The sequence below is a fragment of the Sorghum bicolor genome, chromosome 7 (assembly GCF_000003195.3).
Source record: "Sorghum bicolor cultivar BTx623 chromosome 7, Sorghum_bicolor_NCBIv3, whole genome shotgun sequence".
Lineage (NCBI taxonomy): Eukaryota > Viridiplantae > Streptophyta > Magnoliopsida > Poales > Poaceae > Sorghum > Sorghum bicolor.
Window position 1 is genome coordinate 64491331 of NC_012876.2, and position 52255 is coordinate 64543585.

At 42.2% G+C, this 52255-nt stretch overlaps 5 protein-coding genes across 9 annotated transcripts; 3 read left to right on the top strand and 2 right to left on the bottom strand.

Moving 5' to 3' along the window:
- LOC8055209 (probable protein phosphatase 2C 66) lies at positions 367 to 4722 on the top strand. 2 transcript variants are annotated; one of them, XM_002444760.2, is made up of 5 exons: positions 367 to 803; positions 2631 to 3002; positions 3112 to 3229; positions 3418 to 3641; positions 3804 to 4722. In XM_002444760.2, the coding sequence occupies exons 1-5, from the start codon at positions 531 to 533 to the stop codon at positions 4368 to 4370; spliced, it is 1554 nt and encodes a 517-aa protein (XP_002444805.1). In that variant the 5' UTR covers positions 367 to 530; the 3' UTR covers positions 4371 to 4722. The 2 variants fall into 2 exon arrangements, with proteins under 2 accessions (XP_002444805.1, XP_021321482.1); XM_021465807.1 differs by lacking the exon at positions 367 to 803 and adding an exon at positions 856 to 2018.
- Positions 16547 to 18616, top strand: LOC8067006 (peptidyl-prolyl cis-trans isomerase). Of its 2 annotated transcripts, XR_002454689.1 has the most exons (3): positions 16547 to 16698; positions 17184 to 17810; positions 18187 to 18616. XR_002454689.1 is itself a non-coding variant. In XM_021464391.1 (2 exons), the coding sequence occupies exon 2, from the start codon at positions 17206 to 17208 to the stop codon at positions 17737 to 17739; it is 534 nt and encodes a 177-aa protein (XP_021320066.1). In that variant the 5' UTR covers positions 16548 to 16698; positions 17184 to 17205; the 3' UTR covers positions 17740 to 18113. The 2 variants fall into 2 exon arrangements, 1 of the variants encoding a protein (XP_021320066.1); XM_021464391.1 differs by lacking the exon at positions 18187 to 18616 and having other exon boundaries at positions 16548 to 16698; positions 17184 to 18113.
- On the bottom strand, positions 22323 to 25225 carry LOC8067007. The gene is made up of 2 exons (XM_002445890.2): positions 23616 to 25225; positions 22323 to 22857 (listed from the first exon to the last, which is right to left on the bottom strand). Exons 1-2 carry the CDS (start codon positions 25017 to 25019, stop codon positions 22621 to 22623), a joined length of 1641 nt encoding a protein of 546 aa, XP_002445935.1. The 5' UTR covers positions 25020 to 25225; the 3' UTR covers positions 22323 to 22620.
- On the top strand, positions 25834 to 29454 carry LOC8055210 (pre-mRNA-splicing factor CWC25 homolog). The gene is made up of 4 exons (XM_021465271.1): positions 25834 to 26178; positions 26338 to 26482; positions 27147 to 27308; positions 28163 to 29454. The coding sequence occupies exons 1-4, from the start codon at positions 25991 to 25993 to the stop codon at positions 29288 to 29290; spliced, it is 1623 nt and encodes a 540-aa protein (XP_021320946.1). The 5' UTR covers positions 25834 to 25990; the 3' UTR covers positions 29291 to 29454.
- Positions 30451 to 38381, bottom strand: LOC8067008 (peroxisome biogenesis protein 5). Of its 3 annotated transcripts, none has more exons than XM_021465101.1 (15): positions 38073 to 38381; positions 37211 to 37336; positions 36982 to 37132; positions 36219 to 36415; positions 35757 to 35999; positions 35336 to 35455; positions 34341 to 34511; positions 33853 to 33935; positions 33230 to 33476; positions 32417 to 32501; positions 31969 to 32078; positions 31550 to 31774; positions 31373 to 31438; positions 31018 to 31112; positions 30451 to 30924 (listed from the first exon to the last, which is right to left on the bottom strand). In XM_021465101.1, the coding sequence occupies exons 1-15, from the start codon at positions 38187 to 38189 to the stop codon at positions 30846 to 30848; spliced, it is 2115 nt and encodes a 704-aa protein (XP_021320776.1). In that variant the 5' UTR covers positions 38190 to 38381; the 3' UTR covers positions 30451 to 30845. The 3 variants fall into 3 exon arrangements, with proteins under 3 accessions (XP_021320776.1, XP_002445936.1, XP_021320777.1); XM_002445891.2 differs by having other exon boundaries at positions 33763 to 33935; positions 38073 to 38380; XM_021465102.1 differs by lacking the exon at positions 34341 to 34511 and having other exon boundaries at positions 33763 to 33935; positions 38073 to 38380.

Genomic DNA, 52255 nt, shown 5'->3' on the forward strand with positions numbered 1-52255 from the left:
TGATTTTTGGATCAAAATAACTAGAAACCAACATAAAGTGTTTACAACTTCCAAAATAGGCATATCTAAAAATTTAAGGATGCATATAGCTTGAATAGGTGAATGTAAATTAAAAAAAAAACATGTCTTTATCCAGACAGTCACCATTATCACACATGGCAAAACATTATAACTTCAAAGTGACCTTATCTTAGAGTAAAATTTTCCCCATTTCCCCATCATAGGATTCCATCACCCACAAGGAGAGGAGAGCATCATCATGATAATTGTAATCAATTAAACCAACATCCAACCAAACCCTAATTAAAAACTAAAATAACATTTTTTAAGCACAGACCTCCAAGTAACCAGACCATACGATCCAGATGATACAAAAACTCCACAAGACCTGCAAATTGCAAGCATCATCAAAACCCTACAGCCACATCACAGTTTGCAGCCAGCGGACACAACACAACAGTCAGGCAGGCAGCAGCAGTTACCACCCGCACCCTGTGCTCCACCGTGTTGCCTCCTTCCTATTGGCCGCCATGGGCTCCTGCCTCTCCTCCGAGGCCCCCGCCGCCGGCGCCGGGCCGGCGGTGTGGCGGAAGAGGCGACGCGGGAGCCGGGAGGGCGCGGCCGGCGCCGGCGCCGGCGCCGGCGGAGGCAAGAAGCTGCCCGGAGGAGGGGGAGAGATGACGGAGGACGAGCTCGCGCGGGTCTCCGGGAGGATGTGCGGCAACGGCGCCAGCGCGGTGGCGTGCCTCCACACGCAGCAGGGGCGGAAGGGCACCAATCAGGACGCCATGGTCGTGTGGGAGGTGAGCTCGTAATCCACCGCTTCTCTCTTGCCGGGTGGTGATTCGTTCCGGTGGGCGCTGACCTCTGAGCCCTCGTCAGTGGACAGCGGCGGCTGCTCGGTCCGTTTGTGATCCTTGGTCCTCCAAACACCGCCTTTTTCACGGTTTTTTTTCGCATGATTTTGAATGCCGGAAATGATCGCGGTTATATATACTCGTACAAAATCCAAAGCATTCTTTACCTGTTGATTGAGGGTAATGGCTTGGTTGGGGACATATTTGATATTCGGTTTCGTTTTGATTTCTTGGTTAGGACGCAGAATAAACTCTTCTGTAAGGTGTTCTTTGCAGCGAGTAGTGATTTAGATAGATTCGGATCTGTAGCTGTTGTTCGAATTCGAATATTTTTTTTATTGTTTGTTTTTTATTCGCGCCCTTTTACACCACGGACGGGACGGCTTTATTCCAAATGCACGGTGTTTCCTGTAGATTAATCGAGCTTTTTATCTGAAAATGAAGTTTTCAGAGGAGTTGAAAATTACCTGCATAAATTCGTCTGATGGTTTCTCAAAAGCAAAAAAGAATCGATTTCTCAAAAAACAAAAAGGAATGGTGGAAGGGGAGCTTGAGTGGTTGGGATATTGGAGCATTGTTCATTTACCGTCTTTGCTTTTGGTTCTAAACTTTGTTTGCAGTTTAGGCCAGGGGAGATTCTTTCCTGTGATCCTTTGGCTAACTTTTGTACCTTTCTTTGTATTGATCTGTTTTTATTCGACGAATGGTATCATGTTGCTCCTTTCTTGAACCTGATGTGCTTGTGCTGTCAAGCAATTGGTTGGACCTAAGTGTAGCTGTCTATTCCATTTTTTAAGATCTGTCATAATCAATTATCAATTTCTCTTTAGTTTCATTGGTAAGCAACTGGTAAGAAAAATTGATTCTATTACACATTAGGTTGCGATCCTTATCTCATAAGTTGAGTATAGCAGTGATAGAGCGTGAAATTGACCTATGGATGGCTCACACAATTTTTAGGCCTAGCTAACATATGTAGGTTGCTGTCTTGTGAGTATTAAAGAATATCTGTACACTTTAGTTTATCACAAGTCAAAGAAGTAATGGCAGCCTCTCTCTAATTTGCATTGCGAATCATGTTCTTCAGAAGACAATAAAAAGACTTTATGCCTATAGATTCTCAGAATGATGCTACCGATAGCTAATATTCAAGGCAAAAAGGTACTTCCTTAATTAGATGGTACTTCCTTTTCATTTTTTTAGTCTTGTTGAAATTTAGAATTGGGTGATGGGCTTTTGTTTCCATCTTGAGGTTTCGGTTTTACTCTTCGATAATATTTCTCATTAAATGCCCATTGTGTACCGGAGTTCATTTTCTGTACTGATCTTTGAACATCTCACAGTATTCATGCTGCAGTGTTGCAGCCTGCTGATAGGATTTTTCTTAATCTAGTGTAGGAATATTTCATAGTTCAAAGATAGCCAGTTGCAGTGTGAAACAGACCTACTCAGTTTATATTATTGTGTGTCATCATTCCTAAAGTTTGCTAGTTCCATTCCATGGTTGATTGGGTGTCCATGTCTTTTTTCCCCTTTTTCTTTGCTTAGCTGCTGATTTTCTCCATAGTTTTTTGTTGAAGTTTTTCTTTTAATACTGCAAAACTAGTGGATAAATAAGATGCAACCAGCAGAGTCTGTTGAAACCCTGTCAATCAGTCTATCTCATTACTTTTCACTGACATTACTACCTGATTGGACTATTGGGTACAAAATTTATAGTGTAATAAATGCTATTACTTGACTATTGTATGAATTTTTTTTTTGTCACTGCAGAGTTTTGATTCAAGTGAAAGCATCTTCTGTGGGGTGTTTGATGGCCATGGGCCATACGGTCATTTTGTTGCCAAGAAAGTTAGAGATTCACTTCCTGTCAAGTTGCGCACACAATGGCAAACTAGTGCTAATGGGGGCTCTAGTCCTCATCAAAATGGAAGCATCTCTGGAAGTATCAACTCCGAAGAAACAGGTTCTATTGTTGATGATGAATGGGGTGATGGTGACGACACTGAAAAGCTTCCTGAGATGTTTCTTCCACTTAAGAAATCTTACCTGAAAGCTTTCAAATTGATGGACAAGGAACTCAAGCTGCATCCCACAGTTGACTGTTTCTGCAGTGGATCTACGGCAGTAACATTGGTGAAACAGGTGATTGATACTTCAAAACTTGCCTTGTTGTTTGCACATAACGAAGCTTTTGAGAAAAATGGTAGAAGTACAACTAAATTACTGAATGAGCTGGACATGTTTTTGTTAGGGATTGGACCTTGTAATTGGAAATCTTGGGGACTCAAGAGCAATTATGGGGACAAGAGACGCCTCTAACAATCTAACTGCTCTTCAACTCACAGTTGATTTGAAGCCTAACCTTCCCAGTACGTTCAATTCTCACTTTGATCATTTCATTGGTCCTCAAGACCGTTGTAGTCTGCATATCTGATATTTCTTTCCTTTCTGTCCTCGAGGTGCCTTTGATCGAACTATGATGTGAATAAGATGCTTGTCCAGATTGATGTTTCCTTTGGGTTGTCGAAATATTTAATCTTTATCTCTTATTTTCTAGGGGAAGCTGCGAGGATACAACAATGTAAAGGACGAGTTTTTGCTCTTCAGGATGAACCAGAAGTTGCCAGAGTATGGTTGCCAAATAACGACTCTCCTGGATTGGCAATGGCAAGAGCTTTCGGAGACTTCTGCCTTAAAGATTATGGTTTAATATCTGTTCCAGAGATATCGTATCGCCGCCTTACTGAAAAGGATGAATTTATAATACTAGCCACCGATGGGGTATGCTAATCATCTTAGATTCTTACTTAAAATGCTAATCATCATGTTTTAATTTCCAGTCCCTGCTTGGAGTAGCTATCCTTTTAGCACCTTCACAGAAAAAAGTTTTACAAAATATATCTGCATCAACTTTCTCATATCCGTAAATCTTAATGCATGTAGGTGTGGGATGTTCTCTCAAATAAGGAGGCTGTTGACATAGTAGCATCAGCCCCATCTCGGGCAACGGCAGCCAGGGCTCTTGTTGACTGTGCTGTCAGATCGTGGAGGTTGAAGTTCCCAACATCCAAGAGTGATGACTGTGCTGTTGTCTGCTTATTCTTGGATCATGAGAAGTCAGCTGACTTGGTTCAAGAGAGTGAACCCAGTGTGGAGACAGCAGAACCCACCGGGGAGGAGGTTTCCACACAGGATGCCAGTGCAGAGGTCGATGAAGAAATTGCAGATGCTAGTGTACATGTATCCAGTGCAGAGCACAGTGCCGAGGCCACATTGGAACACTCCACCACATTAAGGGAGGTCGATGAGATTGTACCGGTCGACGAAACACCCATCTTGAAGGAGCCTGAAAGGTGTGGGTCTGCTCGCAGCCTGGCAGATTGCATATCGACAAACGAGGAAGAGGAATGGTCCGCGCTCGAAGGTGTGACGCGGGTGAATTCCCTCCTGAACCTCCCCAGAATACTGTCTGGCGACAAGAGATCGACCAGCTGGAGGAAGCGGCGGTGAGGAAGCTCCCCTAGAATTCTTCACCAGGTGGGGGTTCTTGCAGAGGGACGGCTCAACCCAGTACTGGCATTTTTTGCCAGGCGCGTGTAAAATCCTTCAGTCTTTGGGAATTTGTTCCAGCTGATTTTTAGGCTTACTCCGATTGTTTTGACGGCAGGCGCGTGCGTTCCAGATTCTTTGTTCATTCTTGTGCCTTTTGCCGGGAGGTGTTCCATGCTTGGGCTTCTCTGTGTCAGTTTGTGCATAACAAAGTTTTTGTTCTGTGAGAATGAAGGACCGAAAAGGCAACTAGGGGGTTGAATGTTTGCCTTAAATTTCTTTCGAAATATTTGACCACTGTTCCAAGTTCAAACCCCGAAAGTAACACACACATGAGTGTTACTCAAGACTGTATGATACACGAGGTAACAAGTAGCTACATGTATCAGGCTTTGCCACACTCAGACACTGAAGAAAATGAACCCTCGAAGAGCAAATCAAAATTGCACATAGTGTTGTTTACCGAACTGTTCGGGGGTCTGGTGGTGGATTGTCCGCGTCACAAGGGCTAGGGTGTGAGACTATCCTCCAGCACTAACGTCAGACTGTTCTCCAGCACTAACCCTGAAAACAGGTAGATGAACAGGAACATTGCACACAACCTAGTCCTTGTTTAGATGTGAAAAGATTTTGGATTCCGCTACTGTAGCACTTTCGTTTGTTTGTGACAAATATTGTCTAATAATGGACTAACTAGGATCAAAAGATTCGTCTCGCGATTTACAGTTAAACTGTGCAATTAGTTTTTATTTTCGTCTATATTTAATGTTTTATACATGTGCCGAAAGATTCGATGTGACAGGGAATCTTGAAAACTTTTTGGTTTTTGGAGTGAACTAAACAAGGCCCTAGCAACAGCGAAGGACTGTCCATAGTCGAGGTCCAGACTATCCGCAGGTCACTTATCAGAAAACACACCGAGTGAAACAAGTTCTAGACACTGCTTCACAGCGGACTGTTTGCAACCTCGTCGAACTGTCCGTGACAGAAACCAGATAGACAACACAAGTTTTGCTCCTGTCGAACCTCGATCGGCGGACTGTCCACAGGTCACGCCCAGACTATCCGACGTTCAAGAAACCAAAGCTTGACCGAGAGAACTGGTTCTAGTCAAGTCTAGAGCAGCAATCCCAAACTGTCCATGGGTCTAGGACAAACTGTCCACGAATCGTGAAACAGAAAAAATAGAGCACCCATAAAATCGCCTCCTTCCTTGATTCACCTGATTTATGGCCAAATCCACCAACTGCCACCAAACTTGGTACACAAGATCACAAGGTAGTAGGGGAGCTATCTCTAAGAGATAATCGTTCAATTTAAAGCCAATCAATGGGAAGTCGAGAGAGAACGAAAAATGGCCAAAAACCGCACCACGAACTTGATTTGCCCCAATTTAGAAAATAGTGAGGATTCAAACAAATTCCTTCAGTGAAGAAGATCAACTCACGTCATAGATCAAGCCAACGAAAAAAGAACGAATCAAAATGGTCCCAAAATAATGAATCAAGCCACCAAAGGAAAGGGGCAAGGGGGAACTTGGGAAGAACTTGAAGAACACGATTTAGAAATTGAATCATGGAGGACACAAGGTGGTTAGAGCCACCTTTCCCACTGCAAAATCTTGGTTCTTACACAAATCACATGTATTCTTGGACCTCTCCCACTCAAGAAGGAAAACTAGAGTGGATGACAGAAAATAAAAAAATCAAAGAGGTGAGGGAGATGGGGGTTCCCTCATCTTATTTAATAGGGTTGTTATACATTTCTAGTTTTGTCCCTAGATATTTTGAGTTGAACCACTTAACCCAAGGGTGTAATGGTCTAACCCTAGGTAATCTTTATCCAACGGCTATTGCGCCTTTCATGAGCTACCTCTGCCTTGACGCGAACTCCTCGATGCCACAACGTGCCATTGTTCCTCCTTAGAACCTTTACCTGGGTTTTGAGGCCCTAACACGCGAAACTCGCTGAAAGCCCTAGTTTGGTTTTGGATAATTGATGAAATCCTAGTACTAACCTCTATGCTAAGTGTGTGTAGACTTAATGAGGTTGGTACATGCCAAGTGTTGGAGCAAGAGATGATCATGGTGATGACCACAAGGTGATCAAGTGCTCAACTTGGAAAAGAAGAAAGAGAAAAACAAAACTCTATGGAGATCAAGGCAAAGGTATTGCTTAGGGTTTTGGTTTTGGTGATCAAGACACCATAGAGGGTGTGATCACATTTAGGATAGATAGCCGTACTATAAAGAGGGGAATTCTTTGGCTAAGCGGTTATCAAGTGCCACTAGGTGTCATTGTTCATGTGCATGCATTTAGAACCTAGTGAGCTGACTTAACTCCTTCAAAGAAAATTGTAACGTCCCGCCTCCACGAGGCCGGGTCCGCTTACATCTGGCAGCTTTTCTAGGACATAGTCAGCCCCACAGACCAACACTAGTCTTTTCTGCACACTTTGTCCTCACTCGTGCGCACCCGAAAACTACTTTCCGGTCGGTCACCCATCCCTAAATTGCTCTAGGCCAAGCACGCTTAACTTTAGAGTTCTTTCGAGATAGGCTCCCGGAAAAGAAGTTGCAACTTGTTGGTATGAGTCTCCTATTAATCCTATTAAGCATTGGGCCGGGTGTTACATCCTCACCCCCTTAAGAGATCGACGTCCTCGTCGATCAACCCCAAGCCAGGAACGTCCTCTCTTGGCCACGTCCGTGCATCCAGTGCCAGCGCATGTGCCATGCTGTGTGACCACTCTGGGTCCACACCAGCCATGCACGCCATGCCTGCGCAACTGCGACACACGCGCCCGTGAAACCGCGAGAGTCGGCTCTGATACCATTCTGTAACGTCCCGCCTCCACAAGGCCGGGCCCGCTTACATCTGGCAGCTTTTCTAGGACATACACTACAAGAAACTTGTTAATCCGTGACGGATTTACAAACTGTCACTATTAGACGCAATCTGTGACGATAATTTTTTTCTGTCATAGATGTGCACTGGTGGATATTTCTGGCCCACTAACTCGTGACAGTTTTATCTGAACCGTCATAGTGTATGATTTTAAATCGTCATACTCTAGTTAGTCCAAAATAATAGGCTCACTATTAATATTTATTAGACTGAAAAATAAAAAATATGAATGGAAAAAGAATCAATGAATGTGCTCTATATGAGTAGTTCTATGCTTCGTGGGTTGATGCAGCTTCAAGTTCTAGTCAAGTATTAGTTCTTAATTAATAATTCTTATCTTAATTGCTTAATTAAAGTAATTTGACTTAAATTGTATGCCGAAACAGCGTGGCTGACTGATGGAGTGGCGCGTGGCGTGAAGACCTTCCAAGATGGAGTGGCTTGACTGCTGTTTTCATAAATATTTTGTTTTGTAATTTACTGACCACGTTCGGGCAGGTAAAAAAAGAAGCCCCGACCAGTGCTTGAACTCAGCACCTGCTAGTTAATTACCACTACACTAGCCCGCTCGATGCGTATATTTATTACTATTTTGTTTTTTTATGAATAACAAAGGCGTCAACCAGGTCAACCATATGGGCCAATTACACGTACATGCGGGGCAGCCCAGCCCACAAGCGAGCAGCTAGCAGACCTGTACCGGAGTAGAAAACAATAATATTTTGAAGTCATAGTATTTTAAAATTAAAATTTTAAATTGTTCGAGCAAAGTTGGATGAAGAAATAGATAAAACAAAAGTTGTAGATCTTGATAGGTTCTACAATTTTTCTCTTGATCACTTTTCCATTTGAAAATCATTTATATCCTAAAAAGTCGTTTGAAGTTGCGATATTTTAAAATTCAAATTTTGAATTATTTAGGTAAACTCCGATGAAGAAATGACCAAAACATAACTTGTAGGTTTCGACGAGTTATACAACATTGTTGTTGTAGAATTTTTTTCATTTAAAATCATTTACTAGTTCAAAATTTTGTTTTAAGTTCTCAAATTTCAAAATTCAAATTTTGAGTTATCCAAACAAAGTTTGATGGAGAATTGGATAAAACAAAAGTTATAGATCTTGATGAGTTCTACAACTTTGTTAATGATGACTTTTTTGTTTAAATTTTTTTATCATTTCAAAATCATTTACTATGCCAAAATATATACGTCTCACACGTTGTGCCGTTACTAAGTGAGAGATGGTTCTAGTTGTGAATGATGTATAGCCTCACTTTATTAAAATTATCTGATTTTTTTATTAAATGCTTATGGACCCAAAATATGTTGTTGCGTCGGTTTAAAGATTTTTTTGACCAAATTTAGTAATTATCATAATTATCCATTGAATTACCATATAATAAATGTAATAATATATAAAAATCGGTTAGAAAACTCTACAAACTTGCATGACAACATAGTTTTGGTGCATATTCACCCCATAAAAATTCCAAATGATTCTAACGAAGTAGTATTGCACATTATTCACAAATGGATACATCTCTCATATATATTTATAAGTAACTATGCGAGAGATGTATGAATTTATAAACAATATAGCCCCAGTTTATTAAAATGGTTTGAAATTTTTATGGAAATCTTATATATCCGTAATATGCCCACATAGCAATTTATAGGATATTCGGACCACTTTACAATATTACTACATGTATAGTCGAAGTCATAAACCAATTAAACCTTAGAAAATAGCAAATCACTTCAACATTTCTTGAAAATCATGTTAAAATTATGTGGGGGCACATACAAATCATGTAAACTACAGCTACTATAGTCTGCATGTTAAATTTAAATGTATTTTGCCCAAAAAGAAGGGAAAAAGAAAAAAATACGCATGTTGGGCCTGATAAAGATGCTCATATTTAGCCCAATTTAACTCTATCTCGTGCCTAGCCATTGGATCAATACATGAACGGCTGATATTCACTAGGCTTCATATAAAACCATTGCAACCCTAGCTTGCCTTTCACTACACCTCTCCTCTACGCCGCAAGCCCCAGACATAGACCCAACCCTCTCGCTCTCTCACGAAATCCACTTCTTTCTCTCTCTCTCTCTCCTTCCACCAGCACTGAAGGGGATGGCTGGATCCGACGAAGGGGCGCACGACCCCTACCCGCACCCTGCATAGGGCGGCGCACGGCTTGGGGTGGAGGCTCTTTGGCAGTGGAGATGAAGCAGCCCGCCGGCAGGTTGTTGGCGTCCCGCGGTTCTGGGAGGAACGGAGGAAGCAACCTCCTCCATGCTTGACACATCGTGTTGCTCCAATCCTTGGGTTTGGCCTTCTTGAATCTCGATCCATGGCCTCTCGACAAAGGTGTCTGGATCTACGGTGGCTAGAGCATTGGTCGCTGGATCTTTGTTGCGAGGAGGTCATGCATTTCGACCTTAACTGACACCGGCCTAGCTGCCTAGGCGACGTGGTGGCCATGCTCCCTGCCCGACGGGTTCCTATCCAGGTTGGAGAGTAGTCCGGGTTGTTGCCGCATCCTGCAGGGCGGTCCTGCCCAGTTACGGCCATCAGGAGCTGGACTCCTGTGTTTGACGGAGCCGCCTGCTATTGAAGCTCCGCACACCAACATGGTTCTGCTCGAAAAGGTTAGAAACTTATTTGGTTTTACACCAGTGCAAACGCTATTCTTCACTTACAAATGCTATCCTTAAGTCTGAACCTTGTTATTTTTAGGGTCTGAATTATTTCTTCTGAATTAGCAGCATCTCAATGATGTTTTAGTTCTGAATTTCTTTTGAATCTGCATACTTTAATTGCAATAGCAAAGCAGTACCCTGTTCAGATCAACAATTTCAGTTTCTCTCTGCATATTGTGCGGATGTACTGATAATTGTAGGAAGGGTTTTAACAAAAAGTAGATATAGTGGAATCCTTAGATTATACATTGCTAAATTAACGTGTACAGTTCTAGTTTGTTCAGTCTGGCACAATTCTTTTTTATTTGGCCTCAATTGGGTCTAATTGTATTTCTTTAATGCCTTAATGTTGTACTATACTATTTCAGTTTCAAAAAGCCTCCGCTTGGGTTAGCATTTTCGAAGGATGTATAACAGTGCATATTTTTTGCTTACTGATTTTTTTGGTGGTTCAGGTGAAAACACTCCGGCAGTCCACCGTGACATCAAATCTCCCAACATGAAAAATAAAGGATACCTAGGATATCTCTATCCGGCAGTCCACCATGACATCAAATCTCCCATCATGAAAAATAAAGGATACCTAGGATATCTCTATTTGTCATTGAGAATCAGTCACTGGAATCTCTATTTGTTGTTAGCTTGTGCCATGGTAAACTATAAGGTTGTATGGACTTTATATGTTAACTCATGTTGGATGAAAGCTTATGTAATATGATATTGGATGAAAATTCATGTGATATGATATTTGATGGAAAAATAATATTTTAATTTGATATGCTGCCACAATTATTAGTTGGTGTGTATATGGGCTAAATGTGTGAATTGGGCTGTGTATTTTTTTGAGATGATTGGGCTGTGTATATAGGTTGTATGTGATTTAGTAATGGGCTAAAAAAGCACTAAAAATTGGTGACGAATTTGGCTGCAAAGTTGCTGAAAATGGGCTAAAAATTGGCCCAACTTTGATTTTGGCCCGCTAAAAAGTGGGTTGAGTTAGTGTCCACGTCATCATCCACGTAAGCAGCCATGATGATGTGGCAATCAATCTGTGACGGTTATTTTTTGTCATAAGAAATGGACTTGGGCTGGGCTAACTAGGCCTTGGGCTCTATCGTGACAGTTTAAAACCGTCACCAATTTTGTTCATCCATGACGGTTTTCATTAAACCGTCACGGCTGTTAATCCATGACGCTCAATCCATGACGATATCTGAAATCATCACAGATGTTACATAGTGACGGTTTTTTTGGTGATCTATGACGGAAATTTTCTGTCATTGATTAGCAGGTTTTTTTAGTGATAGTCAGCCCCACAGACCAACACTAGTCTTTTCTGCACACTTTGTCCTCACTCGTGCGCACCCGGGAACTACTTCCCGGTCGGTCACCCATCCCTAAATTGCTCTAGGCCAAGCACGCTTAACTTTAGAGTTCTTTCGAGATAGGCTCCCGGAAAAGAAGTTACAACTTGTTGGTATGAGTCTCCTATTAATCCTATTAAGCATTGGGCCGGGTGTTACAAAAATGATTGTGAAAATGCTAACATACGTGCACACTTGTTGGTTTACACTTGTGGTGTTGGCACACTTTGAGAAGGAGGTGGAGCTTGGAAGGTAGAGAGAGGATGGGTTCCTCTCTCCCTCCCGCCGAGCTTGCGAGGCGGGATTCGGCGCTTTTCGAGAAAATGAAGTGCATATTTTCTATTGCGCCGGTGGGAAATTTTGAAGAAGTCGCGGGAGTGTTTCTCGCTGAGGAACACTCACCGGACGCTGGCTCAGAGGCACCGGACGCTGTGTCTGAGCGTCCGGTGTGCAGGCTGCCTGACTCGGTTAGGGTTAGGCACCGGACGATAGGCACCGGACGCAGCTTGGAGCGTCCGGTGGTGTGCGTCCGGTGTGCGGAGGTTTTGCAAACCTCTCTGCGCATGAGTCCGGTGAGCACCGGACGCTCAGGGTGCGTCCGGTGGCTTGCGTCCGGTGGCCCTGCAAGTTTGCGGAGCTCTCTGCGCATGAGTCCGGTGTGCATCGGACGCGTCCGGTGCTAACTTGCTCAGCGTCCGGTGCACTGCAGGTTACCGTTAGACTCTGACACGCGGCTGACGTTGGAGCACCGGACGCTGGTGTTGAGCGTCCGGTGCCCCTTTAAGAGCGTCCGGTGACCCTGAGTTTTACCCAGTGAGAGAGCCAACGGCTCTTTTTGTTTGAGGGGTCTATAAATAGTTGTTGGCCGGCTTAGGGCTCACTCTCTTGGCATTCTAACATACTTGACATCCTTGTGAGCCTAAGCAAACACCTCCCACTCATCTCCTTCATAGATTAAACATCTTTGTGAGATTGGGAGTGATTCCAAGTGCATTTGCTTGAGTGATTGCATCTAGTGGCACTTGGGGATTGATTTGGCTGCGGTTTTCTTGTTACTCTTGGTGGTTGCCGCCACCTAGACGGCTTGGAGCAGCGGAGGAGGATTGGCACGAGTTGGTGATTGTTCGTGGCCATCTCTCGGTGATTGTGAGAGGTTTGTGCCTACCTCGGCGGAGAGCCAAAGGCAACATTAGTGGATTGCTCGTGTCATTGAGCTACCTCACTTGTGGGTAGGTTCTTGTGGTGTCCTAGTGAGGACGAGGTTCGTGCTACACCTCTTAGCCACCGAACCACCAAGTGTTGGTCGACACAACGGGGACGTAGCGTGCCGGCAAGCACGTGAACCTCGGGAGAAAATCTTGTGTCTCCATTGTGATTGTACTTTGGATTTCTCCCGGTGATTGGACTTCATATTATTGATTGGCTCATCCCCTCTACACGGTGGTATAAAGATCAAACATTCTCCCTTACTTTCTTGCTAACTAGAGTAGCTTACATACTTGTATAGAAACTTTAGGTAGATCTCTAGTGTAAGTAGAGACATAGCTCTTGTGTGCCTAGTGATAATATCAACTAGAATTGTTGGATAGGTGGCTTGAAAACACCCCTTAGAGCTAGAGCAAAAATCTTCGCTTTGTTATTTACTAACCTCTTGCTCTAGTGAATTTGTAGAACCTTTTAATAGGCTATTCACCCCCCCCTCTAGCCATATTAGGACCTTTCACTCGCCATCGATGATTTTGAGGTCCAAACCACCCGCGAGTAGCGTACTCCATGTGTCCCACGCCACTTTCCATACGTGTCCCACGCCACTTGACATGTATCACCGTCATCCTCGGCCGGTTGGCCCACCAAGTCCTCCCGAGCCTCGCTCGACTCATATGTCCGCAGTCTTGACTCGATCAACATAGTCACTCTCATGTACACTTACACTTATCGACGTCCCAAATATCAGCCATCATGGTTGGTCATCTAGCTTCCTGGTCTCTCGGTCTAAGCCTTATGTCCGTCCTTCATCGCTCCCGGTCCATCGGCATGACACGTCCCTTCTTGTCCTTCACCTCACCATCGACCACTGCCTCCGAGCTCCACACGTGCACACCATAAGCCAAGAGATATGTTGCATGACCCAACTCACGCCAATAGTTAGTCACCAACTCAACCTAGGTCATGGATCGCGTTGATAATCACTCATCACAAAAACAAATCACAAGGGCACATATCAACCTTGTGTTCACAATCTCCCCCTTAATGAGTTTGCATTGTCAACACCAACACACGATCAACTTGAGCAAAATAAAAATAAGAAGAAGAAAATAAAACTCACCCAAATGACCAAAAGCCAAAGAGAAGCCAAGGACAATGTCATTTGAAATGAGAAACACTTGCAAAAATTTGGTCCCCAAAGACATGGGCAATGACTCAATGCAACCATGTCACACACAACTAACAATCAAGAAGAGACAACAGGCTCAACATCACTAGAAAGCTCGAAAAGCTATAAAACTGCTAGATCCTCTAGAAGAGGCAAAGGCTCAACACATCTAGCAAAAGCAACTCAAATGCATCTTCCCCTGAACAAATGCAATCTCTCCTAAATGAATATATGCACTTCATTGCGTGGATTTTGTATCTTTCTCAACTTTTGTGTGTAACTTCCTCCCCCTTGTTAACACATGCACTTATCAAGCTAAAGCCCAAAGGTTATAACTCCCCCTCAAAACATGTTATGGATGCAAGAGATGCAGAAATGTAGGAGCTTCAGGAATATAGCATTTAGAGTGAAAAGATGCTCTAATAGGTGCTATCATGTGTGTATAGCAACAAATACAAATGCTAGCAAATGCTCAAACTGATCAAGTGAAACAAAATATGACATTTAAAAATTTTTGAACAATTTTAAGCAAATCAAGAGGGTGTTCACCAATGAAAGTAGAACATAGCAAGCATAAGCTGGAAATCAACATAGTGCTAACAAATGTGTACAAGGAACTACCCTAAGCAGTGTTCATACATCATGTTAGAGACTAATTTCTAGACTTTTGTTTTCATCAAATTTTTATTGTATTAGAGTTTGTAGGTTATCACAAAAGTTAGTCAAAGACATGTGTGTGCGAGAGGTTATTTGTACTGTCAGCCAAACATGTCAACCATACCAAGCCTATGTCAAAGACAATCACAAGCTTAAGACAATGATCTTGGCATCCACTACAATGCTCAGGTTCATTCATAAGTGCAATTGGAACCCGTCTCTATATCTTGACGTAGGACAGTATAGACCCCTCTCGATCTTTTCTTTTCACTTAACTCTTTTATAGCTGTGATTTGCGCTGATAATACTAGAACCAGATGTCTGCAATGAAGCTTGTGGCTATTGTGAGGTGGCTTGATACACTTTGGAGCCTTAAGATTGATGGAACCACTTATGATCTAACTGATGGGAATATACATAATTGGCCAAGCTTGAGCATAAATGAAAATCATGGTTGCAAAGATTGTTGTGGTTTACAGTGACCCAGCATTGCCCACTGAGCATCAGTATGTTTCTATTGGGTTGCTGCATCCTTTACCATTTAGTGAGGTAAATAATGTACAAGGGATAAGTACCTTATTAATTTACATTATAATAGGATGCTTTCTACATATCAATATTCAATTATTAAAAATGTATAGGGAATATAAAAAGGCGAGAAGGAATATGAGTTATGATCTTGTAGGTATGAAAACAGGTGCTAGCTAGGATTCATATGGAAATAGGGTGGTAGGCGATAAGGATTTCCAGTTTTTTATTAGGTATCTTTAATCAAAATTCATATTGATTTGATCCTTATGTTTAGGCAAGGTGCTCTTGCATTTCCATAGAAATATCTTGTGTCACTACTATGTGACCAATATCCTATTTGTTTGCTCAGGAGTCAAGATTTGTCCCTTGTAAATATGTTGTTTAAAATCTAAAGCAAGTTTTCTGTATCTTGTTGGATATTTTTCAAAGCAAACCATATAGTTTTCTTGTCTCTGTTAAAATCATAACATGTTCAAATTGTATCTGTTGTCCATTGAAGATATTGTGATTTTGGTCTAATTCTTCCACTTCTGACTCCATATGGAAACAAGAAATGTTAATCTGCAAGCAACAGGTGCACCAGGACAGAAAATTGTGACACCTATGCTTATTTAAAAGGTAAAAAAACACACATCACAAAATAGAACATAGTTAAATTTTATTTCTTTACTAGACATAAGTGCATTGATACATTTGAAGTATCACATATAATGATATGATATGCAACTCATGCATGTTCGAGCCAAAAATAGTTGATTCCTGATTCTATTCATAGTATTAGCGCAATATGTAGGAAGGAAGTGCTAAGCAAAGCAAGTGCTAGGCGTACTGTTGTCCTTGTTATTCATTAGATGACCACCCTGATATTACCGTACTAATTTCACAAACTTTATTTTTTTATTAAATGTTAATTTAATAATAATATTTAATTTTTATAGTATTGTTATTTTATCGTGCGACCAGTGTATTTTTAGTACAAATTGTTATCTATTCCTTGCCTTATTTAGTTCTTTGCACGAAAAGTTTTTGGGTACTGTAGCATTTTCGTTTGTATTTGGTAATTTTTGTCCAACCATGAATTAACTAGGCTTCAAAGATTCGTCTCGCGATTTATAAACAAACTACGTAATTACTTTTTGTTTTCATCTATATTTAATGCTTCATACATGTGCCGCAAGATTCAAAGTGATGAAAAATTTTGAAAAAAATAGATTTTGGGTGTAATTTAACAAGGCCTAACAACGCACGAGCATGCTACCTGGTTAGAAAATAAAATAAAATAAAGGTCCTTTTAGTTCGCGAAAATTTTTGGTTTGGCTACTGTAGCATTTTGTTTGTATTTGATAATTATTGTCCAACAATGTATTAACTAGGTTTAAAAAATTTGTCTCGTTAATTACAAACAAATTATATAATTAGTTATTTTTATCTATATTTAATGTTTTATGTATGTGTCTAAATATTTGGTATGACGAGGAATCTTGAAACTTTTTAGAACTAAACTTGGTTTGTTTAGGAATAGGATAAGATTGGTTTGGTAAGAAAGAAGAGTCCAAATCAAATCAATATAAGCAGTCCAGACCTGATTTTTTTGCCGGGCCTACAAGCAGCGGCTCTTCCCTCAATTCCTCTCCCTTTCTATCCTGCGCCTCCCCCCTCTCCTGCTCCTGCCCTTGTCGCCGCCCTCCTCCCCTCTGCGCCAGCAGCTGCAGACCTCCTCGTTCCTCGCCGCCGTCGAGTCGTCGCAGGTGAGGCAACGCGAACCCCTCTCCGCCCCGGGAGCCGCAGTCCCCCGGTCGAATTCTATCGTGCAATTCTCTTCCCGTATCAGTTGCTGCTTTTTTTTTTCCTTCGAACACAGCAGGGTGCTGCTTTTGCGATTATTTTTCTCGTCTCGGCGTTTCCAACACCATACAAAATTTTTGCAAAAAAAAATGGCTATTCTTTATTTTAGATTTTGACTAAAAAAACCTAAAAGATCCTCGAGAGATCAATAAATTCTGCGTTTTCGATGCCAAACACCACCCTAAAGTATTTTACATTTCATTATTTCAAAATAGTTGACATTTTGCATTCTTTGGGAACTAAAAATACCCTAAGGATGGATTACTCGGTTTAGTTCCATTTGCATCTTGCCAGGATTATTACTCGGACTTGATCCCGGGGCGCCGCCCAAGTTTGCTTGGGATGAGAATTGTTGGTACTGCTGGCTGATTCAGTATCCTTGTTGCAGGAACGATCCCCCGCGGGCGTAGATGGCGGTGAACCCTCGCGTGTTCTTGGACATCACCATCGGCGGTATCCAGCAGGATCGGGTCGAGATAGATCTGTACAGGGACGAGGTCCCCTTGGTGGCTGAAAACTTCCGCATCCTCTGCACCAAGGATAGACCGGTCTCGTTCAAGGACTCCATCTTCCCGTACATCATTCGAGACTTGGTGTGCCAAGGCGGCAACTTGAAGGAACGCGACGGCACCCGCTTCGGGACCATCTACGGCGATAAGTTCCCCGACGTAGAGATGTCGGGACGAAGGCATAGGCCATTTGACCTCATCACGGCCCACGCAGTCCCCAAGATTCCAAGGAAGCACACCGGTCCCTACCCCTACACCTGTGGATCGCAGTTCTTCATCTGCTTCAAAGCGGCCCCCATTTTTGACGATCAGCACGTCGTCTTTGGCACCGTCGCAACTGGCAGGAAGACTGTCTTGAACATGAGCGCCGCCGGCTCCTGCAGCGGGATCCCCACGCAGGTGGTCAAGGTCGTCGATTGCGGTCAGATCTGGTAGATCTCCGTCTATTGCATCTGCAGCTTGGTGGCGTTGGGCGGACACTGTGGCACGGGGGAGCATCTGATCAGGCAAAACAGACTTCTGGCTTGAATTTGCCCTTTCTAATTTCCATCAACATTGGATGCACTCGATTAATAACGATTATAATATATAGGATCTATAAGAAAAAATTATAATATAGGACCACTTTGCTATTTATATTGACAGCCTGTGTTAGCAGCATGCAATTCAAAGATACCAAAATAGCCATAATTTCTGTTTATATCTATATTAATTGATTCAGAGTCCTGAACAAAATTTGAGCCATAGTATAGTGGAGGTAAAGAATGAGATCAAGTGAACACCTTTGTCATATTATCTTGCTATTCTTACTGCAAACTTCTTGTTTGGTGGTTTCTTTTGTCCTGGTGGTTTGATGTGTACCTCGCCGCTTCCCCATTGTAGAATTTGGAGGTGAAATGGCCACGACAAGCGCTCTGGCACTTTGGATAGTTCAACACGTTCAGAAAATTCAATGCATCAGAGCCCCCCAAGAAAAACAGTTTGCTTTTGCGAATGAAGAGTTGAGTCTAATGTCAATTTCTCTTTGCATTGCTATCGTTGGAGCTATTGGTGAGTTGGCAAGAACGCTATTTGCTCTGTATTGCAGTGACTTCCTTTCTTGGGTATGAACATAGCATAGCTTCTGCTACTGTCGTTTTCAGGTTTAATACCACATAATTTTTGTTATGCTTCTGTATTCTAACTAGGAATAAATTAATAAATGGGTGGTTAGGATCTTTAATTGAGGTGAATTTGACCTGCCAGATGGATTGCAGATCACTGCCTGTATGTTCTTTGGCAACTTCTCATATGATATTTCTTTATTATTATATGTTCTATGTCTGAAATCTGAACTACTCATACATGTCGATGCGTCTTTAAGAATTATTAGGTCTTCCCACCTATGCCAACATGTGGCCTCCTGTTTGTGTTTTGGTGCTTTGCAGAATTTATAGACTTCAGACTATGACCTTGAACATACCATAATCTCTGCTACTGAGACTATCTTTTGTCGGTTTGGATGACTGTTCTTACAGTAATGCCATGTGTTCTTCTTTTGCTTCTCTGGGCTGCTAGCTGCTGCCCTCTATGATTACATTTGTATGGTGTGATTTGAACAGTGTTTATGTTGTCTCTTGAGCGTTGCGCTTTCTTTGATGGATGGGAAAAATTACAAACAAATTTGGATCCTGAGAAAAATCAATATTTTATACTTTTATAATAAACTTGGATATATAAATATTGTATTTATTTTCTACAAATTTAGTCAAAATTGAGAAAGTTTGACCAGCACAGACCAGCACACCTCTCTTAACTTCATTTATTTTATTTTGGGACCGAGGGAGTAGTTATTAAAAACCACATATCCAGCATCCACTGTCATCTCATCTATTTTTAGCAGACTAATAAAACGAAGCGTATAAATATCGTGCCACTCCAAGTCAGAGATCAGAGATATTTTGTTTTTCATGTTCCATGGATCTTCCTGCAGTTACACACAAAAGTGCAGTAGTACTTCGGCCTTGTTTAGTTAACTTTTTAAGATTCCTCGTTCCATCAAATATTATGGTACATACATAAAGTATTAAATATAAATATAAATAACTAATTGCATAGTTTATCTGTAATTTGTGAGACGAATCTTTTGAGCTTAGTTAATATATAAGGCTATCCTTAGTGCATGTTTTATGGTTTAATTTTCAATCTATTTATATTTTGGAAACAATGCAGAAGAGTTTCATACTCATAAACTTTCTTTATTTCTATAAAATTTTTATCATCTATCTTCATTAATATGATGTTACATTAGTATATTTAATATTTATGAAACTCTAATAAAAATTCTATTAAAACTAGTCTAATTAGACCATAATTACCGAATATAAATGAAATTGATATAGCAGCCGAAAAAAACAAGGCCCACGTGCCGCAACCCTGCAAGTTGCAGCTGAGCTGGTAGCTCCACTCCCTGGCTCTCTGGCCTACGCCTATATTATACTCCAGGAAGTGTTGCCGTACTCCCTGGCTCTCTGGCCTATATTATACTCCGGGAAGTGTTGCCGTCTTGAAGCTAGAGCAGAGGTGTGTGCCAAATAATATCTTCTGTGTACCAAGGCCTTGTTTAGTTCACCCTGAAAAGCAAAAAGTTTTCAAGATTCCCCGTCACATCGAATCTTGTGGCACATGTATGAAACATTATATATAGACGAAAACAAAAACTAATTATACAGTTTAGCTGTAAATCACGAGACGAATCTTTGGATCTTAGTTAGTCTATGATTGGATAATATTTGTCACAAACAAACGAAAATGCTACAGTACCGAAATTTTTTCACTTTTCGGAACTAAACAAGGCCCAAATAATAACTCCTGCTCCACAAAACAAGTTCAGTACGGGGATGGTTCATTATGGCCCAACCAAAATTGCTCTTGATATTTTCTGACTAAAATAAAAATCAAATGATGAAATATTAACATAGGCTATAATTAAAATATAAATAATTTACAGGGACGGTGCGTAGGTGAAGAGATGAGGGGCGGCGCACACAGGAAGAAATAAGGTCGCGCCATCGGGGTGGGAAGCGTTTATGAGAACTAATTCGTGATTAATGAGTGACAAGGTGGGTAAAGTTCAGTACGGGGATGGTCCTTATGTCCCGACCAAAATTGCTCTTGATATTTTCTGACCAAAATAAAAATCAAATGATGGAATATCAACAGAGGCCATAATTAAAATACAAATAATTAACAGAGACGGTGCATAGGTGAAGAGATGAGGGGCGGCGCACACAGGAAGAAATGAGGTCACGGCATCACGAGGGGAAGCGTTTACGAGAACTAATCTGTGATTAATGAGTGGCAATGTGGATAATTATTTCACAACTCTATGTGGGAGTACCACTCCAAAAACTGGAGTACCCTTAACATTAGCTCCACCTTTTGCAAAGCAGAATTTGTGGAGTTAAACGTATTTGGTAACGCGGAGCTGGAAAAATTGGAGAGGAGCAATCCCAAACACTCTCTAATTAGGCTTAAAAAATTCGTCTCACAAATTACAGGTATAATTAGTTAATTTTTTATCTATATTTAATGCTCTATGCATGTGACTAACATTTGATGTGATACTTGAAAAGTGTTTGGATTTTAGAGATAACTGAACAAAGCCTTACGAGACCCAACTCTGGACTCTAAGGCCTTGTTTAGTTCACTCCGAAAATCCAAAAAGTGGCCTTGTTTAGTTCACTCCGAAATCTAAAAAGTGGCCTTGTTTAGTTCACTCCGAAATCCAAAAAGTTTTCAAGATTCTCCATCACATCGATCTTGCGGCACATACATGAAGCATTAAATATAGACGAAAACAAAAACTAATTACACAGTTTGTCTGTAATCGCGAGACGAATTTTTTGATCCTAGTTAATTTATGATTGAACAATATTTGTCAAATAAAAACGAAAATGCTACAGTAGCGAAATCCAAAATTTTTCGGAACTAAACAAGGCCTAAATGCCTGCCTGCATAGCATAAAACAAGATTGCTGACATCGGATGCTAGGCATGAGCTAAAATCTGACAGAGAAAGATGACATGATAGTAGTACAGTGTCTCTATTCTGTTGCAATTCGTGCAAATTTTAGGCTTCACCCAAAAACCAAAAAAAATTTCAAATTTCTTATCGGATCGAATTTTGTGGCATATATATAGAGTATTAAATATAGATAAAAAATAAAAAAACTAATTATACAGTTTGCTAGTAAATCGCGAGATGAATTTTTTAAACTTAGTTCATGATTATATAATATTTGTCAAATAAAAATGAAAATGCTACGGTACCCAAAATTAAATTTTTTTGGGAAATATATGTATGTCGTCCAAGAATTATAAACTCTGGACAGATTTGGTTACTGAGCTACAAATTTGAGCGCAGTCTATATTGCTTGCTTGTTACATCACCTGTCTCCAATTGGGATCTACGCGAGGCGAAGGTAAAGGGTAGGAAGAAAAAGCTTTTGGATTTTGCTATAGTTCCAAAATTGAAAAGCAGAATGTCCATGCCCTGTGGGCACTGGTAGGCTTAGGCCTTGTTTAGATGTACTCAGAAACCCAAAACTTTACAAGATTCCCTATTATATCGAATCTTGCGGTATACTTTGTAAACTGTGTAATTAATTATTCTTTTTAACTATATTTAATGCTCCATGCATACTAATTGTATACTAATAGAGCATTAAATATAGTTAAAAAGAATAACTAATTGCACAGTTTACATATAAATCGCGATACGAATCTTTTAAGCCTACTTACTCCATGATTAGATAATGTTTGTCAAATCAAATAAAAATGAAAGTGCTAGTGTCAAAATCCAAAAACTTTTTGGATCTAAACAAAGCCTTAGTTTTGGCCACTTGTTAGTTCAATTAATAAGCTCCTAAATTTGCACAAGCGGCGAAAGCCTAGATTACTGTTGATTTCTACTTCAAAGCTAGTCCGGCCGGGAAAAAGATTGGTATTTAGAAATCTCAGCCTTCAACAACCCAGAAATTTGACGAACACAGCAGGATGCGCCGATCCAGGTTGAAACAGCCACTGGTGCACAAATTAAAACATGAAAATCAGCGAGATCACAGCCAGCCAGCCCTGGCGCGAGAAGCATCAAGAACATTACATCAAAGGTCTCTTCCTGGCTGCTTACGTAGTTGTCACAGGTAGAACAACCATCCAAGCTTGCTAGTTGCTAGTTAGGAAACAAGTCAAGGATACACCCGATCAATTACCTAATTGTTAATGAAGAGGGAGGTAGATTTCCTCACAAAAAAGGGAGTTTCCTCACGACAATAACTTAGTGACCTAGCACACACTGCAAACCGATCACTGGAGTGATTGATGACATGGTTGGTCCAGTTTTGCTGATAAACTGTGCGACCCCATCACTGGAAACACGTCCCCCAAGTCTGCCGGCTTTGTGTGCTGGTTCTACTGGAGAAACTCCAAGAGGCTTGGTGGAAATCCAGACGGAAGCCCATGCAGCAGGGTCCCCCTCATCAGTAACCTCTTTCTCCATTGGGCAAACTGTTCTCTGAAGAAACAAGATATCTTAGTTAAAATAAAAACTGACAAGTGTTTCATATGATAACTTATGCTAGGAACCCATCACATACAGACTCCTTAAAAACAAATTCCAGCAACGCCCCAGAAAGAGGAGCTATCGCAATCTAAAAAACACACACAAATAAAAGGAAAAATAAAAAAGGCACAATGCTTTTGTGACAAGGACATTGATGACCAAACTGATGCTAAAGAAAAATAAAAGCCAAATTGCACCATTCTCTAACAAGTAAATGCCCTTTTGTGATACAACATTTGCTACAACCAAGGGCTTATCTGTGAAATTTCTGTTTATAATATTAATCCCTTCTATACAGAGTTATTTTCATTGTATCACAAAATAACGAAGAAAGAGTCAGCATCGAGGCACCACTAAGCCACCTGCCAGGTGCTTTTTAAGAAGTAAGCCAGAGTTTGGACAACTACATATTTGATGCAGTTCACAACTCCTACTCCCATGGTATTACCACATACAACTCTCTATATTTTTATGCTTATAGTCATTTTGGCACACTACAAAATCCCCCCCCCCCCCATCCTTCATCTTACTTAAAGGAAGATAATGAAGAACATGAATACACTTGTTAGCTTTTTTCGCTACCTGACATGAAAGAGCTCTGCTTGTTAAATATGCCTGTGCTACTGTTAGGCCTTGTTTAGTTCCCAAAAATTTTTGGGTTAAGGTACTATAACATTGTTTTTATTTTTGGAAAGAAAGGGAGGAAGTACCTGGTTTATGTAGCGGGTGAAGTGAGAAGTAAGCATCCTAGAGGAAGAGGCCATGAACGCTGACACTACACTCCGAAGATGCATGTCAACGCCGAGCACATATCGTTCTGTGACTTCCATCACCTCGTACTCGGGATCGTACTTGTAGTCAAAGACCGTGAAGTAGATGACATGAGGTTCCACAGTGCTGATGACCGGAAAATGTGGCAGCAGCGGCAACTCATGGTAGTGCGGGTTGTGCCAGAGATCTCCGATGCGGACTGATTCAAACAACTGCCACTTCCATTTGGTACGACTCTGGGGATTCGTCAGAATCCATGTTATGAGCACCACCTCGGCCATGGGGATATCTTCTCTGTTGTAGCCCTCCATTGAGACGAATTTCAAGGCCCCACCTTTGATGCAGCACATGGAGCGGTACTCGTGCGGGTTGCTATTGATGGATACATCTGCATATGCCTCAGGAGGCAACGGGATGAAGTGGAACGGTTGCTGCTGCTTACCATTACCACGATCTTTGTGGTTGGAGACCAAGATCCCTTGCAGAAGGTCAACCCAGTAGAGCGTGGCTGCTCCAGTTGCCAACGTCATGTCTGCACGGAAGGAGGGGTGGTGGTCTCTGTCAGTGGGGAGGGGGAGCTCCACCTCCATGGGGATCCACTGCTGGGGGTACATGTCCAAGCATTGAGGGAAGGGGGGGACTTTGTCAGGGGTGAGGCAGATGTAAGGGTTGCAGATGGGGCCACGAGCTGCTTGGTCGGAGGCAGTGATCGACCTCCACAAGAAGAGAGTGGCCTTGTTTGTGGGGTCTAGGCCGCTCCGGTCTTCCGTGCGGAAGAGGAGCTCGGCGAGGAGGTATTGATCGTGCTCCTCGCTGGTGGAGAGCCGTAGGATGGTGACCCCTTGGAACTGCCATCGGACCCGTGCTATGGGGAAGTGGGTCAATGAGCAGCAAACTCGCCGCGGGACGACGGCGATGGAGTTGGCCTTGGCCTTGGTATTGTAAACCATGTAGAAGCCGCCATCCTCGTCGCGGAGGCAGAGAAGGAGCAAGTTCTTGTGGCAGCCGACGATGAAAGCGCAGTCGGGGTGATTGAGCCCGTAACGGTTGGGTGGCCAAGCGGCGATGTTGAGGGACAGGGAAGTGAGGCCGTCGCGGGGGTCGGCGACCTGGGGAGGGCAAGGCTCGGTGCCGTCCAACACGCCAAGGAAGTAGGCGACTTCGTCGTCATGGTCCAACAAGAAACCCACCCACTGCGGCCACTCCTTGCGCACGCCGCTGGGGCCCAAAAAACCTGATTCTTGGATGTTGATTCTGACGCTGCGATCGACCAACACCATGGCCGGGAGTCGGCCCGCCGCCGTGGGCGGTGCTGGTTGAGAACCCTGCGGATCCGCTTCCATGAGCGGTGGTGGAGGAGGATCTGTTGGAGTGTGCGCCTCTGGTTCGGTGCGTGGGCAGAGAGAAATCAGAAAGGTCGGAGAGGGAGCGGCCGGATCAGCACGGCGGCGGACCTTCTCCACCGGCGCCGGTGGCCACCATAGCCGCCGCCGTCCTGGGCTCTGCGAGAGCAAAGGGAGAGAGATGAAACTAGGGTTGAGGAGGGGGCTGTGGCCAGCACGGATTTTTTATCTCCGAATTTCACTCGTGACCGTCGGATTAAGATGGACGGTTGAGATTGAAGTGGCGCTGGCTGGGCCAATTTTGGCCCAGGCGGGTTGGAAGTTTCCCGGCCTAGGCCCAGGTTGCGGCCTGGGGGCGGGAAAGTTCGCGCGGGTCTGGGCCGATGGGCCGGTTTTTCGCCTGGGCCAAAGGAAAGCCGAACAAAAAAAAAAGGTCGCGCGCACTGCTCGGCTCTGCTGGGCCACCCACCCAGTCGGGCCGGCTGCTGATGCTGTGCGATGAGCAGCTGGGCCACCCACCCAGTCATGCTCTCAAAGAATCCCTCCCCCCTTCACCCACTAAAACCTCGCCACCTAAGCCCCGTTTAGTTCCGGAACCATTTTATAAAATGATTAAAATTTTCCGTTACATCGAATCTTTTAATATATATAAAGTATTAAATATATATAAAAATAATTAATTATATATTTTATTTGTAATTTAGAAGATGAATGTTTTAAGTCTTAATGAGTAAAAATTATTAAATACAAAAGTGGTGGAAAAGCCTATACTTCTATGAGGTGGCCCGACCCACCGACCCCACACGAAAAAACACGTGGCCGAGGCGGCCGGCTTTGGCTTCCCGTCCTGGTCTCAGCTTCTCTTCTCTTCTCGTCTCCGTCTTCCGGTCGCCAGGGAGGAAGGAGGGAGAGGCCAGACTGCCGCTAGGGTTAGGGTTTCGGTTGAGAGGGGCAGAGGCGGGGCTCCAGCCATGGCGCTCAAGTTCCTGAACAAGAAGGGGTGGCACACGGGGTCCCTCCGCAACATCGAGCGGGTATGGAAGGCGGAGCAGGCGGAGGAGGCGGAGCGCCGCAAGACGGAGGAGCTCAAGAAGCAGGTCGCCGCCGAGAAGGAGAAGGCCGAGTTCCGGGCCATGCAGGAGCGCGCCGGCCTCAGGCCGTAAGTGTTTTTCATCCTTCTCTCGTGGGTTTTCCCCCTTTCTTCGGTTGGATCTGAGAGGGCCGTCAGCCTTTCCGGCTAGGGTTTCTCTTCGGTTCGATGGGGTTCGGGCCATTTCTGGCTTTGTCTGATGTGCTAACCGCGTGATGGCTGGTACAGGGCGCAGGAGAGGCTCGACTTCCTCTACGAGTCGGGGTTGGCCGTCGGCAAGAGCTCCGAAGGGTTCCAGGCGCTGCAGCAATCTGCACCGGGGGCAGCTGCCGCGTCCACTTCTGCACAGGGGAGTGCGGCTGATTCTTCCAAGGTACTTAATTCCTGCCTCATCGTTGATTGTAGTTCATTTGCGTGTCTGGATCAGCTGAATTCAGTGTTATTCAAAGGGGGAGCAGATAAAGGTGTCCTGTTATTGCCGATTATATTTATTAAGTAAAATAAAAAATGCCAATATAAATTAGAGTGATGCGTGATTGTTGCTGCCCACTGGTTGTGGTAGAATATTGTTAGCTCATTTGATACTATATCTCAGCGAATACTGCATGTTATGGTTGTCAGCACTCAAAACTATTTATTTGTTCTGTCTCTGTATTGTTTAAGTATTTGAGAAAATATCATGGAATATGTTGATGCTGGCATATATGCAGTTTTAGTAGTATTTTCCTTGCATTGCATCACTTCTTTTATTAAACATATCTACAGAATTAAGTGGTAGAGATGCAGCACAGACGTGGCCTCCTAGTAGTGAATCCTGAACACTGGGTTACATTCACTAAATCACTAAACTTGCATGCTAACAACAGTTCTTTGTGTTAAGCAACATGAACATGGTTTCAAGGTTTCACTCAGTTTCTTGTCTAAACTTGATTTTTACCTTGAGCTACATTTCTAGTGATGTCCTGTTTTTGAATTGCTATCATGGTGGAAACATGATCTAATAGTCACATTTCTTCATTTTCCTTTGCACGTTTCAGGCAGCTACACCAGGAGCTTTATTTGAGGATAAACCCCAATCTGCAAATGATACATGGAGAAAGCTCCACTCTGATCCTCTACTCCTAATAAGGCAGCGTGAGCAGGATGCAATTGCAAGGATTAAAAACAATCCAATCAAGATGGCCGAGATAAAGAAATCTGTAAGTTCTCCTTTCCTTCTATAATGTGGAATCTAGGCTTTCTGAGTAGCTTAACTAGAGTCAAACTTGTTGACAGATGGTTTGTAATTGTTGGTTTGGGATCACAAGTTCATAGATAAGTTTCCAGAAGACAATCGTAGTATTAGTAACTCTTGATTGATAGGTGATTTGTTCAATGCAAGGAAGGCGGAAGATACTATATTGGTTTGTCAAGAAGGTGGATACCCAAAGCCTTTTTTGACAAGGTTGTGGAAATAAATTTTAGTTATTCACAACCAAGTATTCAAACTAGTGGACAGAAGTTTAGTGTAGGAGTCGGACTTGGGTTTGGGTGCATGATTTAGGCAGTCTGAAAATAGGATTAGAGGATTTCTAGCATATATGTTTTTTTTAATGTAAAGTCGATTTAAATCCTTTGGGACAGAGCAGGCAGCTAATGGACAACAGAACGCAGACCAAGTAACCGACTCCATTTCTTCCCCCTTGCTGTCCTTTTCTCTTGGTGGGTGCAGCCTCCTTTCACCTTTGGTTAGCAAAATGAGTTGCCTGTGCCTGCCTCATTTCTCCAGTGCCCTTTTCCTATGCTGGCTCTTTCCTAGGCTCTCTGCTTGATCTCCCCTCCCTACTTAGCCACTTGGACTTGCCAGAGACAAGTCCCGTGCATGTCCACACAGGGATACGTGTTGTTACAGCAAACAAATTTGGACTCGCAAGTCCATATAACACTGATCCAAATAACATTTGTGAAGTTTGCTGAATTTGGTTGGGAATCTGCTTTTTGTAAATCTCAGTATCCATTCTTAAAGCATTTTCATTTTGAACATACTCCTTGACACAATCTTGCTCTCGTGTAGGTTGAAGCTGAGAAAAAGCAAAAAGAAGAGAAGAAAGAGAAGAAAAGGCACAAGAAGCATCGCCACCATAAGTCAAAGAGTAAGAGGCATCACTCAGATGAGAATTCAGATTCAGATGAAGTAAGTGATGGCAAGGATGAGAGAAGGAAGAGGGCTCATTCTTCTCTTGGCCATAAGAAAGAAGAGAACAGGTCCAGACATAAGAAGCAGCACAGAGAAGATTCATCAGATTCAGATAACGATGAACCACAGAGAAGAAAGCAAGATGCATCAGAAGATGATGAACCCAGAAGAAGACGGCGTGATGAGGATGAACCAAGGAGAAGACTGGATGACGACGATGAACCGAGGAGAAGACAGCAGGATGACAATGAACCGAGGAGAAGACAGCGGGATGACAATGAACCGAGGAGAAGACGGCAGGACAACGGTGAACCAAGGAGAAGACGGCAGGACGACGATGAACCAAGGAGAAGACGGCAGGACGACGATGAACCAAGGAGAAGACGGCAGGACGACGATGAGCCAAGGGGAAGACGGCAGGATGATGAGAAACCAAGGGAAAGAGGCTACGTTGACCGTCCAAGATATGATCGCTTTGATGTTGATGATAGGAAAAGGAGACATCATTCACCTCCAGACCGCCATCATGCAAACTCAAAGCATGATGGTTCAGACTCTAGGCCCAAAAGAGTGGATGATAGCCACAAAACTGGAAATTCCACTTCTGAACACCATTCCCGCTCTGAACAAGGCTCTGGCGAGCAGACAAGGCGAGAAAGTGAACATGGCAGGAACAAGGGTCCTTCATTCAATCGTCGACGGGGTGGTGTCCACCATATGTCGGAAGAGGAGAGGTTAGCTCGGCTGCGCCAGATGGAGGCTGATGCTGAGGTCCATGAGGAGCAGAGGTGGAAGAGGCTCAAGAAAGCTGCAGACGATGATGCTAAAGAGGCAGCAACTGTGAATGTGAACCAGTTCAAAGGGAAAAACTTCTTGGAAGATGAAAAGAAGAGCATATTTGGAACAGATAAAGGTGGCAGCGCCACAATTGAAGAGAGCATCAGGCGCCGTGCTTTTTACTCCCAGGGTGGCCGTGATGCTGAAGGCAATGCCTTCAGGCGGTGAATTTCCTGCTGTATTGTTTTGTTGTTTGCTTGACTCGTCTTGCCGTCGTGTTCGTGTTAGTATTGTACGTGAAAAGTTGAGGGCTATGTACAACAGCTGTTCTCAATAACAGGAAATTTATGTTCAATTTTAAATTTTTGATGCAGAATTTGGCTTAAATTGCACCTAAGAATGATAGCCTCGGATTTCATCTTGCTGACGGATCTTCAGGCCTGTAAAACAGTTGCTTATGTATATGGGTCGATCTGGCTTCTCATTGGCGGCCAACATTCAGGTACCCCATGTCGTGGTGTATCATGGAATTAAATTGTCTCAGCTCGTTGAACTCGGTTTAAAGAGCTTAAAAACGTCCTTTTGTTTGTCTCAGCTCGTTGAACTCGGTTTAAAGAGCTTAAAAACGTCCTTTTGTTCAGTCCACTCCTATATACTCCCTCCATCCCAAATTGTAAGTCATTCCAACAATCTTGGAGAGTTAAAGCATTTTCACGTTTGATCAAAATTATAGAGAGAAATACTAAGATTTATAACGTAAATTGAGTAAATATAATTAAGGAAGAATCTAATGATATTTAGTTGGTATCATAATAATTATTATTTTATTATATAAATTTGGTTAAATTTAGAAAAGTTTGACTCTCTAAGATTTTTAGAATGACTTACAATTTGAAATAGAGGGACTACATCTAATGGCCATGCCGGCCTCTCTCACTTTCTCTAATTGCCGGCCTCTCTCACTTTCTCTAATTGCATTTCTGCCTTTTCAGTACATGTTTCATAGTGCCTTTTTTTTTGTCTCGAATACACAAAAGATTTGTATATCATTGTACCAGCGTGTTCGTTTGAGTTTATCAGCCAAATCTGTCAGCCATTCAATAGTATTTTCTCTCCAAAAAAATTATCCAACAGTACTTTCTATCAACTTATCAAGTAAACGAACAAAAAATCTATTCATGTTCTAATTGTAGATCATTGTCAAGTACGCACAGAAGTTCCATCTTTTCATTTAAATTGTAGATGATTTTTTCAAGTAGGCACTAAAGTTTCATCTTTTTTTTTTAGAACTGCTCTGCGCGTGCGCATTACATTATGATGGAAAAGGTTACAAAACGCATTAGTTATTGCCCGTTCATGCGAACCATTACATACCTGTAACCGCTCACTGGCACCACCAAGAAGCACCAGCATTGCATTTCTTACTAAACAAGCAGGGGTTCGTCCCCAAAATAAACAATTTCTTATTCAACCATTCTTTTATTCCTGTTGTGCCTTCCGTAAGTGTGTACTTACAGATGTATAATCCCCCTTTGCCACTATAGCCTCACGCCATGATACTTCACATCAACTGGATGTTGTTTCCCTACTCCCTATACATCCCCACACTTTGTAAAATAAATAGAAGAATCAACAGGCAAATACAAGATGCTACTGGTTTCCACGTCCATGTCCATGATCCTGAGTGCAGCCAATGGTACCATTATCACGTGGCTTGCTAGTGTGCTGCTTCCTTCCATGGATGAAGATCTCTGCTGGATAGCTAATGTCTTTGAGGGAGGACTCACAGAGGAAACTCTTTCTGAAGAGCGTCAAGGTTGCGGGCGTCGCATGCAGCAATCATGTCAGCTCGCGAAGCATTGCTGGTTCAAAATGGATGGGGCATATAAGTTAACAGAAACCATGCTGCCAAGTAAGGTTCACATGTAGGTAAATTAAGCGTACACACATCATACCTAAGAGAAATCCTCAAGTACTGCCAGGCATTGTCAGCTTTTGGGTTCATTGCAACTGCCCTTACATAGTACCGAATGGAATCCTCATACAAACCCTGCATAAGCAACATAGAGGAAGTTGCATCAATAGGGGTTATCAGGTCATGTGTCAGTGTTATACCTGTTGCCATGCATGCAAAAGTACCAGTTCACAAAAAAACATAGTTCCAATCAAGATTTATGTTAGCATTGTACTGTTGAGAAACTAAGATGAGCAAAACCAAAATATTGTCTCTCATTTCACATCACAGGAAGCGTGGGTATTCTTAAAGAACCAATTGCACAGACGATAACATTCTATTAAAAAAAGGATTACCTGGTTGGCATAGCTGATTCCCATATTCGCCCATGCACGCACATAGTTGGGTTTCAAGTCTAGAGCCTGAAAACAGAACATATTGCAATTAGTTCCAGATTTCAAATACAAATTCAGCTAATTGTGTGAGCAAAAAGACCAGTGTTAAAACATTAAACATGTTTCTGAGCTAATTACCTGCTGATACGCCAATATTGCATCAGCACTCTGGATGCTGTTTGCTTGGGTTGCACCAAGCTTGTTCCAGAGTGAATAGTCCTGTGGTTTGAGCTGCAGTGCTGTCTTAAATGAAGCTATAGCTTTATCATACTCTCTTGATAGGTTGTATAAGACTCCCAGAACTATATGAACATCTGCATCTTCAGGTGACATCTGAGCAGCTTCATTAAACAATCTAACAACCTGATGGCAGAATGAAACTATTTAGAGAAATTAATATGTTGAAAGATATTAGAAATGGGCAAAAAGTACATGACTATAGCTAAAAACATCTAATCTTGTATACAGCATACCCATCTGAAATCTGAAGATGCAGAGTGCAGTAAGTTAATAGACTAAACTGAAACATACACGCTTACATGCAGTTGTGTACTTACATCAGGACCATAAGGTGAATCAGTTGACTGCGGAGGGACAAGGCCACCATATTTTGGATGATTCTGAAGCCACCTAGAAAGATACCTTAACGCTTCTCCCTGCTCCAATTCTGCATCAATTGCTAGAAGAATTAAACCCTAACTAAATCAGAATGTTATATTGAATAATTGCTATTCCATTATTTGACATAAAGCTTGGAAGAGCATAGAAAAGTTTTCTTTTTTTTTTGAACATAGAAAAGGAAATAGACATGTTTTCCCTCAATCATGAATCATTTTAATAAGTTTTGTTTAGTTGTTCACTGTTCCTAGTGAAATAGCTCCACATCAGTTCAGAAATAAGATTACTTCCAAATCACAAGTGTCACTAGATTATCTCAAGAGTGCTAGAGCAGATTAAGCAGGGTGTCCAATTACAACCACAATTCCAACATTTCCAAGCACTAACCATTTGTGTGACTAACACCAAGAGCAAGAAGAATTTCAAGGTTTGTCGGATTAGCTTCCAACGCACGCATCATTGCTGCAATGGCCTGAATTCAAAGCAAAGAAAAATAGACAAAAATCAGCTAAAAGCAGAAGCATGGAACCCCTAGGTCATAGAACAATAGTTTACCATGCTAAAGTTTATCAATAGAAGTACATTTTCCTGACAGATTATAAAACTGAGCTGCATGCATATCATGTGTGTAATTATTGCAATTGACACAGAACTGCAATGAAGCATGGTTCACATATTCCTCATGAAAAGCATTCTGCATGCAGGACAACTATAAACAAACAAATTCAGTCTGTCTTTTGCCTCTCTGATTTGGTTAAACAATTCTTTAAAAACTCAGCTGGTGGGGAAAGACCTCCCCCATGTTTTTTTACTCTGATGAGAAGGAACCTCAGCCAATCCAACCTAGAGTCCGAGAACCCCATCCCTCCAAGCCCAGTTTCACCATACCCAACTACGGTAGGAGGGCCCAAAAAACAACAAAAGGCGCCACAGGCTGGCACCCTGCTACTACTTTTTGGGTCGCTAACAAAGTTTTTGGGGCCACCAACCCTGGCCAGTGTCTCCCTCAACTAGGGAGCTTACCCCTACGCTACAAGAATACTGGCTGGTTAAACAATTCTTAGAAATTCATCTATTCAAAACTCATTGAATAAAATAGATACAAAAAAACAGTGCATATATGTCTCACGTGCTGGGTTCCCTATCGTGTATTTTAATATGATCCTAATTAATACGAAAGGTTTCAAGGAGATATATCACCTGCTGGTCATCATCATTTTCTGCATGTGTTACGCCTAACAACCTCCAACCTTCAGCATTATCAGGATTCTTCAAAACTTCAGCCTCTAAAGCAAGAACAGCTTCACTTAAGAGGCCCTTGCGGAAGAGCTCCTGTCCTTCCTGCATTGGATTAGGGTGACCAACATACGGGTTGTTCTCAGAAAAAACATAAACCCCTCGAGAGGTGCCCGAACTTTGTTTGAAAGACGACATGTGTTCTTGGAACCTACAAAGAAAGAATGAAAAAGGATTACTGGTACAATAGTTATACTAAAGGGTTTCCTATAAAAATCAACATAGTTCACCAACGTCAATATAAACTAATTAGATAATTGTATTAACAAATTACTAAACTAGATGGATGTTGGAAAAAATAACTCAATTACAAAGTTCTTTCAGTATCTGATACAAAGATAGGTTTGACAAAACTCAAGGGATACGAAATTTAACTCAATTATAATGCTATTCCATGACAAAGCAGATGTACAGAGGCACACGAAATTTCTACTTACTCATCAACCCATGGATCAGCAGAGCTTTCACCAAAACCACCTCCACTGAATTCCTCTGCCCATTCATCAGTGACATTTAATTTCGAGAACTCATCAACCCAGTTCTCATTTAGTGCACCTTGATTATGTTGACTAGAGAACTCGCTAACCCACTTATCCGCCCCATGTGAAAGCTGGAGAATAAACAATAATGGGGAAATATCATCAGAGCACGGCTGATTTGTGTGAACGAAGCAAAAAGTGTGAGGCTGCCAACACCAACACCAGGTATGCCAGAATGCTAGACAATTTGTATAAAGGATGCTCATTTCATCATAGTGTCCTAGAGAGAATGATATCCAGCCACCATGGTCTGGGGATATCTAATTAGAAGCTTCAGCAGTCCTGCTAGTCTATACAGAATGAAATCATCCTGACACTTTCTAGTTTCCCACACGTTCCTAGGTACAAAAGCTAAAATGTTGCATGCCATAAAGTGCCATGGAGTATCAACGATGTATGAATTTTCATTTCTGATGATCAGAGAAAACTGATCCCCATTAAGCATGCCATGCATATATCCAACCGTCTAGTATTACCTCTTCATGCTCAAACTGATCCGCCCATGAGTTTGCATTAGCATTGTACTGTGTTTGAAATTCATCAGCCCAGCCACTGGATTGGGATGCTGAACCTTCTTTTACTTGATTATCTTCTATAATAAGTTCACCCCGGCTCATCTTTGAAACAAACTGGAAGAACTTAGAATTCTTCCCAAAAAGAAAAAAAATGGTATTGTCAGGTCCTTAAACAGGATGGTCCAAATGACCTATGGTTAACATAAGGCTGGTTGACATTGAGTCCTAAAAAATACTTTAGTCCTTACTGAACAACAATGGTTGAGATATGACACGATATACTAACTATAGCACGGTATACAATGTGAACAATCAAAGAAGTAATGAACGCCATGCCCTCTCTGGATATCTAATGAGTTACGGTGTGTCACTCCAGAAAGCAATACCATATTTTGATAATTAAGGCATGCTAACTTTAAAGAAATCAAACATCCCTCCACAAAACAACGTCCAATGGAATTTGCAAAAAGTTACTAAACTGGTGAATATGTGTCATCTATTGAAGTTAACATGTTATCTATAAGAATAAAATGCAGCAAAGCCCTCTATCACAAAATTTCACCGGATATGATAGGAAAAACACTCAACTTAGCTTGAATATCCAATGATATAAATGAACTGCATTCACATGTAGCAAAACGATATATCAAGATGTGCACATTGCCATGGGTTTTAATTATTAATGCATCACATCCAGCCAATCAAGTGTGTGCACAGACTAATCATACAAACATAGTAAAATATCACAAGTTATGATTCAGTCAAAGTTTAACTCAAGTTCAAAAAAGTAGATACAAAGTATCTAGCAAATCATAGTGCAAATATAAAATGGAGGTTTATATTGTAGTCGCCTTTCGGAAAACGTGCTAATAACTAAACTAATGGGGTTCGATGGAGACCCTTAGGGGCAGCAATTTGCATCCCTAATATTTATCAAATCAGGTCATCACTTATACCTGAAACTTGGGATCATTATTACTTGCTAAAGTTTGTGCAAGCATTCGGGATTGCTCCATAGCAGCCAGGTTGCCCATGTTTGCTCCTCCCATCGGGCCCATGGCCATCTGAGACTGATGCTGCACAATATAAAGAATTCATGAGAATTTGATGCACATATACTAAAATGAACTTTGTCAGGCACAAGGATAATCAAAGAAGGGGCAACTCAATTTCAAGAATCCAGACTGGCTATGGAATTGGATTAGGAGTAAATAATACTGAGAAGGAAAATCCATAGCCATTCCACGTCATACGGTCCTAAATATTTCTAAGAGGCCTTGTCTAACAAACTTGTTAATGTAGAGGGCAAAAGAGCATCTTTCAGAATTGATACTTTAGGTTTTGGGAATGCTAAACAAGAATGCTGAAGGCTCTGACCTGTTCAAACTCAGAGGCCCACCCATTGGGGCCATATTGTTGTTCGAAAGAGTTTGCCCAATTTTCTGGATTATTATTTTGCTTGTCAAACTCAGTAATCCATTTATCAGCAGCATTATGCATCGGGGCAGGACCCATAGAACTTTGGGACTGGTTCCAGTACTCCTGTAGTTCTGGGTAATGTCCATGCATAGGTCCTCTCATACGGTTGTCAATATCAAGCGAATGCAGCAAAGTATTGACCTGCCAAACATAAAACAGTGAGATCATCAATAGAAAATAAGCGAAATACACTCAGAATCCAAAATTGAAGGACATATATAATTTTGAGTTTGAGAGTGCCATACGATTCTAGTTAAACGCAAATGGAATACAGAAACATTTTGAACAAACCTCAAATGGTCCTAGCCTCCTAGATAATTTTGAGTTTTGAGATTCACATGGGTAGAAATTATAAGTTACCTGAGCCTGTATATATTCTTCTGGTTGGTCAGAAAATATATGCCGTGCCATTATGCAGCTACGATCACGTATGCACTGTTTGTCACTTTCAGATAAACCAAGAGCAGCTGGTACAGGAAGAGGTTGAAATGGCACACCAGCTGGGCCACTTGTGAGAAAGGAATGCAAGACACCAGACAACACTCTTTGTGGTGGACCTGAAATTAATTATGTTGACAGTCACTATAGTGCTTTTGTATTTCAGCATCATTATAAACGGTAAAACTAGGAAATACTGTGGACCCTGTGGTAATTCTCCATTTTCATATAGTAAGTTAGCAGAAAATGCATCAATTTATCAAAGCATTAAGGCTTGTTCCCAATATATTAAACTTCAATCCTCGTAATCCAACATAATTTGGCATAAGAAAAACCCTCCAATGCATTCGAATATTCTGGAGTATGTGAGCACTGTAAATTAAAACAGGACTAGCGCCTACTATCGATGCAACCAAAACATTTGTCCCAAGCAAGATGGAGCAGGAAGTATCAAGTATACCACAGGTGAAATGAAACCCAACATGGGCCACACAATAATAACTATTAAGTTGTACAAGTGTACAACATTACATCATTTATTCAGCAAGTTAGGAATATTGCCAAGAAAAAAACTGGTGCGGCGCAACGAACGCATGAATTTATCATAAGGTTAAATTTGCATATGTGCCATGTGGTACACATGCAAACATCTGGTCAAAGGAAAGGCTAAAATCTAGAAATTTACCATCCAATGGCGGTTGAAAGGTTGTCCCTGTATTGTTATAAATTTGCTCAAAATCTCGGAATTGTGCTTCTACTCCAAGTTGAGGAACCCCCGGAGGCCGAAAAGACTCGATCCAATCATTAGCAGGACCACCACGAATAAAGTCAGCGCCCTGCGGGTGCTCAGTTACAGTTAGGACTTAGGAGCACCTGGAAGAAGAAAAAAACGGAATGTTCATAATAACCCTTACCCGTGCAAGAGGTCGCTGGTCTTGTTTGAACTCATTTTCTGCACCAGGGATGTTTGATATGGGAGCAGGCGTGCTAAAGTCTGATGTAGATGGAACACTAACAGAACCAGGAAGTTCCTTTATTGACTGCACAAAGAAAAATGTGTTGTTATAGATAGACCTGTGTTAATGTTTACTACAACATATAAAAGCATCTGGATATCAACCACTGCAGAAATCTATAGATTTCACTCCTATTCATGTATCACTGAAACATATGGCAGGATTAGTAGGTGAACCAGAAATTCTTACTTAGGATCGCTAATTCTTGAGCACTTGATTTGGAAACTAAGCATGCTGCCAAATGAAGCAAAATTGAATAATTTTTACCTCACCACTACTTGGTATTTGATAGATGAACTAACTGGAATTGGAAGCTTGGAACTTGGAAGGCACTCAAGTATCAGGAACAGTCACTGAGACTGTACATAAAAAACGATCTTCAACGACATATAATGGGCAATTTCAGTTCCAGCTAAACGGACACACCACAATCAGAGCCAAATGGCCGCGCAGTACAGAGATCAGTAATTCTCTTGGGCGCATCTAGCAGACTGGTGGTGGTGATATACTAGGCATCCACAAAGTACCCCGCGAAACACCGCACACATGACACTGTTACCAACCTAAACGTCATGGAACGATCAAACCACCAACTTAGAACAGCATGATCGGTTCCGCTTCCGTAACAATCAGCGCAATCGTTCCGTCCATCCACAACAGCTATCCAACCTAAGCGGCACGATCCAAGCCACCGCGGCATCGGCTAAGCCTCTACGCTCGAGACTGTGCTGGCGGCACTAGGGCGGCTACGGGGGCTCACCTGCGCCTTGGAGGACTGGCCGAGGAAGGCGTTGGCGAGGGCGTTGAGGGGGTTGGAGGACGAGGCGCCGTCCGGGGTGCAGTTGTTCTGGCCCGTGACGAGGTGCCGCAGCGCCATCTCGGCCGCCGGACGGGCGCGCTCGCCGACGCCGGAGGCGCGAGGCTACGGCCGCCGCTTCGGTCACCGGCGACGTCGTGAGGTCCGCCTCGAGGGGATGGTGAGCTGAACCGCGGAGGAGTCGGAGTCGCCGTGCGGCGGTAGCTTTGCGGGTGTGACCCTGACCCGATATGGCCACAGCCCACACGGCCACACAGGTAACCGCGCCGGACACGTGACAGAGTGGCCCGCCTACGTATGGGTAGTTGTGGAAACGTTTTTCTTTTTTTTTCTTTTTTGTCTTTGGCCATATTTAGATTCAAAAACTTTTTAGATTTTGATACTATATAAATACTTTCATTTTTAATTATAAACATTATCTAATTATAGAGTAACTAGGTTAAAAAATTCGTCTCGTGATTTACAGACAAACTGTATAATTAATTTTTGTTTTCATTTATATTTAATGATTTATGTATGTGTCGTAAGATTTGATATGACGAGAAATTTTAAAATTTTTTTGATTTTTAGAGTGAACTAAAAGACCTTTATTTAAGTTTCGCGGTTAGCTGGGGGAACAAGACAACGAGTAACAACTTCCTCCTTAATTTATCTGTTTCTTGTGCTTCCATTGTGTAAAGGCACCAGAACTTTGTGAGTTTCCTTGAAAGTCACACAGAATTTGGGAGAAAATTCTCGAGTTCAAGTCAATTGTGTTCGCGCCAAGTTGAATCGTGTATTTGGTGGTTACACAACAGCTACCTGTGTGCAAAATATTTAGTGCAAACTACATCTTTGATGCAATTGTAAAAGCTCTTTGCAAAATCATATTTAGGTCTTGTTTAGTTTTTTTTTTGCAAAATAGACACTGTAGCATTTTTATTTGTATTTGACAAATATTGTTCAATAATAGATTAACTAGGCTCAAAAAATTTATCTCACAAATTACAGGCAAACTATGCAATTAATTAATTGTTTTATCTATGTTTAGTGTTCTATCCATGTGCCGCAAGATTCGATGTGACTGAAAATCTGAAAAATTTTGTTAACTTTTTTGAAACTAGACAAGGCCTTAGAAGTTTTCAAAAAAAATTGAAACTATACACATCAATAGTGGATATATAGATGTGCACCTTCACAAAAATTGATATTCAAACTCATTTTACAAAACAAATTTGAATCTCAAATTTTGTCACCGTCCATGTATATAGATGTACTATTGATATGCATTGTTTCAAAAAATTTTAAAACTCCTAAGTATAATTTTAATAAGGTTTTCACGGACACCAAAGATAGACAATTTTACCAACAAACTCACCCTAAAGCAGCAACGCTATGCGCCTCTCCCTCTCCGTATACCCACGGTGGCTGCAGCGAGCAAACCCTAAACCCTTTCCCTTCCTCGCTCCTCGCTCCCGCCCCTCTTTCTCTCCACCGACCTCCGACTCGCCCGACATGCCTCGCTTCCACCTCCACCGCAAGCGTATTCGCACCCCAGACCCCCGCCTCCTCTCGGACGGCCGCTGTCGTTCCCCGTCCCCAGAGGCGGCGACCATCGCCCAGATCGTGATTATGTTTTCCATGGATGATCCACTCCTAGATGCGGGTGCTGTTGAGTTTCTCCTCCACGAGCTCAAGACGGTGGGACTACCTTACCATATCATTTTCAACAAGATTGACATGGTCAAAGCTAAGGTATCTGTTCCAGAGAACATTGATTCTTCTGAATGTGTGTAGTGTGAATCGAGTTGAGCACTAGACTGCTGCTACCCATTCTCAGCTAACTGCTACCTGATACCTTAATGGTTCTCAGTTAAATTTCTGTACTGTCTTCTTTCAGTTAGACTGCAATTTATGTCTCAGTTAAATATCTGATTGATGTTGGATGGAACCTGTGTGAACCTGTTAGTGATCTTCCTGTATAATGAGCTCGTGATGGGTCACCAAAGTTGCAGCAAGGATGGAACCTGTCAGCAAAGTTGCACTAATTTATGTATCACTAACAGGTTCCATCCTGGCTGCAACTTTGCTAACCCATCACAGCTCATTATACAGGAAGATCACTAACAGGTGCACACAGGTTCCATCCAACACCAATCAGATATTTAACCGAGACATAAATTGCAGTCTAACTGATTAAAAATTGACATGGAGAACACTTAACCCTAAAGACTCAATCTACCAGAAAAAACTTATTAAAAACGATGGATCCCAACTCCCTCCAACCTTCAACAATATGGCGAAGAAGGAAACGAGGGGAACCAGTGGTGATGGAGACAGGAGCATCAACGGCGGTGCCGTGGAGTTAGAGACCTAGTGGCGGCGCCCGCGGAAACTGGGAATCTTAGGCCTTGTTCAGTTGAGGAAAAAAATTGGTTTTGGCTACTGTAGCATTTTCGTTTGTTTGTGACAAATATTATCCAATCATGGACTAACCAGACTCAAAAGATTCACCTCGTGAATTACAGATATACTGTGTAATTAGTATTTATTTTCGTCTACATTTAATACTCTATGCATGTGTCATAAGATTTGATGTGACGAGAAATCTTAAAATTTTTTAGAAACTAAACAAGGCCTTAGACTCGAGAGGGTTAGGGCGACCGGAGACAAGTACTATAGTCCGTCCAAACTGATTGCAAGCAGTCATGTTCTCTGAACGCAACCGGCCGGGTTCAATTCCGTGTTCTTCCTTGCCCTCTCTTCCCTCTTCTCTACGCTTAGGGGCTGTTTGGTTGCCCGTATTAGGCCATACATGGCTCCTGGGATGCAACCTAGCCCAGTTCGGTTGCCTGCATCCGTCCTCTGGCCTAGCTCCCGTCCTGCAAAAGAGCCCCTCGGGCCTGGCTGCCGAGGAACGGCCGAATCGGGCGTTTCTCCCCATCCTGGCTCTCGGCGTGCGCCTCCCGTGCTCGCGCCTGGCTCCCTCCGTGCACGTGGAGATGGCGCGAAAACCCTAGGGTCACCGCCCTCGTTCCCGCCATTCGCTGCCCTATATAGCCCCCTTCCCTCTTCCTCCCTCTCTTCTTCTTCTTGTCGCTCCTCGTCTGCACCACCGGTAGGTCTTCCTCTCGCCTCTTTCCCGAAATGTCGCCTGTGTTATTGATTGATTCGAGGTGTTCTTGATTGAATCGATCTGTTGCAGGCTTCGTGCGTCGGCCCCCCACTCCAAGCAAGTGAGTTTCCCATCTCTTTCTCCATTCTTTCCCCAATATTTCTCTCTGATTCGAAACCCTAGCTAATGAGATGTTTTGATCTAGGATGCAGGCACGCTAGATCTGGTTTCTTTGTTGAACAACATTAATTCTTGTGTTGAAGAGCAAGTTGCTATGTTTCTCCACATTGTTGGTCATAACCAACGATTTAGAGTTGTCAAGAACAACTAGAGAAGAGCTAGTTGTAGTTCTGCTAGTAGGTTTTCTTATTTGGAAGCTGCTGTAACAACATGTGTGTGTGGGTGGTAAGATTACCAGTGTCATGCAAGAGGTGTCTAGAACTTTGCAGATGCAGGCAACCAAACACTCATTCTTGCATCTGGAATTTTAATCTAGTAATACATGCATGCAACCAAACACTGGATCATTCAAACCGAGCTCGATTGATACATGCAACCAAACACACCCTTCTGCATGCCTTCCGCTAGGCCAAAGACGCACAGGCTCCCTAGAGCTAGCCTGGTTGGTTTGAGAAGACAACCAAACATGCCCTTAGTTACCGTTCTCCTGCCTCTCACTTCTCGGACAGCTGGTGCAGCCAGTTTGGGCCAGTATAGTTCGGGTTGGGCTCGTTGGCTCGCTAGCTTGGGCCTGCTCTCTTGACTTCTCCTTCTTAAGCTGCCTCGGCTTTTTTAGAGCTTGTTCGTTATAGTTTTATAAGTTGTTGTGAGTTTTTTTCAAACACTTATTTATAAAATAGTTTTATAGGTGAAGCTGTTTTTTTCTTCTCTTGCAAAGACATAAGTTATGATAAAGTTGGAAAAAGTAGCTTATTACAGCTCTCTCCCTCATTTCTCTCTCTCATATATACATGAAGTAGTTGGTGAAACTATTTTACCAAACACTTTTTCTAAAACAACTCAGCATCATCTAGAAAGTTGCTCACGAAGCTATTTTCTAAAAAATAACTTTACTAGTGAAGTTTAGTCGTGCCAAACAAACCCTTACTCTTCCCGCCGAGTCCTTCATCCTTCGAAGCAAACATCAGCGATAATGGTTAATATGCCGAGAAAAAACTCTAGTTTTTGCTCCTCCAACTTTCATAAAAGTCTATTTTTCTTTCCTCAACTCCAAAACAGAACAAACTAACTCTCTTAACTTTTCAAACCATGCACTTTACCCCTTTGAAGTGGTTTTAAAGGCAGTTTTGCTACAGTGACAATGATTTTGTCTTTTTCTTTTTATAATTATTTTGGCTGAATCTTTGAAAAAATCATAGTAAATTATAGGAAAAAACATAGAAGAAAAAATCTAATTTTATTGGACTCTACATGACTAGATTTACACAGTCAATATATAATATGATATCCTTTAGTACAAAATTTTTGCTATGAAGATTTTGTCTTTTTCTTTTTTATTTATTTGGTCGAATCTTTAAAAATCACAGAAAAAAATCATAAAATAGAAAATCTCCACGCTACTAGATGTAGACAATAAATATATAATATGATAAGCTCTAGTCGAACAAAATAATTATAGAAGCTACAGTTATGGGTTAATTATAATTAATTACAGAAAAACATAGATCTAAAACTACAACAAAAAAATATATAAAAGCATACTATACTATATATTCACTGTGTAGATATGCTCATATGGAGTCTAACAAAATAGGATTTTTTTATTTTATGATTTTTGTGTAATTTACTATGATTTTTCAAAGATTTAGCCGAAATAAATAAAAAACAAAACCTTCATAGCAAAATGTTTATACTAAAACATACCATATTATATAATCTACTCATGTGAAGTTCAACAAAATTAGATGTTTTCTTTTATAATTTTTCTAAAATTTACTATAATTTTTGGCCGAAATTAATAAAAAAAGAAGAAAAAGACAATCGTGGAAGTTTTTAACAGAAATTAATAAAGAAAAGAAGAAAAAGATTGTCACTGTACGCAAAATGCACCTTCAAAGATTGTCACCATATTATATATCGTTTTTTTAAGGCAGTTTTATTAAAAAATTGAGAGAGATAATTTATCCAGCTTTAGCTCTGGTGTGATTGTGGGGCTCGGCCAACACTTGCTCGCCCTCGGATCAGGGCCAGGACTTGCGCTCGCCGCCGTTGTTACCGGCACCGCCGAGGCCGAGCGTGACAGGCGGTCCCTTTGCCGTGAGACGATGGCAGTTCGAGCTCTGTTTCCGATGCGGACTCTGCTTCCGTTTCGTTTCGTATTCCCTCGCCGTGAGCTCCAGCTCGTTTCCGATACGGTCTCCTCCGTATAATATAGGACTGGCTAGGAGTAGGTGCGCTGCGGATCCAATCCAAATTCACTTTCGTCCGCACGCATATACAGTACACTTGCAAGCATCACTTCCATCCATGGGTGTCACCACACAAACGCCGGCGCCGAAGCCGAACCACATCCGCGGACGTGTCGCCGCCGCCGCCGGTGTGGATGCTACCGGTGGAAATGATGCGCGAGATCGCCGCGCGGTCCGATGCTACGACCCTCGTCAGGCTTGCCGCCGCGTGCAAACTCCTCCGTCGCGAGATCCTCTCCCTGGACTTCGTCAGCCGCGTCTGCAACGCGTCCCCCGGCCTCCTGCCCACCAGGCTCCACAGCTACCTCGACAAGACCTTCTGTCTGCAGCAGGATCACCATCATCCTGCAACGCTAGCGACGCCGGGCTTCGGCTTCGTGTCGCGCAGTTCCTGGTCATGGGAAGCTCTTTGCACGCGACGACGAGATGACGAAGCAGATATGCAGGACGATCATTGGAGACAAGTCTTGAAAACCTTGTACATTAACTCGCATATCTTCGTTTAGGGCTTTGTATAGATCCAAAAAGTTTTTTGATATTTAACAAATATTGTTTAATTATGGAGTAGCTAGACTTAAAAAATCTGTTTCGCCATTTATATAATTAGTTTTTATTTTTTCATTTATACTTAATGCTCCATACATGTGCCGTAAAATTCGATGTAACAAGAAATCTTGAAAAGTTTAAACAAGGCCTAGTTAGGGCCTATTTGGAATAGAGGGAAACCAAAGAAAAAGTAAAGGAATTGAATCCAGTTAAAAGGTTTAGAGAATTGTTGTTTAGAACGAAGGAATGAGTCCCTATGTTCCAAAGAAAAGGAAAGGAAATGTAAGGAAAGTCCTTCACAAAATGCAGGAAATAAAACTGTGGGGGTAATAAATCCCAATACTCTTATGGATTGACATGGACCGCACCATCGGAGGTGGCCTGGCCCACAAGATGAAAGCGTGCGGCGCACAACGCTGGTTAGCGCGCACCGCAAGGTTAAAAAAGATATTATACCAAATAAGATATTTTACTTATAACTCTATCCCATATAAGGAGGGGCAGAGGTCCCCTAGAGGACAAGTCGGAGATCACATTACATCTCATATCAATACAATCAGACGCAGAACGTAGATATTACGCCCTCACGGCGGCCGAACTTAGATAAAATCCTTGTCTGTGTCTTGCGTCACCATCTAGTTCGTAGCTTGCGCACCTATCTACTGACAATCTACTACCTTGGGCATACCCTAGATAGCCTGTCGACCAGCTTTCGTCCACAAAAACACCACCGCGAGCTCTGGTTTTCGTGTATGCCCGACACAAACAGAGAAGAAGTAATTAGATGACTCTGATATGACAATTGGTGCTACAAAACATTTGATGTGACACCCAAAAAATTTTCATCCTCTAACTAAACACGGCTTTGATAAGGAATTAGCTGCATCCTGCGTGTGAAAACTCCCTGCGGCCACCGAGTTTTCGCTCATCAATGAACACTCGCGCCTATTAATTACATTAAATTGCTACTTGATTTTTCTTTAATTCTTGCAAAAAAACTTTACATATATGTTTATTTGTTAATTAAAACTTGACATTGTAATGACAAATATTTGAATAATAAAAGAAGTATTCACTCTTTTAATCAGAACCTCATGTTCTAACAATTGTATGTCGTAATTCCTGTGTTCCAAACACCTCTATCTATATGTTTTCTGCGTTTTTCTATTCCTCTATTTTCCCACAACACGTACACTCTAATCCTACATTTTATTCCTTTTCTCTGTTTTGCATTCCTTTGTTCCAAACAGACCCTTAGCCTTGTTTGAGCGTCGAACCACTCCGCCGAATCTATCATCTCTACCAAGATCCTTTGATATTCGTGCTTTGGCAGCAGATGCATTACCCATTCAGATACTGTCTACTAGGAGTCTAGAGGCTAATCATAACTTATAGTGTCATTGTTAAAAATTTTATATCGAAGACACACTGATGAAAAATCAAGAAGGCAGAAATCATGTAGGCTACAACTGCAACACAAGATGTAGAGCAAGGAAAGTAGTCAGCAAGGCACCCAGCCATGACACAAAGGGCGTGTTTGTGAGGGTGGCCCAGTAGGCCGGCTGTGCCGTTGGGCTGCAATGCAGCTTGTTTGTGTGGTTGGCCCAAGCCATAGCCCAGCCTCGCGCAGCCAAAAGGGGCGTCCGCGCCTGGCCTTCCAGAAATGCCGCTAGGGTTCGATTCTCTAGAGCTCAGCTGGCCGCGGCGCGCGGGTCGCAGATTTGGGGGCGATGGGTGGGCGCGAGGGTGGCTAAGGCGGGCTCGCACGGGGAGGTGAAACCTCCATCCGCGCTTTTCACCCCGGCGAAATCGGTCGCCTATAAGTATTGGTGTCGCTGTTGTCGAATCCTCCTTCCTCTCTTCGGTGATTCGCCTCCCTCCTTCCTCGTGAGATACCGGCGGCGTTGAGCAGTGTTGCGTGGCGACTGTAACAGAACCGTCCAATTTACAAGAGATCAACTACGAAAAACTCCCGCCAAAGCAGTTGCTTTACCGTAATCGAACTCTCATAAACCCGGTAGTCCGTGAAATCACGAGGGATTTCAAACCAACCAACATACCAGCCAAGATTGTAGTGATTCAACATAACAAGTCACATGTTACATCCATTTCACAAATAGTTTGACATACATCTGAGTTCAATATAGTTATTACAACTTGAGTTGAAAAGTAGCGGAAGCAAAGTAATTTGAAACTAATATTGCCCTTATTTCAAATACATGCCAGTATCCAGGTCAACTCCAACAAAAGCAACACAGATGAGGTAACTAAGAAGGATCATGCCCATGATCTTACTCCTCTAATATGGTAGGAGTCATCCAACTCTTGCAGTAGCCATGATACATCACAACCTGCAACAAGTGGGAATAAACCCTGAGTACGAGAAGGTACTCAACTAGACTTACCCGTCATAAACTAGAAATAATATGACACCAAGGAGTATGCAAGGCTTTATTGGTGGAGCTAGCTTGACAACACTTTTTGCATAAAAAGCTTAAGTTGCAACTAAGTAACCTTTCAGGTATTTGGCTCAAGTTAATAATCATTAACCTGTCATCTAGATTAGCACCTGTACTAAAGCAATCACTTGATTACGATACAATCATAGTACCCATATTTGATGTGGCATTACCAACATCATCATACCATAACCATCCAAGTGTTCCATAAACATTACTACGATGACGGGGCTCAAGTCAAGTGCTCACTATCCAGGAGCGATGGCGATTCGAATCGATTTCTGACCAGCTGGCGAGTTTATTCCCCACACAAACCACACTCACTGATCAAGTGAGCTACAGATCACCGTATTGCACTATCCAGGACCAATTCGTGGGTTCGACAGGCACCGCCCGTACCCGAGGACCGTTCCGGCGACCGAGGTATCCAAGGTATACCAAGGTTGCACGCCGCGCCCTCGTCGTTCTCCTCAACCATCACCAATACAGCGCGTACATCGGGCCGATTCCCGGCCCGGATAGTGCTCAGGCTTCGCGGTCGGAACGACTTATCCTTCCAGCTAAGTGTGGGGCATGCGTTCAACATGACAAGAGGGCCGTCAACGATCGGTCCTTAATCGACACAGGCGGGGATAGATAGGCACCCAAGACCTCCATGTCTTGTTACTTCTCTATCATCGTCCCGCCCAGTCTCCAATTATTCATTCATCCTTATCACTTGGTTATTTCCATGATAGCATATATAGCCAACCTTTTCAGGTATCCACCTATCTCGCTCAGGTGACAGGACATCACCTGGCTTCTACCGGTCTAAGCATGACTAAGCATTTAGATTCGATCCTGAATCTACATAGGGTTATAGGTATATTTGCTGGACAAGGAGTGATATATGCAGCAAGGGTTTCACCCAACTCCTATACTTAATGCAACAATACATATATAACATATATTCTCAATTGCATTCAAAAGTAGTGGGAGACTTATAATGCTCCGGAGCTTGCCTGGGATCAACACGGAGTCAGTTTAATTAGTTGCTCCATCTTGATGACATCTTAGGTCGCAACACTTGCTTAGTCCTTCCACCTTCGCGATGGGTTCACCCAACACCGTCTTCGGGTTTGTTCCCACACCAAGACCTTCACGTGATACATCTAGCGCACCTAGATGAGATGCAAGATGCAAGTGCATGAATATGCGAAATAGTGACACAACATGCATTACATAAAAGTATACAAGACACATGCCTCTAAGTTATTTAACTAACATCACACAACCAAATATTTAGAAAACATATGAATCATAACGCAAGTTTACCAAGGTTACAAGTGTATTACTTAATCACCATTAAAGGCATGAATCACAGTTTGCACACACCAAGTAAAGCAATCAAGCATTCGGGTATTTCAGCAATTCTGGACATACATGCAACAACTCAGTAAATAAATCATAACTGGAGTTACACAACTCCAAAAACTATGCAATAGGACATTCTGGAAAGATTATCAAATTATCTACAATTCATGTTTAATCACATTAGCATGATTAGCAAGTTAACCAAGTCAAACATGTATGACCATATAATCTGGTCCAGGAATTTCCAGAGAACAAGCATTTTAAAGCATGAAATTCATACTACTGTAACTCACAAACCACTTAGCCAAATGATATGAAACTTTACCACAAGATATATTAATAAGTTATCTACATCTTTTATATATACATGTTTCACAGCAAACATCATTTATATCATGGAATTAATTGCATAAATAAAACTGCTCATGCTGCCAAACAGTAGGGGTACAATTACACAGAAAACTGATAGGCAATTCAAAACAGCATAACTAGAGTTGTAGACCTCCACCAAACATGATTCTTATATTTTTGGAAATCTTATAAAGTTATCTACAACTTTCTTATTATCATCTAAATATGAATCTAGAGTTAACAAGGTCAATTAATCCCATAAGGACATCTCTGTCTAAAACATAGACAGAATCTGTCATGCTACATTAAACAGCTCTAACTTGAGGTTCACATGTCCATAATTTATAGTTGTGTACTTTCTAGAAAGCTTACGAAATTGTGAACAACCTTTTTATAAACATCTAGAGCTAAATCTACCACTAACAAGGTCGTACATTACAAATAATGCAACCCTGTCTGGGTTTAGACAGAAACTGGAACAGCACTTTAAACCACTATAACTAAACATGTGCATAACCAAAAATTGTTCTATTTATCTTTTTGGAAAGCTTATGAAAATTACTAAAACTTATATATTTTTATCCAGGAAAGATTCACAACTTAACTGAGCCAAACAATACAAATATGCAGATCCACTCAGAATAGGAGCAAAGCAACACATGACATTTGTTATTTTTATAACTCTTAATCTACCATTCCTAAATTCATGAAACAATTACCAGACATCAACTATCATATGGAAAGCATGTCACAATATTTCAACATTTCTTTGAGCCATACTACAGCAATTATGAAAAAGACAAATATAACAAGCAGTTAAAACCTAACTGCATAAATCTATTTTTACGACTAAAACTTCAAACGAAACCATGCCATATTATAGATCTACTGCATATAGAATTTCACAAGGATTCCAAAAAGTCCACATTTGCTATTTTACGACTTTTCTATGAATTACTTTGCATTTCCAAAGTTCATACAAGAAATCTGCAAAAACAAAGGATAAAGGAAAACGACTTTGCACCGGGAACCCTGAGTTTTCCACGAATCAACCGCAGTCCAAACGCACTATTCATCTGAGTCTGTGGTTCGCATCTGGAACCCTGAGTTGTTTCATATTTCAATACGAGGTCCCTGGTCGCCCAGAAAACAGAGGACTCGCCGGAGCTTCCTGTTCCGGCCGAAGGAGGGCACATCGACGGCAGGGAAGTTGATGGGGAGCCTTAGGGGGATCGTGCGCACTTGCTGGTCGCCTTGCCTTGCTCCATTGCGGCCCGAAGCGAGCCGGCCACATGCACAGGCGGCCCGGTGGCGGACATGCCGGCGGCGGCGGCCTTCTGGTCGGCTCGGCTGAGGTGCGCTGGCCGGAGAGTCAGAAGAGGTCGAGGTGGTGGTGCATGTGGCTGTGGCTATGGGGGCATGGGAGAGCGAGAACGGCTGCGGCCGGAGCTCGCCGGCGGCCATGGCGACTCTGCTGCACAAGAGCGACGAGAGAGAGTTAGAGAGGGGCGAGAGAGAGTGGGGAACGACTGAGGGAGCGCAAGGCGAGCTCGACCCGCACTTAGCTCTCCCCATCGAGCAGCAGGCGATGGCAGAGAGGCGCAGCGCAGCTCGGTGCATGGAGGACACGCACCAGACGCGCGTCGCCCACAGGCGCATTTCACCGAGCACGTGGCGGGCGACGAAGTAGGGAAGGTGGGACACCAGTTTGGGCCACTTCTAGGCCGAATTGGACCTTGGGCCTAAAATGAAGTTTGCTCACCACATCGTGCACTACAACTTTGATTAAGACACCAAGATCATTAGACCAACAGATTAAGAGATAATTAGATGCCAAGTCACAAGTATCAACATATTGATGGTGATTAGGAAAACCAAGAATTGATGATCCAAACCATGTCAAACTTGATGCAACTTTTTACATGACCTTCTCCAAGTAATTGTCCACCACTTTTATTCTTGGACTAACTTTAGTTGCTTAACAAAAACACGAGAACGCGGCATGCCAACGGGTCGACGTCCGTTTAGCAAATAAATTAATCTTTTACTGTTTTGGGAGCTATTTTTGAACATCCAAACGAACTCCAAATTTGATAACACTTGATCCATTGGTTTTATCAAGAAGAGTACTCCAACTCATATTAAGGAATCTAATTGAGTTACTATATGAATTTGGATGCTAAAATGTCACAAAGAAACTAACTTGCTGTTGTCACTTTCCGGGACTTGGAATTATTTCTCAGGGCTAAAAAGCAGCAGCTGATTCGAACTTAGAGCCTCTATTTGAACTATTTGCATGCTGATTTGGTTCTTGACCCTTGAATAAAGTTTCTTCTACACAAGCAAAACTACAACTTTCATTTAGGGTCAAACCTCGTAACTGCAATAGAAGTCAATCTTTCACTTTGGTCAAAGCAGTAACCCGATAAAGCTCCAAAGAGGATTTTAGGCCAATTGAAGCATTTTCTTGACATAAGCTCAATATGAACCCTTCATGACTTTTGTTGTATAATTCATCTAGAGTCCTATGAGCAAGTTTGGAAGGGTTGGTTCATGACCCATGATTCTATTTCCTTAATAGAGCCATTCCAACAATGATATAACTTATCATTTCATGTGACTTCTTGATTCCAAACTTAACCAAACCTTTCCAGAGATCAACATAGATTGGGATGGATATAAGACACATGAAAAAGGTTCCATTAGCATCATCAAAGCATACCTTTTAAAAAGGCATATATGCAAGCAAGGTTGCATCCACCAAGCCCAAGTTGGGGTTTACTTTCATAGATTGACTTTGACCTCTTTATTACCATTGAACTTGTCATGTTTGAACTCAAACCTAGTACTTAGCAAGTGACAAACACCTGGGGTGTTACAGCGACGGCGTCGTCCTTCGGCGGTCTTGTCTCCGTTCCCCTTTGCTAGTACGTCGGCGCACAGTTGCTGTTGCCGGGACTCCAAGGTGGTGGTGGCCTCTTCCTCCTCTCCACCTCGTCTCCTGTTGGATCTGCTTCCCCTACCTCCAGATCTACTTCCTCTTTGCCTACGTGGTTACGACCTCGAGCCCAAGGTGAAATCCAAGTGCAATATTGTTCTTCCTTGGTTAGAGTTTGGTACAACAATATGATCTTTACGATTTGTTGTACTCTTTCTTGCTTCATGTGTGATTTCGTATGTGTTTTTGTTCTATCCGGTTATCATGATGCGAATATGGTTATCATGTTTTTAGATTGGGTCGATGATGTTGTCCATTTTAAGCACAGGGAGGCATCACCTGTATGATGTAGTCGTGTTGTTCTTGTTAGATCATTTATTGTGCAAACATGGTGATGCCTGGCAGGGCTTCTTTAGCTGAACTGATATTTGTTTTTTGTATGCATGTAGATGGATCCCTCTTTGAGCCGTGACATGATGTGTAGGCAGGCTGTTGCCTTGATAGTAGTGATGGTTTCTTTTGTAAGTACCAGGCTTAAGAGAAAAATACCTGAACCTGAAATAGTGCCTGACCCTTTGGCGCCTACTATCAGAGAAGAAAATGAACAACACAAACAGAGGATATTGAGCCTCATTTACCACTCCACTGATGTAGAGTGCATTTCCATGCTTAGAATGAGGAAAGCTCCTTTCTTTGCTTTGTGCACTATTTCTAGAGAGAGACAGCTAGACAATGATAGGGAAGGGGTCTCAGTAGAGGAGCAGATTGCCATGTTCCTCCATGTAGTTGGCCACAACCAAAGGTTTAGAGTAGTGCACAATTCCTTTAGGAGATTCATTCAAACAATACACAAGCACTTTCATTAGGTTTTGTATGCTGTTGGTGAGCTTAGGAGTGAAATCATCAAGGGACCTAGCTCCACCACTCACCCTAAGGTCTTGGGAAGTCATAGGTGG

Excerpts from the sequence above, each read along its gene's own strand:
- LOC8055209 (XM_002444760.2), top strand. The coding sequence starts at position 531 with ATGGGCTCCTGCCTCTCCTCCGAGGCCCCCGCCGCCGGCGCCGGGCCG. Across the intron at positions 3,230-3,417 it reads TTTGAAGCCTAACCTTCCCA|GGGAAGCTGCGAGGATACAA; the intron begins GTACGTTCAATT and ends CTTATTTTCTAG. Across the intron at positions 3,642-3,803 it reads TAATACTAGCCACCGATGGG|GTGTGGGATGTTCTCTCAAA; the intron begins GTATGCTAATCA and ends TAATGCATGTAG.
- LOC8067008 (XM_002445891.2), bottom strand. The coding sequence starts at position 38,189 with ATGGCGCTGCGGCACCTCGTCACGGGCCAGAACAACTGCACCCCGGAC. Across the intron at positions 33,477-33,762 it reads GCTGATCCATGGGTTGATGA|GTTCCAAGAACACATGTCGT; the intron begins GTAAGTAGAAAT and ends CTTTCTTTGTAG. Across the intron at positions 31,775-31,968 it reads ATTCACCTTATGGTCCTGAT|GTTGTTAGATTGTTTAATGA; the intron begins GTAAGTACACAA and ends TTCTGCCATCAG.
- LOC8067006 (XM_021464391.1), top strand. The coding sequence starts at position 17,206 with ATGGCGGTGAACCCTCGCGTGTTCTTGGACATCACCATCGGCGGTATC.
- LOC8055210 (XM_021465271.1), top strand. The coding sequence starts at position 25,991 with ATGGCGCTCAAGTTCCTGAACAAGAAGGGGTGGCACACGGGGTCCCTC. Across the intron at positions 26,179-26,337 it reads GAGCGCGCCGGCCTCAGGCC|GGCGCAGGAGAGGCTCGACT; the intron begins GTAAGTGTTTTT and ends TGGCTGGTACAG. Across the intron at positions 26,483-27,146 it reads GTGCGGCTGATTCTTCCAAG|GCAGCTACACCAGGAGCTTT; the intron begins GTACTTAATTCC and ends TGCACGTTTCAG.
- LOC8067007 (XM_002445890.2), bottom strand. The coding sequence starts at position 25,019 with ATGGAAGCGGATCCGCAGGGTTCTCAACCAGCACCGCCCACGGCGGCG. Across the intron at positions 22,858-23,615 it reads TCACCCGCTACATAAACCAG|AGAACAGTTTGCCCAATGGA; the intron begins GTACTTCCTCCC and ends TTGTTTCTTCAG.